Below are 72,089 nucleotides of genomic sequence, written 5' to 3'. Positions count from 1 at the left end.
TCTTCATGAAGATGTCCGTGATGTCCTCCCACAGCTCATCAGTGTTGTGTCCTTAGTGCTCAATGCAATAAATCTGTTCTTGAGTTGCTGTAGAAAGTTAGGTGAGATAGCTTCAAGGTTACATCAGGGCTCTTGTGATCTTGTTTTCGTCATCTTCAGCTTCAACCTCAACATACATAGAAGGAATTGAATGCTTGTTACACAGTCAGCCCCTGGCTTATTTTAACTGCTTTTATTGAGTTTTCCCATCATTTCTTCCTACAGATGCAGTCAATTTGATTTATCTGCAGTCCATCTGGCAAAACCCATGTGTTGTTGATAAAAGGCATTTGCTAGGAACAAGTCCTTGGTCTTGCAATTTGGAGTTCCTCCACCAGATCAGACTGCTAATCAAGCTTTCTATTTAGAGGTTCTGATAAGATTGCATAACAATGGGTAACAACAACAACAAAGCCTAATTGGTGGCAGACGGGGGCTTGGTTTTGCCACCATGATAATGTACCTGCTCACACAGCCATCTCAGTGCACCAGTTTTTGGCAACAAAAACAGTCTACCTCTTTTGCCACACACACCTGACTCACCTGACCTCACTATGTGAGACTTCTTTTTGTTTCTAAGAAACAAAAGGGACATGAAAGGATTGCAATTTGGTGACTTAAAGGAGGTCAAACAAACAAACAAAAATGGGGGAGGCGCTGTCAGCCATCCAAACAGATGGGTTGGAAAAATGTTTACATGGATGGAATTGCGGATTTGACAGATGTAGTAAGTGTAATGGAGAATACTTTGAAGGTGATGAAGTGGTTTTAAAAAAAATTTAAATACATAGCTTTGAAAAAAATTTGTTCTTTGGGGACCCCTTGTATACAATTTTAATACATAGTTTATATATTATATATAAAATTTTATACATATATATTTTATAAAATATATAATTTTAATTACTGGATTCTGCTGAAATATTTCTTTAAATTTTGGTACTTATATTTTCTTTTTCAGGCTCTGAACTAATTTTGTTGTGTTACAAATATATTTACTGTAATATGTAGTATTCTTTCTTTTGGATAGTTTTATAACAAAAATAAGTTTCTAGATTAAAATTTTAAAGATGATGATAAATATAAGAAGCATAAAAATTTCTTTATAATTATATACAATAGTCAAGTAAATAAAATCAGTCATGAATACCTACATCTAAATATCCAAACTTACTATTTCGTCAATCCCGTTTCATAGCGACTCTATAGGTCAGGACAGAAATGCCAGTTTGGGTTTACAAGACTGTAACTTTTTTGTACAGGCATAGAATCCTTCTCTGTTTCCCACAGAGCAGCTGGTGGTTTCCGATCGCAGAACTTGTTGTTAGCAGCCCAATAGATAACCACGGATTGCCACCAGAGCTCCTGCTGAGCACCCACACACCATTGACATATTATTTTGAAGGTCAGGATGAAGGGTGGGACCCTTGCTGCTATCCTAGAAACTGTGGACTGAATACAGCTCCAAACTCAACTTGGGCAGGAAAGATTCTCATAAAGGAAGAGTACTGAGGATTCCACCATACGTTTTGCAAATGAGGAAATTAGGACCAAAAGAGGACAAGTCCCCCCGCCAAAAAAAAATAAAATTTACTGCCATTGAGTGGATGCCAACTCATAGTGACCATAAAGGACAGGGTAGAACTGCCCCTGTGAGTTTCCAACACTGTCCCCCTTTCTGGAGAGAAATCCAGGTCTTTCTCCCACAGAACAACAGGTGGTTTTACAATGGATGATCTCTGGGGTCACAGCCCAACTCATCACCACTTCGACAAGAGGACAGGTGCTCACTCACATTTCTACCAACAGGGGGTAAGATAGAAAGAAAGGTGCTGCATTCTTGCTGAGTGGTCATTGAGCGGTGATACTGCCATCATCATATTCAGTGAGTTACTTTTGTAAATATTAACCAAAGTTGCCTTCTCTGAATTAAGGAGATTAATTATAAGACTTTTATTAGCATAATTTGTCAAAATATAAGGAAATTATGTAAGGGGGACTTCAGTTGGATTTTGATCATATTTGATCTCTAACAAGTTTCCCTGCAGTCCCCTCAGTCCAGTCCCTGACAGGAATTTCCATAATCCACAGAAAACACTGGCTGCCCCTTGAAGTAAGATGAGACTTTACTTTGAGTACTAAGGTGCACCTGACCCAGACCGCGGTATTTTCAATTTCCTCAAGCATGTGGAAAATTGGACATTGAGGAAAGAAGAATGAAGAAGAATAAATTTATTTGAATCATGCTGGAGAAAACATACTGAAACTCCCGTGGACTGCCAAAAGGACAAACAAATCTACCGTGGAAGAAGAAGGCCAGAATGTTCCTTGGAGGGGAGAATGGCCAGAATCATTTTAGTCTTTGGGCATGTTGTCCAGAGAAACAAGTTGCTGGGGGTTTTTGTTTAGTAAAATAGAGGGGCAGCCAAAAGGAGGAAGGCCCACAAGTGAAGGCTGGATACGCTGGCTTCAATATTGGGCTGAAGGATAAGACCCATCGTGAGAACGGTGCTGGACTTGGTGGTCTTTCTGTCTGTTGTGCACAGGCTTGCCGATGGCACCAAACAAGAACTGCCCAAACCCACAGGGGCAGTTTTAGTCGGCCCTGTAGGGTCACTGTGAGTCAGAATCCACTGGATGACTGGCAGTGAGTCTGGGGACATGGAGAATCCATTGGATGACTGGTAGTGAGTTTGGGGACATTGGATTTTACTAGAGTAGCATTTTTCCCAATCTGTTTTCCTTTTTCTTGTCTGTCTCCTCTCATGGACTCTGATCTCTTTGAATATAGAGATGCACAGATATTGATATTTACTGAGATACCCAAGAGGTCTGGTAGATGCTAAAGTGCAAAGAACCATACGATTTCAATCCTTTGGTCCTGTGCTTTGCTTAGGAGCCTTGGTGGCATGGTGGTTATGTGTTGGGTTGCTAACTACTAGGTCAGCAGTTTTAAACTACCAGTCACTCCAAAAGAATGTTAGAGCCTTGGAAACTCACAGGAGCAGTCCTATCCACCCTGTCTTATAGAGTATTGTTTTAAAAATCATTTTATTTGGGGCTCATATAACTCATCACAATCCATACATACATCAATTGTGTAAAGCACATTTGTACATTCATTGCCCTCATCATTCTCAAAATATTTGTTCTCCACCTAAGCCCCTAGCATCAGCTCCTCATTTTCCCCCTTCCTCCCTGCTCCGCCCTCCCTCATGAACCCTTGATAATTTATAAATTACTCTTTTGTCATATTGCAGTGCATTTTTTGGTTTGGGTTTGCTCGTCACAGTCTTTGGTGTTAGGTGAAATGTAAGAAAGAAGGAGGAAAGTGCCCTGTCTTGTCAGCAGTAGGAGAGTGACTAGCTTCAAACTCATGCCGAAAGCAGCCTTGGGGACAGAGTGGTTGCTTTTGGGATGGACCCCAAGGTCAGCTGTTTGAAGCTTCCTCAAGATAAAAAAGCGCCTTTCTACTCCCATAAACAATTGTAAACTCAAAAACCCAGAGGAACAGTTCTACCCTGCTCTGTAGTGTCACTATGAACGGCATCACTCAATGGTGGCGAGAGGACGGCTGCTGAGACGTTTTGCTGCTCTTTGTTACTTTGCTTCACTCCCACTGCATGGAATTTGAGAAAGACATAAATCATGATTCCAAGTCAAAGCAGCAATTCTAAACCAAGGAATGTGTTTGCATTTCCAGAAATGCTTTATTGAAATGATCAAGGGTTGAATGGTTGGAGTTAGGTATAATGATCATTTCCCTTAGACAGAAGATGATGATGAAAGTTGCTCTTTATCAGTAATTAGAGTTCTAGTGCACCAACATGTCCTAATTATGACATTTAGACCATTAGCAATGAACGATGTTATTTAGATTTTGCTACGGAAAATTACCCTAGGCCATGTGGCATCTTATGGAGTGATTGAGTATAATGGTATTTGTGGTCTACATCTCAAGAACTTACCAAACCCCATCTCACATACACACTCCATCTGGACTCATTTATTAAGGGCCGTTTAGTGTTCAACACAGAACTTGAAAAGTGGCACCTTAATGAGTCTAGGGATGAATAATGAATATCCCTGCATCTTATTAAATTTTGTACAACATGGAAAACATTATGAATGGTGAAATACCAGTCAGCCTTAGGTATTTAATGAGAAATAAAAATTTATGCATGACCGCAGTTTCTTTGAATCATTGTTTCATGAACAAACAATGAAATAAGGGAAAAAGAACAACATAAGAAATCAGAAAATACCTAAAGGTAATTTATTAAAAATGATTGGACCTAACATATTGTAGAGATAAGTTATCAGGCACATTATCCACTGTGCATCATTCATATCACAATATCAGGGACCATGCGAGACATTAGAAGTCTAAGGAACAATGTCTTAGAGATGCTTTGGTCTGAATGAGTCTGGTACAAATAACATTTCTACCCATTTGGCAATGGAGATTATAACTTGGTTAAATTTTTTTCACTTTTCTAAGGTGAGAAAAGAATGATGCCGGTTTGATGTGCCCAGAAAATGTCTGAGTGTTAAGCATCAAGGTAAATTTCCTGTCCTGATTTGTGTAATTAGTCCAACTCGCCTTGTGGCAATCTAGTGTTACATGCCCCAAATGACTGTTCAGTCACTTTCCTCAGAGGACAACAGTGCTTTAGAGTTTAAGAGCTCTTTTGTTTCAGGAAATTTTGCCAATTATTCAATCTAAGGTTTCATTTGTTTAATGACTTCCTTATTTTACCCTCAAATGTGCTTCCTCGTCCCTTCATCTTTTTGCCTTTTTATTTTGGTTAGTTGTTCTTTGGTCTAGATATGGTCAATTTGCTCTTTCTTCCTAAGTCAATGACTCTAACCCCTGAAGGCATGAGGCCAAAGGCCAAGCAGCTTTAACTAACATTGCATAAAAACCCTGAAAGAATCATGCATCAGGTATCATTACGGGACATGAAAATTGAGGATGGCGGTCTGATGTTACTGTCAATCTTAGTAAAGTGTCAACTCTGAGCTGTAATAATTCAAAATGAAGTATTTTTATTGGGTGTAGGAAAGCTTTTAAAGACCATTTCTTTCTTGTTGACTTAGGCATTTTGTGCCATTAATTGGGTGGGAGGGATTGTGGAGTTTTATAGAAACAAGTACAATGAGGACAAAAGGGAGTTTCCCACCCTGGGTGATATGTAGTCACTTGGTACTGTCAGAGGGATGTGTTTTGTGGAAAATATTTAAACACATGTCTGTAAAACGTTTAAGAGAATTTGTGTATAGCATAATAGAACTTTAGAAGTTTTAGTTAGCAGATGACTTCCTAATGTGTAGTGTGACAAACATATAAAGCAATGGAAGATATTTTAGAGACTTTAAACATATCAATATGTGCCCACGTTTCTTTGTCAGACCTGTGATCATCTTTTGGTTGAAATTGATACCAGATGCATAAGAGTACTTAATAAATGTTAGTTAAAAGGGATAAACTTTACTTATATTCATCACAGTTTTTTTTCAATTATTTGTGGTTTTGCGCTAGTTATGCTAGTTTTCTTGCTGTTAAGTCTTAATTTTAAGCTTTATTTTTATTTCTTTCCAGTATCTTAAGATTTTGGTGTCGGGATTTATACTTCATACTCTTTTGGCACTTATTCAGTTTTGTCCTTATTCCATTTTGGAAATTTGTCTTTATTATTATTTGCCAGTTTTATTGATTTTGCCTGTAGTTTATACTGTTTCATTTTAAACAGCTTAGAAATTATTTGCATCTTTTTTAAAAATTAAATTTATAAAATAATGTCTTACAGAAATTTGAGAAAAAAATATTCACTGTGAGGACACTATACCATTTTCAATGCAATGAATGCACAATTATTTTTTAAAATCTAGTTATTTCCTCTAATTTTTAAGCTAAATTTTCACTAGTTAGGAAATAATTCTCATTACTTTATTCCAGATACTATAGTAGGGCTAACATAGAGTAAATAGTCCGCAAGGAGAGTCACTTTCAGTTATCAGATGTGCTTTGTATTTTAGGAAATTATCTTACATGAGGAATTGATGGTGTCATACATGAATGGTTTTACATTTGAATGAAATTGTCAGAAAAATAAGACATTCTTCTTTCATGGGTCGTTTTATGCATCTTTTGGTTAATAATCCATCTCAAAGTACTCAGAGAAGTATATTTGCTCCTTTAATATAGGTAAAACATCTACTACAAGTACAAAAAAATCCACTCACTCACTATTACAATGATTAAACCAATTTATAGACATGGGGTTATTACTCATAGAAAAGCCTGTGTGTGATGTTTGTAAATATAGACGCAGGCAAAATATTATTAATGTTTATAGTCAAGGATCCTAGACTGGATTGAAAAATGCATGAAGTAATTGAACTAGGGCATCATCCACCTGATCCTTTCAGATGTCTTAACAATTGATCTGGAACATCACATATTCCATTTTCAGGTGGCAGTCTCCTAAATAGTCAGAATTGCAACACAGGCATGCCAAGGTCCAGTTTGATGGTACCATGTAAACATGATCATCATTAGCAAATATGGACCAGATGTTCATCTCCTGATTCTATGGAAATGATTACTCGTGTTATGCTGTATACTCAGTGTTGTCATGAAAAAAATAAAAACTTCATTTAACATGGAGTTAAATGAAACCACACAGTTTCAAATGGATCTACATAACATGAACAAAAGTGGAGGGTTTTTGTAGGTAGAATTCATTTTTGAATTTTTTTGGACACATATCTATTAGGAATCCTGGTGGCTCAATAGTTTAGTATTCAGAAACCAACCAAACAATTGGCAGTTCAAACCCATCAGTCACTTCATGAGGAAAGATGTAGTGGCAGTCTACTTCCATCAAGATTTAGAGCTTTGGAAACCCTATGAAGCAGTTCTAGTCTGTCTTACCTTATGGGGTGACTGAGTCAGAATCAGCAACTGGAGGCTTTTGAATGCCTGTTTTGTTGCTCAACAAGAGTACTCTTTCCATCTATTCCTAACTGTGACTTCATAAAGCAACATGTATTCTTTCTTATGAGAATGTTCTCATTTAAGAGGGTGAGAACTGTCTTTACCTGCATATAGTTCTTTTCTTTCAGTCATTCCAATTTTACCAACTAATAACTCCACAAAAAGAGATAATCAGTGGAGATTCATTTCTTATCTAGCCCTGCTTTTAAAAAATTGTTCATATAACTATATTTTATCATATATCTAAAGTACAAGACAAAATTTCATTAATAATTTTTTAGCCACTTGTTTAGTTCATTTTGTGATCCATAAGTTAATCAATGGCTGTTTTTTTCAGATGAGAATCATTTCTCCCATGGTGCTTCTGGGTGGAATAGAATCTCCAAGTTTTAGTTCAGTCTCTGAGTACATTAGCCAACTCTGTAGAACAAAATAGCTATTTTAAATCTTGTTTCTGATCGTAACTGGCCATTTTATCATACATAGGGATAGTGTAAAAGCACCCTCAGTGATATAGACTTACGTAGGGCTGAAATAACAAGCACACTCATTTATTTTGCAGAGAGGAAGATAATTCATGGTGATGCTTATATTAGAGTAAGGTACTTAATTGAACCATAATTATCACTACTGCAAATTATTAGAGTAGGGGCTTTCAATTAGTTACAAATACATTATAAGGATATGAACTGAACAATGTTTCATGAGTTCAAATTCTATGTGTTGATCTGGTTTCAGCACATTTGAAGTAAAGTTTTGCTTCCAAAGTGGATGTGAAGTGTCTACATAAGCTACGCTGAAAAGAATTTTGGGCCCGAGTATGAGTTTATTTTTTGGAAGTTGTTCTGTTGATATATTCATCACCACCTCTATGGTTTTCCTATCTGTCACAGTCCTACAAATTCATTCACTCTTCTATGTGAAACTATATCCGAAGCTTTTTATATAGGCAGCGCCGAATCGACCTTGAACTCTATCTGTACTGGAAAGCAGCTGAACAGCTGTGTCTCAGCAATTATTTAAATCATAGCCATGTTCCTTCATGACTATCAAAATGCCTACAAAAGTAATCCCCTAATAAAATAGCAAACGTTAATATCTATACTCAGAGAACCTTGGTGTTCTCTTTTTCTTCTTGTATTTTTAATTGGAGTTAAATTTTAAAAATTCTCCAATCATAGTCTAGTGGTTGCCTTCAACTTCCCATTTACATAGTACTTGAAATCATTTTATTTATTTATTTATTAAATACTTTTATTGGGGGCGCTTACATCTCTTATTAAATCCATATATTCATCCATTATGTCAAGCACATTTATGCTGCCATCATCATTTTCAAAGTATTCTCTTACAACTTGAGCCTCTGATATCAGCTCCCCATATCTTCCCTCTCTCTCCCCTATGCACCCTCCTTCATGAACCCTTGATAAGTTATAGATTATTATTTTCATATCTTACATTGTACTCTGTCACTCCTCACCCATTTTTCCATTGTTTGTCCCCCTGGAAGGAGGGTTATAGGCTGATCCTTGTAATCAATTTCCCCTTTCTCCCCGCACCCTTCCCTAATAACCCAGTGTCTCTACTTTCACTGTTGGCCCTGAGGGATTTATCTATCCTGGAATCTCGGTGTAGCAGGTTCTTATCTGTTCCAGTGTGCATGTCTGGCTAGTCCAATTTGTAAGGTAGAATTGAGGTCATTGTAGTGGGGGGAAGGAAGTATGAAAGAACTAGAGGAAAGTTGTATGCTTTATCGGTGCTATACTGCACCCTGACAGACTCATCTCTTTTCCCTGTGACTCCTCTGTGAGGGGGATGACGAATTGTCTACAGATGGGCATTGGGTTTCTACTCCATACCCCTCCACACCCCCATTCTCATGGGGTATGATTTTGTTCTGGGTCTTAGATGCCTGATACTTGATCCCATTGGCACCTTGTGATCACACAGGCTGCTGTACTTCTTCCATGTGGGCTTTGTTGCTTCTCAGCTAAATGGCCCCTTGTTTATTTTCAAGCCTTTAAGACACCCAATGCTATATCTTTCAATAGCTGGACACCATCAGCTTTTTCACCACATTTGCTATGCAGCCGTTTTGTCTTCAGCGATCGTGTCAGGAAAGTGAGCATCACAGAATGCCGGATTATTAGAACAAAGTGTTCGTGTGTTGAGGGAGTACTTGAGTCGAGGTTCAATATCCATCTGCAACCTTAATTCTTAACATATAGATATGATTGCATATTTCTATATCCCTCTCATTTATATATATATTACATATGTACATGCCTGTATTTAGACCTCTATAAATGTCCATTGTCTCCTGGTTCTTTCCTCTATTACCTTTTACTTTCCTCTTGTCCCACCATCGTGTTCGGCCTTCATTCGGGTTTAGTAATTCCTTGCTGTTGCATTGCCCTTGATTAAGCCCCACTAGGCATCCTAAACCCTTCTCTCCATTGATTTTAGATCACTTGCTATTCCCTTGTACTACTTCCTTTCTCCCACCTCACCTTCTCCCATTTCACCCTGGAATCATTGGTCCTGTTCTTTGCATCTTCGAACTGTTTATCCTACCTATCTTATCTAGACAGACACGCAGAGACATCAGTAAGCACAAAAACCGGGCAAAGCCAAACCAAACAACAAAGGAAGTCAAGACCAACAAAACAACAACAAAAAGAAAGCCACCGACAAAAAATGGAAAAGCCTATAAATAGTTCAAGTTCTGTTCATTGGCCTTTATGAGTGTTTTCCAGTCCAGGCTGATGGGGAGCCACACTCTGTCTCCAAATTATATTTTTGGTATTCCTGGTGATTTCATCACCTTCCTCCCCTTGCTGCTCTGTCGCATGCCTTTAGTGTTTCACCCCACTGTGATAGGGTCAGATTGGGCACAATTCTCACACTGTGTTGCCAGTGTTGTCTCTCGCAGTGCTATGGTTTAGTCAGGGATGTCTTGTCTCATGGCGGGACCGGCTCTATGGTCCTCCCTCTGCATTGTCTTCTCCAAGCAGGAATATTGTCCTTGGGGCCGGTTGGGCCAGGATTTCCTTCCCTCCCTCTCCGTCCTTTTTGTTTCTCCTGTGTGCTCTAATCAGACGTGCCCCTCTCCCTGAGCTGTAGCTCCAGTACTGTCCTCTAAAATGCATTATTTTTGGGGGGAGGGACGGGGGACTGTTCAGATAGTTATGATTGGGTCTAGTGCCGCAGACCTCTTTGTTGGTTCCCTGGTGCATTGGGTCGAAGCCTTGTCTCTTTCTCCCTCTCCTCAGTGGACTCATGCTGTATAGTCCTTTTGTGTTTGGTTTACTTTACTTAGCATGATTTCCTTCAGAGGACTTTTATGAGTGCTTCTTTGAACTACCTGCAGGTAGCTGCGCTGGTGGGTTAGGCTACTGCTGTATCTTCCTGTGGTTTCACTCTCTCCTTAGCCAACAAGCATTCTGTTCTTTGGAATATGTGTTGGACAGTCCCCTCATGGGACGATGGTCGAGTGGTTGTGGGTCTACGAGGATGGTGCTTCCCAGGAAACCTCAGTGGTGTGTCTCATGGGGCTTGGGGCCCCTCAGATGGCATGTGGTATTGCAACTGGAGTGCTGGAGGGCAGGTAGGTGTATCTTCCTTGGTGTAGAGCAACGTGGATGGCAGGCAGAATTACCCTATTCAGAGAGATTGCTGTGGAGGTTGGGCAGATATTCCTGCAGCAGTGTGGCGCACCATAAATCATGAGCAGGAGTTTCCTCAGTCACTTGTAGGTACTTGGGGGTATAGGTGGGAATTTCCCCAGTTGTTTGAAGGGGAGATCCTCCAGCTGCTTAGGGTGTAATTGAGTGGGGAGCGTGATTTCCCCAGATGCGTGTAAAGCCAACAAGTGCGGAAGGTGGGAGCTTCCCCACCTGGGCCGTCAGAGTTGGCCAAGCTAAAGGGAAGTGGCCTGGAGGTGGGTAATGCCTTGTGAAAGGAAGAGAGGGAGATGAGAAGAGAAAGAGAGAAAGGAGAAAACAAAGACAAGAGCAAAAATAAATTAATACACATACACAAAATGCAAAGACAAAACAAAAGTAAAAACAAGGAGTCAAAAAAAGAAAACAACGAAAGAAAGATGGAATCTGTGCTGAGACTGTAGTGGGAAAGAGAGAAGAGATAGAAGAGGAAAAAAGAGTACAAAGAAAAAGAATAAGATAGATAGATAGATAGATAGATAGATAGATAGATAGATAGATAGATAGATAAAGAGATAACTGAGCCTTGTGTCATGCTGTACATAGCACTACCTCATTTTGGGTGCCGGACTGCCACAGGGGGACTGGAGCTTTCCCCATTGGATGGGCAGAGTTGCCCTAGGTAGAGGGTAGGGGGCTGGAAGTCAGCAGTGGCATGTGAAAGGAAAGAGAAGGAGAGGAGAGAAACAGAAAAGAAGAAAACAAGGAGGAGGAAGAGAAGGAGGACGAGGAGAAGACAGAGAAGAAGAAAAGAGAGAGAAGAAAGAAAAAGGAAAGAAAGAGAAAGAAGGGGAAAACACAGCTATGCTCGCTAAGACTGCCTGTGGTGGTGAAGAGAGAAGAAAGAGATAATAAAAAAATGAAGAGTAAAGAGATAGCTGATTCCTAATCACCTGAGCATGGGGCTGGAGGGGTTTAACCCCCTCCAAGGTGGCAGGTTGGTGTGCCCTTTTGGTGCAGGGTCCCACTAGTGCTAGGCAGAATTGCCCTAGTTGGCAAGATTACTCTAGAGGCCAGATGGAGGTTTCCTCAGCAGTGTGGAACACTGTATAGGGCTGTCGCAACTGCCTTGTGTTGTGTGCAGGCTCCCACAGATGACAGGCTGGAGTCCCCCCTGCTGTTTGGGTGGAGTTGCCCTAGATGGAGGGCAGTGGCCCAGAAGCCAGCAGTGGTGTGTGAAAGGAAAGAGATGGAGAGAAGAGGAAAAAGAAAAAAAAAATCTGGCTTGCTGAGATCGACTGCAGTGGGAAAGATAGAAGGGAGAGAGAATAAAGTGAGAGGATAAAGAATAGTAAGTAAGGAGATAGCTGAGGCCTGTTTACCTGACCGTGGGGCTGGAGGATTTCCAACCCTGCCTCAAGGTAGCGGGGTTCTGTGCCCTCTTGGTGTAGGGCCACACCGATGCTGGGCAGAATTACCTCCTAGGCAAGAGCACAGTGGAGGCCAGGCAGGGGTTCCCGCAGAGGTGTTGAGCACTGGAGCTCACGGGTTTATCTGCCTTGTGCTGCATGCCATACTTCAGGGTGGGGGTGGAGAGTTTCCATAGCCATGAGTAGGGCCCTAGGGCAAGCATGGGGTCCTCAGCCACACAAAGGCAGACAGCCTCCCCAGCTGCATGTAGGATCACTAAGGGAGGCCAGTAGCTCCCCTCAACTCCATTGGGTTCGTCGAGTTGCCCTAGCTTGTGCCAAGACTGCTGATGCTCCAATAGCTCAGACTTTTTGTTTTTGTTTTCCCCCCTGGCCACCTGGTATTTAAGTAAATTAAATTGGGCCCCTGGGCTCTGCATTTGTTCTCAGTGAAATATTCTGAAACGGAAGCTTGTTCCAGAGGCACTTTATTATGTTGAAAGTCTCTCAGGGCTCTGTAGCTAACTTCTGGCATTCCTTAGCACTGGCTCCCTCATTATGCTAATGTATGTTAAAGGACCTATTCTGTCAGTTTGTCTTGGAGTTAAACAATGAGCCTGGGATTTGTAGATTTTACTGAGAAATCATTTTTTCTCTTTTCCACATTGGGCTTGTGGGGTGTCCTGACTTCAGGGCTGTCATGCTGACGCCCAGAGGAGAAGATCTAGCTTATCAGAGAAGTTTTTTCTTCTTCACCAATTGGAACTGAATTTCTTCCCCTCCCCTCTCCACCATGGCTACCCGCCTATGCTCTGCCACACTGTGATATGACTCAGGCAAATTTTATGACATCTTTTCAATTGCTCCAAATCTTTGACTACCATGCTGACCCCAATCCCTAGGCTAACAGCACAAGGAACTCTGGTGTGAGGTTTTGTGACTAGCTTTCAGAAGTTCTCTTTGAGTCTGGGCTTATGACCCCTTTTGGAAGTCAGCCGAGGGTGATCACTACTCGCTGCCAGACTAGGACGCTGGCAGAGACTCGGTCTGGAGCCCATGAGCCCAGCACAACAAACTTAGTGTTTCAGTGCGTTCTTGGTTTGCTTTGTGAGTGAAAATCTAAAAAGTGGGGGTTGGGACAGACTCCAGTACACTGATTGTAATTTTAGGTCTCGGCCTCCCCGTCTCCTTTACCTTACCTCATAATTTTTGGGTCTGGCAACAGGAGCTCCATGCGGGTAAATCTACCTGGATGCCATCTTCTTCCTCCTCTGAAATCACTTTAAAAGTATTTAAAAGTAAAGTATTGCTTTATTTCAACTATACATCATAACTATCAGGCATCCTTAATAAATAATCACATATTTATTTATTTCACCGAGAATGTGACTAAAGTAATCTTGCGTTCATCGTATTTATGCACCCTAAAGACTAATCTCAATGATAGTTGAAAAGGAATCTACAAATTTTAAGGATACTAGAATTAATCACGATTGGGTATTTTGGAGAAATTTAATTGACAAACTAGAATTTGGCACTGATAAGTAAGTTCCTTTTTAAAAGTCCTTATATGCTTAATGAGTCTTAGATACACATGTATGCATCTTGTGTGTGCGTGTGTGTGTATGTGTGTTTAAAATTCTAGCATGTTCTTTCTGGGTAATTAAAATCCTACTTTTTCTTTTAAGTCTCATTTCAACTGATGTTCCAAAGAATTGGTATTTAAGATTTTGGACTTACCTCTTTCAAATAACATTAGTGTTGATACTTCTTATGTTTTAATATAATTATTAAATAGATACAAGTACTTAACTCCTCAAGCCTCACCATCCTCACTTTTAAGGAAGGTTTTAGCTATACATCCTCCAACACAGAGTTTTCATTTTCATTAAGTTCACGAGTCCATATTCTTCTACAGCACCATGATTCACATGCACAAATTCTTTCATGGTTGTTTTTATTTATTATTTGGGTTTCTTTTGCATAATGAGGTTAGTGAAAATACTGTGGCTTATATTAGGTGTTCCTTAATCTGTGTATCATGATGATGTTTATTGGTCCAGTTGTGTGAATTTTTATTTTCTTTATAATGAGGAGTAATCTACACTGAGGGCTGTAGTCATTGATCTTTATCATTAACTGCTTCAAGTCCTCTTCCCTTTTAGCCAACAATGGTGTTTTTAATTGTGATTTGTTAATGAGTCTCCCTTCAATCCGTATGCCACATTCTTCAAATTAGTCGGTTTTCTCACATGATTTGTTCAGCATACAGCCGGATTAAGTATGGTCAAAGGCTATAACCTTGATGCACACCTTTCCTGGTTTTAAATCATGCAGTATCCCCTGGTTCCACTTGAGTGACTGCTCTTTTGTCTATGTACAATTCCACATGCGCACAGTTCACCTTCTGGAATTTCCATTCCTCACAATGCTATCCATCATTTGTTATGATCCATATAGTCAAATGCCTTTGTATATTCAATTACAAAACAGGTAAATATCTTTATGGTATTTTCTGTTTTCATCCAAGATTTAGCTAACATCAGAAATTATATCTCTCATTTCATATCCTCTTCTGAATCTGATAGTTGACTCTTGATGTACTGCTGTAACCAAACATTATTAAATCATCTTCAGCAAAATTGTGCTTAAATGTGAGTGCTTAGACAATGAATGGCATTGTTTTAGAATTTCCTAATTCTATTAGGCTGCCTTACTTTGAAATGGGCAAAAATATGAATGAAGCATCCTTGGTGGTGCAGTGGGGCACACAATGAGCTGTTAGCTGCAAGGTCAGCATTTTGAATCCACCAGCATCAGGAGAAAAATGAAGTTTCTGTTCCCACGGAGATTTACATAGCCTTGGAAACCTATAGGTCAACTTGCATTCTGTGTTATAGGATTGCTAGGAGACAGAATCTACTCTGTGGCAGTGAAATATTTTTTTGTTTGTTTGTTTTTCACAAGGGAGGGTAGTATGGGTTAATATACTTGTTAGGTGGTTATTTTGCAAATTTCTTTGTTAGATCAGTGAGCATTTGCAGCATCGCATCTGCTTGTGTAAATATCTTAGTTGGTATTCCATTAATTCCTAGAGCCTTATATTTTCCCAATGACTTCAATGAGCTTGGACTTCGAATAGTTATTTTTGAAAGAATGGTGCTATGTATTCATTCTTTGGATGCTTTTTTGCATGGTTCAGTGTTTCCTATAGTATTTATCAATACTGAAACCCCAAGCTTGACGTTTTTAGTTATTTGGGCTCCAGAAATACCACGAGTGTTATTTAGTTGTCAAATTCCAGTTCTTTTGCATATTTCATAATATTCATGTTGAAATTTTCTGTTCACCCCTTTACATCAGCATTTCTTCCATAATCTTCAGTTATTCTACTTTCATGAGTAAGTTTTGGGATCTCTTCTGATGCCCAATATGGTCTCTTCTGCCTTTCTTAATGACTTTTTTTTTTCATGGACAATGTCCTTGATGTCATCATTCAACTCATCTGGTCTTCCTTCTTTAATGTTCATTGCATAACATTTATTCCTTACATGATGTCTAAATTCTGGTGAAGTACACTCAAGTTCATATGTTGGCTCTTGTGGCCTTTTAATTTTTTTTCTTGAGTTTCAGTTTCACTTACATACAAGACACTAACCCTCTGTTTCAAAGTCAACCCCTGATCTTGTTCTGGCTGACGATATTTAGTTTTTCCATTATTTCTTACTTCAGATAGAGTCTTTTTAATTCCTGTATATTCCATCCAGTGAAGTATCTGTGTAAAATCACCATTTATGTGTTGAAAAAATATATTTCTAATAAAAAGGTCACTCTCCAGCAAATTATGTCCTGCAATCTGCTGTGTAATTTCTATCACCAAGGTGTATTTTTCCTTTTCTTTTGTATTTCCAACTTGGTCAATCTCATCATCATATCAAAACATCTTTAAATTGGTCTTGTTCAGTAGATTTTCCCAATGCAATGTATCATTAGATTTCTTGACTCCTGCTTCCATGAGCATTGATTGTGTGCCCAAGCAAGATGAAATTCGCCATTCATCATGATTGTGTTAGGGAGGGTTCTCTGGAGAAACAAAATCAGGACACTTATAATTATATAGATATTATAATATTTATATAGTTAAAAGGAATATAACAGGTAATTGGCCCACACAGCAGTACAGATGGCTCAGTTCCGCTCACTTTCATGGAATAGTTAATAGACTGAAGGTCCCTCAACTCACAAGGGCTGCTGCTCCAAGGTCAGGGAGGCAGATAGCAGAGTCTGCCCTCAGACCAGACAAGCCTGGTGGAGCAGCAACTGCAGGTGTATAAGCAAATGTGGATAAAGAGGATGGCATCTGGCTATCAAAAGATACTGCACCTGGGGTCTTAAAGGCTGGAATAAACAAGTGCCCTTCTAACAGAGAAGCAACAAGCCCACATGGAAGAAGCACACCAGCCTGTGCAATCATGAGGTGTCACTGAGACCAGGTAACCAGAATCAAAAAGACCACAAACAAACAATAAAACCAAATTATTGAGAATAAGGGGAGTCAGAGCAGAGACCAAAAGTCCATCTGTCAACAGTGGGACATCCCTCACAGAGGGGTCACTAGGAAGGGATGAGTCAATCCGGGTGCTGTAGAGCACCAGTAAAACACACAATAATGCTCAGTTCCTTGAGGCTTCCATACCCCCACTATCATGACCCCAGTGCTGCCTTTCACTTCAGGCTAGTCCAGAACATGTGCTCAGGTAGAGATAAGAGATAACAGCTCATGACACATGGAATCCAAGCATAGGATTGGTGGTACCAATGCCAGAGGGGTGGACAGAAGGTGGGTAGAGGAGGGGAGGAAGGGGGGAACCATTCTAGATGATTGACACAGAACCACACAGACCCTGCCTCCAGGGGGACGAACAACAGAAATCATGGGGAAAGAGAGACAGGGGTGGTGTAAGATGTGAAAATAATAATTTATAATTTATCAAGGGGTCGCAAAGTGGGGTTATGGGAGGGAAAAAAGGAGCTAACACCAAGGTATCGATAGAACATAACTGTCTAGATAGAAAATGACAATGCCAACATATGTACAAATATGCTTGATTCAATGAATGTGTGGATTATTATAAGAGTTGTAAGAGCCCCCAATAAAATTCTCTTTTAATAATAATTTTTAAAAAGCCAGTAGTGCAGGGGCATATCCACTCAGTCCAATGGATCCTCAAGTCCTAGCAATGCACACCAAGGCAATACATGATCCATGGGTTGACTTTCCCCCAGTAACTCAGCACACCATCGAAGCAAAGTGCTAGCTCAGGCAGCAGAGCACAGGTTCTATCGTCAGGGCTAAAGAGTACAGGGGTTTGGCCTTGGAAAGCCATTTATCTTATCACCCTCCAATCAAACTTTGATCTGAATAACCTTTGCCCACATGTTCTAGGGAAGACTAAATGACACAATAAATCTATCACAGTGATGTTATCTATTGGGCCGGTTGTGAGGATTTTGATCTTCCTTACACTGGGTTGTAATCCATATTGAAGGCTGTTATCCTTCCCCTTCATCCTCCCCACTTTCAGCAAGCAAAGTTGTGTCACCTGCACATTTCAGGTTGTTCATAAGTCTTCCTCATTTCCTGATACTTCGTCATATAATCCAGCTTCTCTGATTATTTGCTTGATGTTCAAATTGAACAGGTATAGTGAGACGTTGCAACCCTGATGCACATTTTTACTGATTTAACCTTACAGTATGCCTGTGTTCTGTTCAAACAACTGCCTCTTGATACATGTACACAGTCACTGTACCAAAAAGAATTAGTTAACACTCAATCATATCAAGAGGTATAATATGAACAAGAATCAGCAGCCCTGAAGAAATAAGTTCAAGCTACACTGAAAGCATTAGCCTAAAACAAGGAAATGATGGAATACCACTTGAAATGGTTCAACAAACTGATAAAGCACTGGAAGCACTCACCTATGCCAGGAAATTTGGAAGGCAGCTACTTGGACATTAGGGAAGAGGTCTGTAATTGTACTCATTCTGAAGAAAAAGAAAGATGATCCAATAGAATACTCAGATTATAAAATAATATCATTGGTATCACATGCAGGTAACATTTTGCTGCAGAACATCCAACAATGGTTACAGCAGTACATTGACAGGGTAATGCTAGGGATTTCGGCCAGATTTAGAAGACGATGTGGAACAAGGAATATAATTGCTGCCATTAGATAGATCAGGGCTGATATTGGAGACTAACAGAAAGATGTGTACTTCTGTTTGATCGACTATGCTACATAACTTTGAAAGAATGGGAATTCCAGAACAATTATATCTACTCAAGTGGAAATATAGGCATGCTAGAAATATTCTTAGGCAAACACATGACAATATAAATCTTGTCACCTTGTAATTTTGAGTAATCAGGAGTTTAGTGTGTAAGTGGAGATACTATCTGAAAATGACAGCACCATTGTGGCACTTTATATACCCTGACTTTGAAAAAGCGAGTCCGTATTTAGCAAGCATCTGAAGATTTAGAAGCAATAAGCCAATATGTTTACTGTGGTCCCAAAGTGCAACAGCTTGAAGTGGGGTCCAAATTAAGGAGTCATGAATTTTGATCTTTAAGATCCATTGGAACTAATGGTTCATGAAATGTTTGGGACTTGAATTCTAAATGGAGCCAGTGGAAGCCTGAGAGAAAATTACAACAGTGACTGCTTAGTGGAGACATGTTCTAGCATCTGTCAGAGCCGTCACTACATGAATCTTAAGTAATGACACCAGAAGTACACGATTCATCGGAAGATAGGAGTAGATATGATGGTGGCAATTCTGCCCCATTTCGAGACAATAACCAAGCAGCAATATTCAGAGCCAAGGGTCTGATGTCAGCATTTTGGGAAGGGCCAACTCCTCTCCCTGCTGGCAGCAATAGCAGAGGAGTTTTCCCTGATTAGTTCTGCAGCATTATTTTGGGAGTTGCTCCTGGCCCAGTGGCCTCTCTTCAGTCATCCTGGAAAGTCTGTGCTCTATCCAATTCTTTTCTCATAAATCATTTTCTGTTTCATATGTCCATGGCTGTTTTCATTTGTTTGTTTTTAGAACACCAACTGATTGTACATTATGCCATTAAAATCATTCTAATTTGGAATATGCGGTAGAAAGAAATGACTCACAATGCAGACATACCTCAGATATATTGTATGTTTGATTCCAGATCATCATAATACAGCAATTATCCCAAAAAAGCCAGTCACATCATTTTTTCTTGTTTCCAAGTGTGTGTAAAAATGATGTCTACACAGTATTGTAATCTATTTAATGCACCTAGTATTGTAAAAGAAGGCTGAATTAGTATAAGAATTAACAAAATGTGACACAAAAGATGTAAAGTGAATATGTGCTGTTGGAAAAATGGCACCAAAAGACTAACTTTCAACTTGTAACAAAAACCACAGTATCTGTGAAACACAAGACGTGTTGTGTCTGTACCTTAATATGTATATCAAGAGGAAAAGGAACTCTGAGAAATGGTACTGTTGAAAAGATGAATAGACTAGTGGATTTGAAACCATAGAGATAGAGCAATGAGAAATTAAGAATTTCGTAAAGCTTTGTAAGCAATTAGTTTTATAAGGTGAAATCACACTAGTAAATTGCTAATCCCTCTAAATAATATCTGGTTCCTTCTTGAGACACATAAAGCAAAGGTCTTGGTTTTTTTATATTAATTTATTCTTTTAGTATCATGTGCCTTTTCTGCTGAGAAACACACACAGTGACTCTCTCCTGTAAGATTTACAGTTTGGTAGGTGTTTTTAACACCTCATTGTTCTTTCTTTAATCTCCTACTTTTTCAGTACGTATTTTCTACATGGGATCAATGATGGAAATAATGTTGATTTCTGTGTTGACTTTTTAAAGATCCTTCAAGGTTTTCAAAGGGGACTAGGGGGTGAAAAAGGCTTTCAGCTACATGACCGCTTGTTTACCTTCAAGCCTTTAAGATCCCAGACACTATATCTTTTCATAGTTGGGCACCATCAGCTTTCTTCACCACATTTGCTTATGCACCCTGTTTGATCATGAGTTGTCGATGGGATCAGGTATCAGGAATCTAAGACCAAGAACAAAATCATACCCAATGTGAATGGGTGGGGGGTAGGGGGTCGTGGAGTGGAGTGGAGACCCCAAATCCAGCTGTAGACAATTAGACATTCCCTTACAGAAGGGTCACAAGGAAGAGATGAGTCAGTCAGGGTGCAGTATAGCACCGATGAAACACACAACCCTCCTCTAGTTCTTTAATGCTTTCTTCCCCCCCCTTCACCCCCACTATCATGACCTCAATTCTACCTTACAAACCAGACTAGACCAGAACATGCACACTGTTACAGATAAGAGCCCACAACACAGGGAATCCAGGATCGATAAACCCCCTCAGGACCAATAATGAGAATAGAGATACCAGGAGGGTAAGGGGAAAGTTGGGGAAGAAAGGAGGAATCGATCACAAGGATCAACTTATAACCCCTCCCAGGGGAACGAACAACAAAGTGGGTGAAGGGTGACAGAGGATGATGTAAGATGTGAAAATAATAATCTATAACTTATCAAGAGTTCATAAGGGAGGGAGGATACAGGAGGGAGGGGTAAGTGAGGAGCTGATACCAAGGGTTCAAGTAGAAAGAAAATGCTTTGAAAATGATGATGGCAACATATGTACAAATGTGTTTGACACAATAGATGAATGTATGGATTATGAGATGTAAGAGCCCCGAATAAAAGTATTTCATTTAAAAAAAGCTTTCATCAACTGTTCTTCATTGCTTAAAAATGTAAATCTTACTATGTCAACTCATTCTACACTCAAGCCACTAAGATGTTTAAACATTCCTTGCTTACAGGTAAACATACTTCTCTATTATATTATTCCAGTAGAACTCTGGTACTGGACCGGATCAGAACTCGACATAAAATGATTTTGACGCGAAAGCTTGCGAAAATTTTGCATCAGAGCGCAAACAAAACATTGGAATCTGACCCAACGCACGTGACTTGTGTAAACAAAAGCAGTTCGTGTTTTGGTCACTCAGCGTTAGTGGGCGTTGTTATTGCTGTGCGTTGTTTAAACCTTTCCTGACTGCATTCCAAGCGTTCTGCTATAATTTTCTTAGTATTTGTGGCTTTTTGTACTGTTTTTAGATAAAAAGCATAGGTCATAAGAAAGAATGTTTTTAAGAAGAATCATAATAGGAGCTGGTTAACCGTGTTATCGATATTGTTGGTGATAATTTAGTAAACCCTTTTAGAAAACAGTTAAGGAACGCCAACAGCATTAAACAGAGTTGTTTTTGTTTTTTCAAGAGAAATCCAACAAGGTTCTAGTGAAAATAGGCAAAGAAGGGGGGGGGGCCTCCTGAAAAGCAGCTGCCAGTTGCTTTTATGGAAGGAGATTCCCCGACCAAATGATGACTCTCTCTCCACCCCTCCTCTCCATATCTGTGTTCACAGATGCAGATCCTCATCAATCTCAAGGTATGGGCCATACTAGAGTTGTTAAAAAAAACCCAACTTTTTAAATTCTGTGTTTCTTATGGAAATTATATTATTTAACTCTGAACTTATTTGCTTTGAAATTTCTGTGTAATGTTATGTATAAAAAGCAAAGTTAGCGGATGTGCTGACCCCTGCGATTTCCCCAAATGTGGGAAACTCGACTGCATAATTTGTGGTAGTCGGGGACTGCGTTCACGCTCTCCCCTTAAAAAAAAGAAATAAAATAGCAAGGGTAGGGTAAACACTTGTTGGTCAAGAACGGATTAATCCATTTTCAGTTATTTCTTAAGGGAGAAATTGATGTAGAACTTGACCGCATCGCATCTGGACGCTCCTTCTAGAACAGTGCAGCGTCGGGTCTGGGGGTCCACTGTACATACTATTGCATACTTGTAAGATGCTCTCTTTTGTCTATTCTTTAAGCTATTTTCTTTGTTGATATCAATTTTTTTTCTCTAAATACTTTTCACTTTACCGCAGATATTTTTTCTTTCTGGTCTATTGCAACCATTATTCAGCCAAAAAACAAGCTCAGTGCTATCGAATGGACTACGGCGCATAGTGACCGCCCCCTACCGGACAGGGTGGAGCTGCTGCTTGCATTCTGAGACTGTAACCCTTTAGGGGAGCAGAAAGTTTGTCTCTCTCCCTTGGAGCTACTGGTGGTCTCACACTGCTGACCTGGCAGTTAGCAATCAACAGATTAACTCCTGTGCTGCGAGGCCTCCTACTGCAGCAGCCACGGGGCCAGCTGTCTTCTAAGGAAAAGAACACTGAATTTAGAAAAACACGTGCTTGCTTTGACTAATTTTTTATCCACTTATCCAATCACTGCTTCTTGAAGGCATTTTGAACATTAAGCTCTTTGTAAGATGTAATAAATATGCGAATGTTACCTAATTTCAAAGTGCTGGCTTAATAAAAGTATGAGCCCCGACCTCTATCAGCTATCAGCTCTATATTACATGAAATCTTATTTTAGTACTCATGTTTACGGAGATAAGTCACAGAGATTGTGAATATAACAGCATACTAACAGAGTGAAGTGGAACATGACAAGTACACCACCCATATTTATATCTACTGCCTGGTACAAGGAACTGAAACAATGTACCCATCATTGGGGGCTCTGGGGTGTGACTAATTAAATTTGAGTTCCAGCCACTCTGCTGTCTACCTGCATGACAACCGGCAAATGTCTTAATCTCCCTATGAAAATACTTACCATCTATTTCCTAAGTACATTAAAAAGGAGCTCTAATTATGCTGCCAGATAATTGTTGGGGCTCCTAGCAACTAGGTCAGTTGTTCAAACCCACCAGCTACTCCCATGCATATGAGCTCCTGTAAAGACTGACAGTCTCAGAAACCCTACAGGGTTACAAGTGGGAACCAATTAGATGGTATTAGGGCGCTGTTTTGGGCATTCGGTTTTTGTTTGGTTGGTTTGTGTGTGGTTGTGATCAAGTATGTTAGCTCTGGGCAGTTAACCACACGGTTGGCAGTTCAAAACCAGCAGCTTGAAGAGAAAGGTGAGGCTACCAAGTGTCATGAAGCTATGAAGCCTGGACATCCGTTCAGAGCAGTTTTACCCTGTGCTACAGAGTCCTTATGAGACAGAGATTTAAGTATGCTGATAATAGTAACAATTATGATGGTTCAATGGAATGGTGTCTTAAATAATTGAGCCCTTAGTTTTGCACTTAGTGAAGAAGATGATGCTACATTTTACCTGAAGAAAAGTGCAATGAGAGTTTTTATAGGGTCAGGAATTTAGTAAAAGTCTCGGTTGTAAGGGAACTGATTGAAAGGTGAAAGTAAGAATAATCCTAGTATGTGGCCTCGTTAAGGCATTGTATTCAAGGTTCAGAGATAGGACCCAGCAATACATGATGCCATGACCTCGACGCCACGATGAGTAAAGCAGTACTGTAAGAAGCACTGGGGAGGTAGTGGGTAGCTATTGGGCTGCTAAACCAGTCACTTTTTGAGAGAAAGATGGGGCTGTCTACTCACACAGAGTTTGTTTCGGAAACTCCCAGGGCAGTTCTACTCTAGGTGCAAGGGTAGAAGTGATGGGTGCAAGATGAGGAACTTTTGCTTATTGGAATAAATATGGTTTCATTTTCACCCAATGGTAAGACCTAGTACTATTTGGTTTATATATTTGGTAAATATAACATTTTAAATGACAAACTATTGTACTGCCATATGTTATAAGCTATTTATGTTACAATATGTTATTCATGTTATGGTGCTTTGTCTTTAACACATTTATTGTTTTTAAATGCTTATTTTAAATTACATTACCTAGCATCTTTTTTACAGGAAGAAGAAACAAAAAAGGTAACTGCCAGAGTATCATATTTACAATGAATACTGAAAAATCTATTTACTGACTCATTTAAAAATAATTAATAGGATTTCTAAAGATACACATGGAACCATAAGATTTAAAAAAGAAACATAAAGGAGTTCAAGATAAAACAAAAAGTATGAGATAAATTTAAAATGGGATAAATATTGTATCCAAAATATCTTGTGCAATTCCTACTTGTATATTGTAAAATCACTTTTATGCATCATTGTACTTAAGACAAAATTGAAATCTCGATCACTAATGTGAGTCAATGTCCATATAATAAAAATGAAATTATTATTTTGGAAGACAAATAGTACTGTAGGCTGAAAGATGAGATCAGGTTATATGTAGCAGTGAGTATCATTCATATTGGAAATATGAAGGTGACATTTCTATTAAAATAATCCAAAATTGAGGAGTAATGGGAGAGGAAAATGATTAAATTTTAATATTTAAGGGGACAACAATTTTGTGCATGATAATCTGGCTTCATCCTACCATAAGATTTAGAATATCCAGGGTAATCAGATAGCCGTTAGAAATATCAGAGAGTACAAACAATTCTATTAGGCCTTTAAGCAAAGGCTTCAGGTTATATTCCCCTGCCATTTCCCGTAAAGATAAGGTAATTGTCAGGTTGTTTGTATTGTTGTTTTGTGCTTCTACTGGATTCTGGTTCTTAGAGACCTTACAGAGCAGAGCACAATTGTCCCATAGGATTCCTAGGTTTGCCATCTTTATGGGACCTGATCACTAGGTATTTTTTCTAATGGAGCAGCTGGTGAGGTTTAACTGATAATTTTTCCTTTAACTGTCAAATGTTTAATAATTGTACCATCAACATAACTAATTGTCAAGTGGACTCTAGTGAAAGAATATTAATAGCAATATCCATGTTGCTGTAATTATTGGAATATGATGTGGTAGGCAAGATTCTAAGTGACACTAACATCCCTTTGCCTCTAATTGATGGTATATTTTTAATTGATTATATTCTTATATAATCATTTTCCTTTGAATATTGGCAGTGCAGACAAATATGATGGATGCAACTCCTGTATTCAGGTACATATACATAAGGTCAAAGGGTTTTATAGAGGAAATTTAGTTGCTGATCAGTTGATTTTAAATTGATCAACCAAGCAACCTTGATGGACTTCATAAAAGAATTTATTTGAGGAAGATTGAAAACAGCACCTGCAGATGCTCTCCTTGGACCTGAAGAAGTGAGTGTCCCTGTTACGGAGAGAACCTCGTGTATTGTAGACCATAGCCAGCAAAACAACTAAACAACTAGCCAGCCGCAAGCAACTAAACTCTGTCAACAGCTTGAAGCACCACACAATCCACTCCCCCAAATCAGGAACACACCCCATCTGGACACTTCTGAGGCACAGAGCAGAGAGCTCAGCTGAGAGGCAGTTAGACTTCTAACTTAAAGAATAATGACACATACAATCCTTTTAAAATACAACTGAACTATGGCATTGTAGACTATTTGAACTATATATCAATAAAACCATCGAGGGAAATGAGTATTATTTTACAAATTTGTCACAATTTATTACAACAAAACCAAAATTCACTTCCACCAAATAATCTTTCCGACTTATAGAAAATTAATAAAAGGACATTCAATTAAATAGTTACTCTATGTTCAGTCATTAGAGGAGAAAATAGACTTATCTTCACACTCATTAAGATACAGTACTAATCAAAACCTGGTATAGCTAGAAACAATAGTCAGGTTGAAGACCCACTAATAATTGAGCAGTTATTTTTTTGAAATTTAAAAATATTCCCTTGAAATAATCTGATAGAAGTTTTAAAGGCATGTCACAATGATAAAATAACTTAGATACTTCCAAATTTTGAAAGTTAAAACCAAACAACAATGAGTTTCTGTTTACGCAATAGCTTCCCAAACTAATTTGGCCTACTGTCTCCTTCTCATAATTATTAAAAAAAATTATTAAGTGGCCCCTTAACAATGAAAACACTTTGTGCCATAACCCAAATCTAGGATAAAGTATAGTTATCTGCTTTACAGCCCCCTCCACCACGGAACTGTTTCAGCACTGCCCGCGAGGGCTTTGGGAAAAACACTAGTTTGTATACTATGAATTTGAGCTATTGTTGTCTCTAGCAAATATTTGGAAAAAACAAAACATAGATGTAAAAAAGGAAGAAGGAGCTATAAGCAATCAAGAGTACATTTTTTAATCTTCAAAATTCTTTAATTAATGAGTAAATTAACATACACCATATTTCTAGGTGTGCTAAATAAAGGTTATCAATTTGTCATTTTATACCAAATACATTTATACATGTAATGAAATGATAACATCAAAATAAGATCAATTCAAATGTCCAGTGATTTAGAATTAAGTACATTATGATATATGTAGAGTATGGAGTATTATACAGGCATTGAAAATGTTTTGAAATATATTTGATGACTTGAGACAATACAATCCTAAGTGTAAATTCAACAGAAAATATATACAAAACAGCTTACAAATTAATTTATTAATTAGGAAAATGAAGAAAGTGTATCAAAGCTACACTGTTGCCCTCTGTGGGTACTGACTTCTTCTTCTTTTTTATAAATCATTTTATTGGGGGCTCTTACCACTCTTGTTATGAACCATACATCAATTGTATCTGACAGGATTGTATATGTATTCCATCGTTCTTTTCTAGACTTAGGTGACGAGATTTTAACATTGGTCAAGCGGAACACCATTGACTGAGGGTGAGGGGTTGTTCCTGATTAAAAATTTGGTCTATATGGAGCAACAAAAATTTTCATAGCATGTAAAAATAGTATTGTAATATTTTTTAATTTCAACATAAGTACAATTTACAAATATAATACATTAAAATTATGTATAGTATTATTTTATTCTTCGGCATATTTCTCATTTGTGTGAATTGTTTAGGTAGATTGCTGTCATTGTTTAAAAGGTCATGAAAATTTTCACAAGAATTTGTTACATTATATTTCACACATAAAATGGCTTTCAAAGTCTGAACAGTTAATTGTGATTTTTCTGATGCCCCTACTTTATATACCATAGAAAAAAGGTGTTCAGTCACAGCATTAGTTCCTGGTAAGGGCAGCGTGTATGCTACAAATTTTAGTGCATTATTGTATGAAACATGGTTTGTTTCAAAATGATGAAATATTTCTAACCATTTGCTCTCCATTGTGATTTTTTGCTGATGCCCATGATTTAAACTTTTCCTTATCAATATATATTTTTAATAATGATACCTCATTAAAAAGATCATTTTCAGGAAATATTAATATATGGGAAATTTTGAGTAATATGATTGAATGATTTTTGCACGTCATTCCAATTGTTTTAATGTAACCTAATGAAAATGTTCAATATCATTGTAATGTACCGTCCATTCTTCTAAATAATCTATGCAGTTACCATAGAACCTTTATTAACATGATTCATGATATCTGCATGATTTATTGCACCTTGTTCTTCTAGAGGGCTTATACTATCACAGATAGTTAACGGAAGAAAATGATTTTCTAACCGCTCTTGACACTGAAATTTTAAATTTTTAGCTTTATTTGCTACTTTGATTACCGAAATTTTGTCACCTTCAATAAGTTTCATAGCATTTTGAAAAAGAGCTGCTTGATTGTGTACAAACTCTAGCCAAATTTTTGAAGATTCTTTTTCAAAAAACTCTTCTAAAATTCTAGGACATTTATCCTGTGATATAAAGTAGGATTTCAAAGGATCGTATATTTTCAAAATTCTTTCGACAGCTGGAAAAAGAGCTAACCAGCGCAGTTTACTGTATCCAAGTATTTTCTGATATTTGACTTCCGCAGTTTACAAAATTCTTTAAGCATTTCCACGCACACAGTGTGTATATATAGAAATAAGAATATATTTTAATAACAATTTTTTCCACATCTACGGGCAACAAATCAGCAGCTGTTTGAATGGCGTTATGTATTATGTATATTCCCTTCCCGTTCTCCTGCTGTTCCCTAGCTTGTCGTGTATTCTTTCCAAAAATTGGGATTTTTTTAAAACGCCGTGGGACGTGGGAAAAATTGTTAAAAATCAGGACTGTCATGCCAAAAGCGGAACGTCTGATCACCTTATTTTAGACATTTACTTTCCATTGAACCCTTGGGATCAAGTCCTCCTTTTTTCCCTCCCCCCCAACCCTCATGGCCCCTGATAGGTTGTAGATTGTTAATAATTTTCAATTCTCACTCCGACCGCCACCTCCCTTCTCCTATGGTTTCTGTTGTTCTCTCCCCTGACTGGGGAGGTGTCCTTATGTGCCCTTCATTGCGATTGGTGCCCCCTCCCACCCCAACTGCCCCCCTTTCCTCCTACCCTTTTGGTATCTCTATTCCCATTCCTGCTCCTGGGTTCCATGTGTTGTGAATTTTATCTCTTGCCTATACTTATGTACCTGTTCCCATCTAGTCTAGATTGGGAGGCAGCACTGAGGTTGTGATATGGTGAGGAGGCCTCCAGGAAACAGAGGTATGTTGTCTGACCCATTAGTGCTTTACTACAGTCTCATTGACTCACCCTGTGACCCCTCTGTGTGTGTGGGGGGGATGATCCATTGTCTATAGATGGGCTTTGGGGCTCTGCTCCAAATCCCCTCCATTCTCACCAATTCAAGAGTACATTTTTTAAAGAAACTTTTGATCTAATTACAGGCATAAATTAAGGCCAGTATGTTGTACCAAGAATACATTTAGATTCTGGGAAGATGGCAGACCAGGGGACCCGCAGACTCTGAGAGCTCTTTAGAATAAACGGGTTTGGTGTGCAGGTATCCGAGTGGTAGGAGTCTGGTGAGTGAAATATCCCCCCGGGAGAGCACCCCACCTCCACCCGACGCATTTGTCCTGAGCAGGGGCCCCGGTGATACAGGACTGGATTCTTGGGACATCTCCGGTCACTAGGCTGCCGCCATCGCAGCTGCGACTAGCTATAGCCCCACTCCATCCCCAGACCGGGACCCCAAGCCCAGACTCACTTGCCTGCCCTGCCGAGATACGCAGAGCGGTGGTGGGACCCCCTTCAGCAGCTGCCCACTCGCAGGACCCCACTAGGAGAGAAGCTTTCCTCTCCCAAGCTTCCCCTCTCCCCACATGGCAGCGATCTTCCCTTGGGCCAGCGTCCCTCCCTCCATTCATCCAAGGCCCGGGTAACCGACCTGTAGGCCATTGGGGGCTGCCTGGCGACCCCCACGGGGACCATCCATCTCCATTGCTGCCTGGGACATCTCCGCCGGCACCCTGCTTGCCCGGTCGCCCATCGCAGTCAGCTTAGCACCCACTCCACTCCCAGCCCATGAACCGGCGCTGAAATTTCCCTCCAGCACTAGCCGAACCAGAGGCCATTCCGCTTCTACCGGCAACTCTGCGTTTCTGCCAGAGCCACTTCAGGCTGGCCTGCACCACCAGGGAGACCTGTAGCCGCGGCCCAGGGCGCTAAGTCTGCCTGCTGAGGGCGACCCTTCCAGCATCGACAATGCCAGGCACAACAGTGGGTGCTCCTGCCTACTGGGAGTATGAGCGACAGGGTTCTGCACTCCTGCGGGAGTGGCGTTGCCCTCCACAGTGCGCTGCAGGGATCCCAGTGACCAGTGCCTCCGAGCTCTGAGCCTGCTGCAACACATTCCTTTCAGGATGGAGGACAAGTGACATTGACTGCAGTTTCCCGCCAGAGCCACCGCTGTCCAATCCAGCTCAGACCACTTCACTGAGGAGCCTGTGGAGCTCAGAGGGCCGGCACATTAAGCAATAAATGTCTCCACCTGCTAGGGAGCCTAGGACATGGCTTTGTGGTCCCTGCTGGAGCAGTCTGTGTGCTCCAGCTGGATCTCACCACTGACGAGCCCTTTGGGGTCCCCAGCGCCAGGTCCTAAGCCTGCCCCAGACAGTCCCAGCCGGCATAGGAGGCAGGCATTGCGTCCTGTAACTCTCTCAGCACCCCTTGTGACCCCAGCATTTACCAGCCAGTGCAGGAGTCCCGCCCTTGGGGAGCTGCTCCTGCCTGTGTAGGCTCTGCCCACAGGCTCAACTCTACAGGACTGCAGGGACCTGGGAGGACTTGCCGATCTGAAGAGTATTTTCCCCGCCCACATAGCCCAGGTTTGATCTAGAGCCCAGATCAGCACCATGTCCCGTGACAGCGAGGCCTCGCCCAACTCTGCGTTCTATTAGGCATCACTAGAACTGAGATGGAAAGGAAGGGGGGAAATTTATATATACATCTTTTATCTCACGCTGGTTTTTCTCTTTTCTTTATTTTACTTTCTGTGCGGCCTTTGCTCTCTCCTTTCTTCCTCCTTTTTCATTATTGCCAGTACTTCTTTTTTGCCCCTATTCTGTAGTTTTTCCTTCTATCTCTTTTTTCTTTTCCACTTCTACTATTATCACTTCTCTTCTCTCCTCTTTTATAGTTTCTCCTTCTTCCTCTCTCTCCATTTTTTCTTTTTCTGTCTAAAATTTTGTTAAAATTATTGTTTAATTTTTAATCTTTTAAATGATTTTTTATTACTAAACGAAAAAAGGGCTGCTAAGTGTACCCTGACAAACCCGGTCAAAGCAGCCTGTGGGCACTCACTGTGGCTCCAGTCCCCACTCCAGTTGCTGAAACATCTCACCACTGCGGTTCACTAAGCCATCGGGAAACTGCCTACACAGCAGTCTGACCCTTCCTTATAGTAGGTCATAGGCAGTCATCTGAAAGAATCCTTAACAGGAACACAGATAAGGTTACCCTGGCCTCCTAGAAGGATGGGGCCTATGAAAGGATGAAGGAAAAATCAACAGACCACATCACTCCCAACAAATAAACAGTGAGAGGAAGTATAGTAGCATAGCTAATGACTCTCATAGAAGAAACAGATCTAGATCTGCCACAGAAGGAAATCTTCAGAAGTCTGCTTGCATTAATACAGGAGCTAAGGGAAGAAACCCAGAATAAGGATGCAATGACAGAGGAGATGAAGTCCACAATACAGGGGATGAAATCCACCCACCAAAGGGAACTCCAGGAGCTAACAGCAGAGGCAGCAGAAGCCACACATGAGGTCACAGAATTTATGATTAGGCTTGAGGAGGCAGAGATCTCGAGGACACTCAAACAGACCTAAGTAAGCGAGAAAGACAGTCAGATAGGAACATTAAAGAAACAGAAGATAACCTGAGGTCAGTGACAGGTGCTTTGAAGAGGAATAATATTTGAATAATCGGTCTCCTGGATTAAAGCACACAAGTCGACAGCCAAGATAGCAAAGGAATTTCTGGAAGAAAATTTTCCCATTCTAACAAGGGAGAACCAAGCACTCATACAGGAAGCAGAAAGGATGCCATTTAGAATAAATCTATAGAAGAATATGCGAAGACATGTAATGGTAAAAATATCCAACCTCGAGGATAAAGAGAAAATCTTACAAGCAGCAAGGGAAAGGAAGACAGTCACATACAAAGGAGCACAGGTAAGAGTTATGCTCAGCCCTATCAGCAGATACCATGAACAGGAGGAGAGAATGGAGCAACATCTTCCAAAAGCTGAAAGAAAAAATGCCTCCCCCAGAATCCTGTACCCTAACAAGTTATCCATTAAGATAGATGGTGAGATAAGTGAAAGACAAGGAAAGACTCAAAGAATATGCTGCAAGCGACCTGACCCTGCGGAAGATACTGGCTGACTCACTATGGTCAAATGATCAACTTCCACCAAGAACAAGCAGGAGACCATCATATAACCCATCTCCATCTAGAGGCCAACATACCAGCAACAATTACCTAGACAACAGTGTCTCAGGTGGAAAAGAGGTCAGGACTGAAACTCTCCACTCAAACACAGCACACTGATATGAAGTGAGATAGGTAAGGACCCAAAACACAAATCAGGTATGACAACTAGGAATCCACAGATAGTGATAATAACTCTGAATTCCAATGGGCTCGATTCATACGTTAAAAGAAAAAAACCTTGAGGACTGGCTCAAAAATCATAATCCTTCAATCTGTTGCCTGCAAGAGACATATCTTAAGCACACAGACAAGAATGTGCTAAGAATAAAGGGTTGGCAGAAAGTTTACCAATCGAATTGTAACTCCAAAAGGCAGGGGTGGCTATCTTAATCTCTGACAAAATGGACTTCAAGATTCAAACCATAAAAAGAGACAAAGAAGGATACTATATAATCCTCAAAGATTCAGTAAACCAGGAAGCACTTAGTATATTGAATATTTACACTCCTAATATTGATGCAGCAAATTTTGTCAAACTATTTTTAAAAAATGAAAAAAGAAATCACAGACTCAGCAATCATAGGAGGTGACTGTAAGACTCTTCAATCAGAGAAAGACAGATCACTGGAAAAGAAGCTCAGCAAAGAGGCTAGAGAGCGAAAAAATGTAATTAGGAAACAGGGCCTGATAGACATCTATAGAGTTTCCATCCAAAAGCAATGGGTTTCAGATTCTTTTCAAATCCATATGGATCTTTTTCAAGAATAGACCACATGCTGGGACACAAGTCCAGTCTGAGTAAATTCAAACACATAGATATTATCCAGACATCTTTCTCAGATCACCATGCCATAAAGCTGGAGATTAATAAGAGGATGTCCAGAAAAGCAAGGGCAACCAATTGGAGAATGAACAACGATCTCCTGCGACATGAATGGGTATAGGCCAAGATCAGAGAGAATATTAGGAAGTTTCTAGAAACTAATGAGAATGACAATAAAACATATCAAAACTTATGGGACACTGCAAAGGCAGTTATCAGAAGTAGCTTGATATCATTATATGCAAATATGAAAAAAGAAGAAAGTTGTATGACAGATATGTTAACACAAAAGCTCCAAGAACTAGAACAGAGTCAGCAGAACAACCCCTCCAATAGCAAGAGAAAAGAAATAATAAAAATTAGGACGGAGTTAAACCCGTGGGAAGACAAGAGAACAATGCAAAAGATAAATGCAGTTAAAGCTGGTTCTACGAAAGAATTAGCAAACTGGACAGTCCTCTGGCAAAGCTTACCAAGGATAGAAAGGAGCAAACATCAATAGCCAGGATGAGGGATGAATCAGGGGCAACAACAACAGACTCCAATGAGATCTAAAGGATAATCACAAAGTACTATGAAGGTCTGTATTCTAACGAATTCAGAAACATGGAAGACATGCAAACCCTGCTCCACTCATGGTATTTTTAATTACTTCATATGAAAATGAAAGTTGGGCATCGAACAAGTGAAAGTACTGGACTGACAAAAGAACAAATATGTCCATTTTGGAGAGATGATCGTGAAAAGGCTCCTTGGAAGCATTATGATAAGACTTTGTCTCCCTACCTTGGACAGGTTTTCATGAGAGGCCAGTCTCTGGAGAAGAATGTCATGCTTGGTGTAGTAGAAGGGTCATCAAGCAAATGAAGATCCTCAGTAAGATGTGTGGACACAGTAGCTGCAACCATGGACTCAAACACAACTGTGAGCCTGGTTTAAGGTGGGGTGGTGTTTCCTTCTCTTTTGTGTTGCATCATTAAGAGTTTGAACTGACTCCAGGGTACCTGCTGACACCAATCAGTTCACGAATTGCTCGCAGGTAAACTTCTGCTCAGGGAGCCCCCGCGTGTGTTAGAATAGAGCTGTCCTCCATTGTGGTTTTCAATGCTGGTCTCTCAGAAGATCTCCAGGCTCTGCGGAGGTTCTGTCTGCGTGAATTGAAACTTCCATGATTTGGCTATCAATCAAGCGCATTAACCAGTTACATCACTCCTAAAGGTCTACAATTAATGGCTTGTACCCGGAAATATTTCTGGGGTTACTATAGAAAAACGAGGGAAAGAAAAATCAACAGGTGTCTAGAAATACAACAGCAGCTGCCTAATGCAAAAACCAGGCCAGTTCAGTCAAAGCGTTTAGTAAATTTTCTTCAGAATGAAACACTTTTATTCAAAATGGCCAAGTAGTACCTACTTAAGACCGCCAGGATCATCTACTGACCCTAGCACTTTCACAGTCTTTGGATGATTCCTCTCCTCCTCAAGAGGAAGGATATAGCCCTGCCCCAGGGATGGCAGTCGCATGGTAAGAGGATAACAGAGGGGTGCAGACAGACACAGCACAAACCCTTTGTGTTCAGAGACTGCAAAAGTAAATCGTGAACAGTTACTCGTGCCAACAATAAGCAAGCCCAAAACACCCCTTAATGGGGCTCTGCTATGTCCCTCTCAAGCTGACCAGGCTGCCTATGGCGCTGGGGCTTACTTCACTCCGACAGCTAACATCGACCTTCTAATGCAGTCATGGTGAGAAAGAAAGGCACAGAGAGGCACGTTACAAAGGTGAGCAGTTGAAAAGAGGTAGAAAAAGCAGTAAATACAGAGGATACGGTACATTCTTTTTCAGTGTTCTGTCTCCAGCACGCCATTGACCGTAGACTTTCTGCTTAAAAGAAATAAACAACAAACAAATCAAACCTATGCTGTTCTTTAGCAATCCGACATTCTAAGGCTTTAATTGTGTCAGAATTGGCTGTAGAGCGAGATTGTTTTCACCACACTACAGAGAACATCTCAACATTTCTGAACAATAATTACTTGGAGCATGGAAAAAATTGGTTGCTTCTCTAAGGGATAATAACTTTCAACTTGTCAAGTGGTTTTTTTTTCCCCTATTGATTTCTCATAAAACCCTACAAGTTAAACAAGGTTAGATTCATTATTTCTATTTGAAAGACGAAGGAATTAAAGACAGAAGCGGCTACAGGACTTGGCTGAGATGGTGGCGATCTTGACAGAGCTGGTGGGAGAAGGCACATTTGCTTCCAAGACAGTTCTTTTGCCAGAGCACTGCATTTTCTTGTTGATTTTTAAAATACGCATATTGTCTTATTATGGTCAAGAGACAGCGATTTTCCCAGAATATGAATGATTTAATTTCTCACTTTAATGAAGTTTTTGTAGTATTGGAGATAAAGCTGTTTAGCTTTCTTAGAAAAAGCAGATGTAATTATAGACCTGTGGAAGCCATTCAGTAATTAAGTTAACAGCTTTAGAGGTCTAACTTACATCCACCTCTTTCCAGGCACAGTTAACTCTTTAGGTTACTGTGTCCTGGTGAACCAAATATTCTGTTAAAGTGAGTGCTTTTTTGATTAAAAAACAACAAAAAAACAAATGATAACCCAGTGAGAACCGCTAAAACTGAACCTGTACTGCCGAGCTTGGCATCTTTACACTATTGTTACTCACATTTACATGAGTGAATGCGAATATTTCCAGCTGAGCACTCAGTGGAGCCCGCCTCCAGCGAACACGTGGCAGATTGCTTCTGCTGCGGATGGACTTCTTCAGAAACCCGATGGGATGCTTCTGCTCTATAGGGTCTCTGTGGTCAGAACTGAGTTGCTGGCAACAGGGTTTTTATTTGTTTGTTTCAGTGGGTTTTTCATTTAGGTTGACATTTATACTATGGAATTTGGAATTTGTCATTTCATGCTCCCTGCCAAGGGGCTGATTCCGATTCATAGCAATCCTGTAGGACAGAGTAGAACAGAGTTTCTGTAGGACAGAGTTTCTCAGACTACATCTTTCTGAGCAGATAGTCTCGTATTTTTCCTTGGCAGTGGCTGGTGGGTCCAAACCACTCAACTTGTGATTGCCAGCTGGGCACCTTATTTCAGAAGGTGCCCTGTAAATCAGCTGCACTGATGGATTGCCGCACACGGAGCTCATTGTGCGTAGATAGTGCTGAGTTCCACTGCTTTGTGTGTGCAGGTGTATATAATAACGTAACAATCTTCGCATATACTTTAAAAACAGTGACTTAAGTTATCACACACACACACACACGCATGCACACACACGCACAGGCACACACAGCGTTCACTACGTGTTGGGCCAGTGCTTCACCCCACAAGGCTCTCTGCAAGAGAAGGATGAGGATGTCTGCTCTAGTAAAGATGAGCACAGCCTCCACAGCGCTGATGGGGTTGCTATGACTCAGAATGGGCCCAATGACAGTGGGTTTGAAGTTTTCGTTTTGTGTAGTGTAGGGTGATTGTTGAGAACACATTTTCACATTACTGCCCACATATTGAGGCAGAAGGTAATAGCTTGTCATAAAACAAATTACAAATAAACCAGTTTCCCCTCAACCAGCGAGAAATAGAGCCAACATTTTAAATGCTAGTGAGAATCACATTTTGTTCTTTTAGTATGCGGTTTCACAAACCACAATGTGTATTCTTTTTAGGTCACCAATGACTTGCTATTTGTCATTGCAAAACCCAGGGGCTCCTCTTTTGTTCTCATCCTCTTTGATGATCCGGAAGCATCTGACACGAGTGGCCACACCCTTTATATACTGCCACACTCCATCGACTTCTGTGAAATACTGTCCTGGTTCACTTCTTGCTTCCCCGGTTAATCCTTCTTTGTTTCCTTTGCTGGCTCTTCTTTAATCGACTTTTGAAAATTTTAATGTGTGGACCTCAATCCTGCTTTCTACATATTCATTTTTTAACTATGCTAATAGATTTTATATCTACCATTTTCAAGTTTTTCTCATAGAAGCTTTCTCTCTCTTTGTCTCTCCACCACCTGATATTTTTCAAATGGGTTGTCTGCTAAAACCATAATTAAATATGCTCAAAATGAAACACACAATCTCCTTTCACATCTCTCCATTCGCTGATCTACTCATCTTGGACTGAAGGCCTTAGGGATCTTTAAGTCACACTTCTCTTTGACATATGGATTGAGGCAATAATGAAAGGAAATCAGAATTTTTGTTGAAATACTTTATTCACTTTTACTTGCACCCAGACACTCTTACTGCTACAATACAATTGTTTGAAGGAATCACATCTTACAAAATCAGTGTCAGCCTAATCTTGACCTACCACATTGATAAGTTCCCTCGGTTACTCAGAAACTTCCAATAGCTCCCTATGTCCTATCATATTAAGTTTTGATTCCTCTGCCTGGTCTAATGTTTCCATTACTGGATCCTAGTCTACCTGTCCTACTGAAGTCCCTCTACTCTCCTATATACAATATTTTGTGCCATCAGCAAAGACTTCCTATGCAGCAAGTGTAAGACATTCATTCTGTAATCTATGTCTTTGCCTGCATGCTCATTTATCTTCTTCACCAGTCTATCACCCACCCTCCAAGTTTGAGCCCATGTCCCACTTCCTAAAGACTATACACAGTTGCTTTCTATTAGATTCCAACTCATCATAGCCCCCTTGTGCATCATATTAGAATTATGCTTCATGAGGTTTTCAGTGGCTAATTTTGCAGAAGCATATCACCAGTCCTTCTTTACAAGACATTTTGGAGTGGATTTGAGTCTCTACAATCTTGATTAGCAGATTGCTTTAACCATTTATACTACTCAGGAATTCCATATTGGCTATGCTGTGGTTGGATGTGTTCACATTGATTCTAATTCACAATGACCCATATGACGGGCAAGAATTGCCCCATATGATTTTCTAGGACAAAATCTTTACAGGAGCAGATGAACAACAACAGCAACAACATAGACAAACAAACACCACCATAGAGTCAATTCTGACTCACAGTAACCCAATAAACAGAGTATAAATGTACCTTTGGGCTTCCAAAACTTAAAATCTTTATGAAAGTAGGTAGCTTCATCTTTCTCTAGCTTTGTGACCAGTGGGCTTGAACCATTGTCCTTGTGTTCACTTAGCAGCTCAGTGCATGGTCCACTATGACACTAGAGCTTCTCTAGGAGTGGATCTTTTCTCCCACAAAGCCACTAGATAGATTTGAAACTGTGAAGCAGAGAAGTGGGTGGATTTCCTGGTCCATAGAGGCAGTGGCCAAGGGACCAAGTGATACTGAGGCTGTGGACCAGAAACACACACTTGGCTGATGGCAGAGACAGGGTGCTGCTGTGGACCAGAGTTGGTATCCTCTGTGATACAGTTCTTGACCCTAACTTGTGGTAGCCTGTTAGCTTTTCTAATAAACCCCTGTGATTGTGAGTGTTGTGTTTGAATTCTGTGTGAACATTGCAACAGATTGTTGCACCCAGCACAGTAGTAGAATGGCATGGAAAGAAGGATTATGCTGAGGATAATCTAAATATAGTTGTAGTAGTACATCCACAGAGAACTGCCAGCAATCCAAACAAGATTCCTAAAAGGACATTGAACAAAGATTATCTTTACTGAGTTCAGATAGATCATAGCTGAAAACAGAGAGTAGCAGAAAGATGTTTACCTTTGTTTTGTTGACTGCATCAGAACAAACATTGCAAAGAATGGGGATTCCAAAACACTTACCTGTGCTTCTATGGGGCGTGCACATAGACAAAGAAACTGTAAATAGTCCAACAGAACAACGGAACACCATGCAATTTGCCATCAGGAATGGGTTGTGTCCTTACAATAGACTTGCTTGCTGAAAATGAAGGGGAATTGAAGCACCCAAAGCTACAACTTTCAGTATGAATTACGCTTCAGCAAAAAGAAAACAATAATCCTCTCACCTGGAACATTAAACAACAACTGATTAATGGAGAAAAGATTGTATTTGTGAACCTTTTGTGTCTACTTGTTTCTACAATCAATATCCATAGAAACAGTACTCAAGAAATGACAATGAAGTAATACACTGGGCAAATCTGCTGCCCAAACAAAGATGCCACTATGGGCACTCCAGTACTCCTGACATAAGCCATGGTGCAGAAATTGCTCAGGCAATGAATGGTCCACGCCGCCGAGTCATGTCTTTTTCTCTCTTTCTGAGATAGTTCTCTTATTGTCAGGGGGATGGCAACTGAAACGGACCCATTCACTCTATTAGTATTTCACAATCCCTATTTGCACAATCCCTCCCAGTCAGTTGGTAAGGAGTTACAGAGTTATGGATTATGCTCGGACTAATTATGGACAATGAATAAGAAAGACAATAAAAGAATTTATGACTTTGGATTTATGATATTGATGAAGCATCATGAATATACTATGCTGGCCGAATGAGAAAAATCTGTGTTGGAGGAAGTACAACCAAAATGCTCCTTAGAAGTGAGTGACAAGACTTCACCTTCCACACTTTGGGCATGTTATCAGGAGGCACCTGGAGGACAGCATGCTTGGAAAAATCGAAGGTCAGCAGAAAAAGAGAAAGACCCCCAAGGAAATGGAATGACACAGCGACTTCTACAATGGGCTCAATCACAATGCCATCTGTGGGTACGGTGCATGATAGGGCAGGGTTTGGTCTGTTGGATCCAGAATCGCTATGAGTTGGAATGAAAACAATGGCACCTACCAACAACAACAGGATTTATCCATAACTTAATTTGGGATATACCCAAGAGACTACTTTATCCCGTGATCACATCTATTTCATTTTATATTGGAAGTTACCTGAGACAGGAGATAGATCTCATAGTTAGCACCTATGCTGCTAGATTAAGATTGTACATGAAATGGGTGGTCAGTACTCAAAAGTTGGTTGAAAATGCATTGGTTTTACAGGTTTCTCAAATGCATTGATTCACTATCTCACCTGGTCATTTAGAAAAACAAAGGAGCGCCTTAAAACTTTGAAGAAGAATACAATTACTTTTTGTTGTTTAGTGAAGAACGTAGCTTTTAAATTCACCTTTAGGTAAAGAGAATAAATATTAAACCACAATTAATTAGGGGAAATAATTTCACAAGCATGCCCCTAAATTTATCCCAATTTATTAAAAGGAAATGATCAAGACTACTTTTTTTCTGGCTTACAGAATCCTTTTATTTTTGACATTTCTATTTAAATATAAATGTAATTTGATAAATACTGCAGTCACTTACATCTAGAAAAATATAGCATTCTTTGTTTTCTCTGGCTGGTTGAAATTTTTAATTAAAGGTGATTTTAATTTGGAAATTCAAGATGTTATGAATTAAATTCTACTGTACTTAACTTAGTTAGAGGGGAAGGAAAATATTTCTAGTGCTGTACTGGGTGTTCTATAGCAGTGGAAAAAATGCCCAATATAATCTTAATATATTCATTAAACAGAAACTCCCTTTGTGGAGTTAGAGAAGTAAATTCTTACTTTGTGGTTATAGCTTCGCAGTTGGTGTTCTTTCAGATTTTTCACATTAGTGGTCTTTCTGTTAAGCTTTTGAATTTTTCAGGCACATTATATGTTAAGTAGCATATCTTTTTTGCATCCAAATGAGTTTATATTGATATTTTTGTTTAATTCTTACTAACTCAATATAGGAGTGGAGTTTCTAGCTGCCAAATGTTTTGACTGGTGATGGAAGATAAGGTAAGCTAGGTATCAGAAATACAACTGCTTGGAGCTACTACTAGATCTCACAGCTCAATAAGAGCGAGAATGACGCAGTCTGCTGGCCATGGCCTTACCTTATTGGAGATCAAGTTACCTCCTGCTCAGTGCATTTTCAGCAGCGATCTCGTGCACTTCTCAATGTTTCTACTTTACACTTGGCAAGAGTATACTCTAGTCACACTAATTTTTTTTTAAACAAGGGTTAGCGGTGAGACATTTGAGTGAAAATAAAGAGAAACGTGAACCTGGCTTTGGTCAACATTGTGTAATAGGTGATATGGATAGAAGAATCCCCTTAGGAAAACTACTTAAAAGAATTAATGATTAATTATAGCCGTATTGTTGTTTGAGAGACCTGGTGGTGCTGTGGGTGAAGTACTCAGCTGCTAACCCAAGGCTGGCTTTCGGGACCCACGAGCTGCTCTGAGACAAAGCTACGGCAACTGGTGTCTGTACAAAATGGTACCTTAGCAACCCTGTGGGGCAATTCCACCCCATCAAACTGAGTCAACCAAGGCAACAGTTGTGGATTTGTGTTCATTTGTGTGTTTGTTGCTATTAGCTGCTGTCAAGTTGACCACTCACTCAAGGCAATGTATGTACAATGCAACAAAATGCTCTCTGGTGCCCTGCCATTTGCCCGATCACTTGCCAATGGGACCAACCACATTGCTATTCCTTTTCTCCTGCTCTGTTTTAGTCCAGAAACTCGACTAAAACTTATTTTTGTTGTTTGGTGCCATTGATTCAGTTTCAACTCATGGTAACCCAAAACATTGTCATATGGTGCATTTTGAGAACAATATTTTCTATTCTAGTTCCTATTTTCTTCCTCAGGGGTGTAATTTTCAAATGTGTGTGCAAGCATTTTTTATTATCCATTTATGTGCACATGTGTCAGGTAAGCATTGGGCTGCTGACTGTGAGGTCAGCAGTGGTCATGTGTTGGGCTATGAACCCTGAGGTTAGCAGGGTGATTCCACCAGTGCCCCATGGTAGAAAGAGGAGGCCTTCTGTTGCTGTCCTGGCTTATAGTCTCAGATGCCCACGGGGAATTTTACACTGTTCTCTAGGGTGTCGATGAGTGCGCATCAGCTCCATGATGAGTTTTCTTCTACTGTAAAGATTTTAGCCTCAGAAACCCTACATAGAATCAATATGAGTCAGAAATTATTTGAGGTCAGAAGATTGTTCATTGTTGTTTTTGTTGGTGTTCCTACAAAATATATGTAGTGTACTTATATAATTTAAACCAATCCTGGGAATATCAGTGTTTAACTGGACACTTGCCATATTCATCAGTCATTGTGTAGGATGTTAGGGTCCCTTCTGTGCCTCTCTTTGAAGTATCAGAGCTTCTCAGATTTATGGATATTGAATAACTGTAATTTCACTAATTTGGGACTCCCCTCCAGTCAATAACTGTGTATGTATTTTTGAGGGCATCTTGCATTTTAGATTGATTCCTTAAATAATTCATACACTTAGTTAAATTGTATTTAGGTAAAATTTTCTTACAATGTTATCCATAGATCTTATCAACTTCAACAAGTATACACCTCCCTTTACTCAACCCCAACCCAGATGGAAAATATATCCAGCACCTTATAACATTTCCTCATACCTCTTTCCAAATTCATTTCTCCCCCATAGAATTGTTCTAGTTTTTACAATCACATATTTGTTTCATTTTTGTCCTGTTTTAAAAACCCATATGATTTGAAAAAATATATGTACTTACAGTCTCGTGAATAACTGGTTATGATTCCTCTAGCCATAGTATTTGTAACTATACCATGTGACTTGAGGAGACCCTTAACTTTAGAGTATGGCTATCTGATTGGTTAGTTTTGCCTCTTGTTGGGTTTTTAAATTATCCATCTTAGAAGCAAAATTGAGATCTCTCACTAGCATTAAGAAAGAAGAGTCAGGAATAGAACATGTCAGTTGGAACCTGATGTTTCTGCATGATGAAACTTCTCAATACATGACACAAAGCTCTGATACCAAAGGGGTGACAGAGGACCAGTGGCAGCAGAGGCAGCACCAGTAAGAGTATGAGGGGGATCAGTGGGCTTCCTAATATTCAGAGAGAGAAAGTTGAATGGCTTCATGTAGAAGGCTCACTACTGAGTGGGTTGACAGCACATACTTGATGTGGGGAGGGACGTCTAGATTTGCCAACCCACATAGCTAGAGCTGAGTGTCATTGAACTGAGACTTACTTATGACAGAGTGGCATGCCCTTTGGGAATTTATGGGCAGTACCACAGATGGTTTGCAACACTTACTAGCACACAAGGCTCAAGGGGTGAATGTCAGAGAGACAGGCCAAAGACCAGAGAGATGTGTCTGGGAACATGTTAAAGAGAAGCACTTCAGACTGGAAAAACAATATTGTGAGTATTTTTTATCCTACTTTGTAACCTATTAACTTCCCTAATAAATACGAATATTGTGAATATGATCTGTGAGTTCTATGTAGCCATTGTAATTAATTACTGAAGCCCCCAGACAAGCATAGCATTCCTTTGGAGGGATGGTTGGAATCAAAATTAGTAAAGATGGGAAAGTAGAGGCATACTAAACCTCAGCTTCATAGTAATAATCCTTAGGCTGATGAGGAGTTTGATTTCTTTTCCCCCTGGTGAGATCAGAACAGGTCAGACACCACACTAATGCCATTCTTACAGGATTCTCTTGTGCCTTCATTTTTTTTTTTTTTTGCTCAGTGTTGTGTTTTCTCTATTGTCTTCTTGATGTCCATTAATATTCTTTTCAGTTTTACCATTTTAGGAAATGGGCTATATTTCTTTTGGATGTAATTCCACCTGAGTGGAATTTGTTTTATCATAGAATAAATAAAAGAAATTTACTGAAGTGATTTTAGAATTTAAACTACCATCAGCAATGGCAGAGAGCTTCAGTTGTTACAAACCTTTGCTAGCATCTAGTGCTAACAGTTATTCTAGTAAAAGTGTAACTTTTTTTCATTGTTGTTTTAACTTTAATTTCTTGAGGAGTAGTGTTATCTAATTTTATTAAATGTCTGAAAGGCTTTTGTTATTTATTTGTCAAAGGGTTTTATTATTTATTGGATTGCTCTGGTGCCATGTTAAAAAGCAATTATATGTGTGTGTGTCTAGATATATTTCTGGATTATTGAATTCTATTTCCTAAGTATTGATATATTTACACCTTGCACAATATAAGATTATAGCCAATTTTATGACTAGCTAATGCACATTTTTTTTGTTTTTTTTAATCACTGGAATTTTGGATCATGTGAATTTCAGAAATATTTAACACAAGTATTCAATTAATTGTTTTGCACCAAAATAATCTTACACACACTTGTCATAAAACATCTGCACAAGAACCAATCTGAGGCACCAAGAAGGGTCAGGCATCAGTAGAGCCCCTAGTCACATCATAACAAGAATTGTGCTCAAATTGAAGCAAGAATAAACATCAAATTTATAGTGAAGTTTGAGTAGAAGAATGGTGAAATTACTGATGCTTTATGAAAAGTTTATAGAGAAAAGGATCCCAAATTTTGGCAATTTATAATGGGTAACTAGTTTTAAGAAGAAATGAAACAATATGAAAATCAATTTTCAGGGAAAAATGAATTTTGTGCATTCTCTAACGGAGACAGAAAATTAAAGTAGAACCATATTGTCCAGTATCGTATGCATCTCAATTATTTCAACTTACACATTTCTGACTGAAAAATGAAACTTGAGTAAATGTTCAATTCAATGAGTGCTAAACTGCTGCACCCTGTCTGGTTCCGAAAAGAGCAAGCATTCGCACTGTTAGTGACTCCCAAGAGATGGGACAGTTCAAAGCAAAATGGATTGGTCAAGAGCAAAGGTCATGACGACAGTGCTTAGTGATGCTCAATGCATTTATTTGTTGACTTTCTGGAAGACCAAAGAAAAATAATAATCAGTTTGTTACGACAGTGTTTTGAGAAAGTCAGCTATTTCATCAAATAAGGTCAATTGTGTGAGAGTTTTGGGCATCATTGGGCATCTACCTTATTGTCATGGTTTGGCTTCTTCTGAAGCCAAACTATTGTTTCCTAATCGTCAAAAAAAATCTTTCAGTGTACCCATTTTATTGATAGCTTATTTCCTAGGAGTGGTACCATTTTCAAAAGTGTTTTGAACTTGATGGAGTCTATGCTGAAAAGTAAAATTCTTTTTTAATGTAATTTTACACATACCTTCAAAATACAAAAGATTTAGTTTTCTCTATCACAGTAACACTAAGAAAAGGCATTTTTATTTAACACATAAAAATGATAAATTTAATTGTGCGAGCATGTGTGTGTGTGGCTTTGCAGTCTGGATTTTAATCTCAAAAATAAGGAATAGTATCATTTAGAAAAAGCACTTATTTGTTTTAAAAACAATATCCAATACACAAAAATATTCAGGATTTTCTCTATTGGAGCAAGTCTACATTCATGACTTTCACAATTCTTGCAGACCTACTATGGAAGATGGGGGCAAAACCCCAAATATTTTGCACCTGAAATGTGAAACTTTGGTTTTAGATATGTCTGCCATATGTCCTAGATTAGTTTATTATTGCTAGTCAAATGAAATCATCTGCCTGAAAGTACAAACCTGTTCATGATAGGATAGTTTTGCCAACCATAGTAACTTTAAGGTCTACATTTATCCAGATGTTTTGATTTTTCCCCAAAATTTTTATTCCAATTGCAATTGTTGCTGCCACTTTAAGTGTTTCCTGAAGGTCTTCAGTATATTCTGCTAAGATCTTCATGGCACAAGAGTCAGGCACTGAGGCTGTTCAGCTTTGCTCATCACATACAACAATGCAATAACGTATACACTAATACAAAAAAAGCCAAAGATGTTAACGATGTCAACTATTTAACTTGTTAAAATATGTTAGATTTATGAACAGCCCAATCTAGTATGGTTAGAGAATTTTACAGATACTGAATACACTGATAAAATTTAACAAATGCATATTAAAACAGTCAGTTGGACATTTAGGAACTTTGAGTATTCCAAATAATTAGTGTGATTGCTGATATCACTACCCGTTCACTGAACTTTTAACCACTCTCAGCCAATTTGCACTATGGGTGGCTATGAGTCATCGATGTGATTTTCAATTTTGATATGTTTGATAAAGGAAAGTTTCCAAGCCATTCACTTTACTATGTAACATTAGCACTTTAGCATTTTCCCCAAGTGAAAATCTCAGGAAATTACAAAAATCTATTCTTTTCAGATTAACTGTAAATACATTAAGATTTTGCTCTTTTAAGCTTTATATAATAATGCCTGGGTTTCTACTGTCCCTGGAATTCCTCATATTTATATTGAGAATTTCAATGTTTTTAGGGATGTTAGAAAATAACTTTGCCAAAATTTAACGTTTTAAACATTCCTGTTAATTCTGATGCACAGCAACGCTATGTACAATGTCCCATCCTGTATCATTCTCACCATCATTTACTAAATTTGGACCATTCTTGCAGTTTCTGTGTCAGATCAACTCATTGAGGATCTTTTTAAAAAAAATTCTCTACCAAATAATATGGTCTATTCCGGTGATTGCTCCCATCTGATAACATGTACAGAATACGCCAGATAGTCTCTCCATCTTTGCTTTTGAAAAGGAGTAGGGGATATTAAAATTAAAACTAGGAGGTCAGTTGCAGAGCTGACAATCATTGTAAATACTTTGGCATATCGTGAGTCAAATGGGGGAGCATAGAGAGACCTTCTGTATAATAGTATGATCTGTTTTACCTTTCAAAAGCTCATGTTGGGTGAAATATGAGGTAAAGACTGAAATATGTTAACAACAATAGAGAAAGGGAGAAAGTCACAAGAGAAGAAATGATTTCAATGGGAATGCACTTGGTAACGAGGCTCCATTACTGATGAAATACCCATTGGAACATGTCAGCAAGCTGATGAATCACTGGAAGCACTTTTGTATGCCAGGAAGTTCGGAAGACAGTTGCTTGGGCAACTGACCGAAGGAGATCCATATTTGTGCCCTTTCCAAAGAAAAGGTACCCAGTAGAATACTCAAACAATAGAACAATATGTTTGAGATTGCATGCAAGTAAAATTTTGCTTAAGGTCATTCAACCATGGTTGCAGCAGTACATCGACAGGGAACTGCCAGCAGTTCAGGCTGGAATCAAGGATATCAATAGGGATGTCAGATGGATCTTGGCTCAAAGCAGAGAATACCAGCCAGATCTTTACTTGTGCTTCATCAACTATGGAAGGGCATTCGACTGTGTAGACCACAATGAATGGTGGGTAACTTTGAGAAGAATGGGAAATCCAGAACACTTCATTGAGCTCATGAGGACCTTGTACATGGATCAAGAGGCTAATGTGCACACCAAACAAGGGAATGATGCATGTTTTAATATCAGGGAAGTTGTGCATTAGGGTTGTATCCTGTCACCATACTTGTTCAATTTATATGCTGAGCAAATCATCAGAGAACTTGGCTTATGTGAGATGACACAACTTGGTTTGCTAAAAGTGAGCAGAACTAGAAGCACTTGTCGACGAAGGTTGGAGATTGTAGTCTTCAGTACAGATTACAGCTCAAGGTGAGGAAGACCAAGATCCGCACAGGTGGACTATAGTCAAAAATCATGATAAAAGAAGAAAAGGTTAACGTTATCCAGGAGTCTGTCTTGCCTGGATCCACAATCAATGCTCGTGGAAGCAGCAGTCAAGAGATCAAAAGATGTACTTCACTAAGTAAATCTGCTGTACAGAGCTCTTTAGAGTATTAAAGAGCAAAGGTGTTCCTTGAGGACTAAGGTGTATTTGACCCAAGCCATTGCATCATATGCCTGTGAAGGTTGGGTATTGACTAAGGCAAACTGAAGAATTTGAATGGTGGTGCTGGAGAACACTGTTGAAAGTACCATGGACTGCTAAAAGGACTGTGTTAGGCAGGGTTGACCAGAGAAACAAATCCAGAGACACTCATGTATGTGTAAGAAAGAGTGTCACATCAAGAAGTAATTGTATATCAGGAAAACATCCTAGAGCAGTCCAATTCAAGCCCAAAGTCCAATGGTAGTCTATAAATCCCTCTTCAGACTCACACAGCCACATGCAATGATGCAGAGTGCAGAAAGACCACAGGTTGTTGGGTGCAGAGTTATGTGGATCCACACAACCTCCGCATCACAGGGCTCGTGCAGGTCTCAGTCTGGCTCATCGGCAGGAAGGTGAAGGCAGAGAGAGGTGGAGGTTCCCAGGACCCTCCTTATGAGAAGACCACACCCTCAAAAATGTACCATCAGGCTGTGACCTGATTGACGTAGTAGACTCCACCCCTACACTTTTATGTCTTCCAGTTGACACAAAATTACGTAACTACCACAAGGACATACTGGAAGGACATAGTGGAAGGAGTGAGGGCAGAGTGCTCCTTCGAGGCAAGGATGATAAGACTTCTTCTTACATATTTTGGACATATTGCTAGGAGAAAACAGTTCCTGGAAAAGGACATAATATTGGGTGATGAGGAGGTATGGCAAAAATGAGGAAGACTCTCCACAAGTTGGATTACCACGGAAGTTGCATCAATGAACTCAGTCATAGGAACAATGGTGAGGATGGTGCAGGACCATGCAGTGTTTTGTTCTGTTGTGCGTTGGGTCACTATGGGTTGGGGCCCACTCTAGAACACTACAGTGAAAGCACTGGGTGATTTTGTGGAATGGCACCCAAAGCTCATCATTTCATAAGAATACAACTTCTGGTTGTACAACATTTGCACTGTCTTTCATGGTGGGAGCCCTGATGGCACTGTTGGGTAATCATTGGACACGGTGTCCATGGCTAAATCCAGCAGCCAAATCATTCAAAGAAAGATTTCTATCTGCTCCAATAAAGATTCACAACCTCAGAAACCCCATAGAAGGTCACCATGAATTAGAATCAACTTGAAGGTAGGAGGTTTGGGTCCAGATTTACCCAACCTAGACAAGAATAAATAACAATAAATGCTAGGTCCATGATTCAGACTCCTGCTTACATTTGGTCATTCCATGTTCCAGATTCTTAGGTACTGTATTTGAACTTCTAAGTGAGTGTAGTCAAGTGTAGCATGTTTCATTCTCTAGAAATTCTAGAATTTTGTTGTTTTTGTAGATGACACTTGAATCTTAAGCAAATAATACACAATAACATTTATTAGGCTTTTAGTTCCTCGATTAATCATACAGCAAGGTGATTTTTTTGGTGATAACCATTGGATCTTCAGTCACCCTAGAAGCTTCTTTCATTCTTATATCTTGAGGGCTAGTAGTTGTTATTTTTAATAACATGCCTTTTGTTGCTGCTTCTCCCTTTATTACTATTCCCAAAGTTTGGAATTCTCATGCTACCCAGAATATAATGTTTAATCTTTCTTCCCCACTTTTAACTACATATCATAATTGGTTATGCCTTTAACTTTAGTTCTTTGAATGGGACTGACTTACCCTTATTGGGCTCCAAATTGATCCTGATCCTGGCAGTAGATCATTTCTAGTTTTGAATAACTTTTAAGGTGTACTTTCTGGAATCAGGGATTTGGAAAATTTGAGAAGTATTAGCCAGAGGGAACCCTCCGCATGCCCCACCTCCCTTTTTTATTTTTGCTAAATGGGAAGAGGCTAGCATCTTTTTACCATGTTTTACTTCCTTAAATTCCTTGACATCTCTGAAAATCACCTTGTTCTCCTTACCCCACTGCAGATTATTCTTTTTGAGAGTGATTTTCACGAGTCTTATCTATGTTTATGACATATTCAGTATCCTTGAAACCAAGTCAATATTCATTTTATTGAGATCTTCCATTCTCATGTCTATCTGAATGTCTAAAATATACATAAAGATCCTAGTAGTTTCCTGCAAGTAAAAATTGCTCACAAAATGTATGAGAGCAAATCCCTTCTGTGATTCACAGTTCACTAGTGATATCAACAGAAAAATAATATGTATATTAAATATTAGGTACCATAAACTATGTGATGTGATGTCATTGAGTCATAACTTTAAGCCATATTCTAACCCTATCCATTGATACATAGTCATTGATTTAAATAATGATTAGGCATGTTCTTTGTTATTCAAGAAATGGTAGGACACAGAGAATTAGAGATATTTTGGACAAACTACCAGACATTATGAATTACATATCTAACACTTGCACATTTATTTCATATAACTTTAGTAAAAGTCTCTAAAATTTTCACAAGTCTGTTTCTTTTTTTTCAAAAACATATTTTGAAGCTTATCCTGATTTTACATAAATGCCATGATAATTAAATGAGATGAAAAACTAAAAATGCTTTGAAACTATGAAAAGAAAAATACAGGTTATCTTTATATAGAATTAAATACATATATTTTCACATTTTCAGGTGCCTTGTTTCAGTTAAGTCAAAGTAAAGTGTGTGTATTTATAGATGCGATGTATTTAAACTTTGTAAGATTATCACCATCAAAGCTGAAAAATACAAAAGATATGACCTTCTACAATAAGCATCCTTACCTAGTAGAGATCAAGTTCTATCCCAAGCAGTTTGGCCCCTGTGGTAATCTTTGTATTTGAGGGTGACATTCTGTTGTAAGCATCAAAGTATTACCAACCAGTTTGGCACCTGTGGTAACCTTTGTACGTGGTAGTGATGTTCTGTTGTAAGCATTAAAGTATTACAGGAATGAAAGAAGAGGGGGGAAAATCAGATACTGGTTTACCTGACACTGAGGCATGTATAAATAAGCTAAACTCTCAGTCTTTAATAAAAAGACTGATTCTTTGTTCTCAAAAGTATTCATGACAAAATTCCTCTTTTCTCCAATGCCGAAATGCATGAGGAATTGTGGAGGAAAATAAGAGATTAAAGGCCTTTATTTCTATATTGTTAAATTATAGCAGCTTGAGTATATCACTTGGTTGTCATCTAATTGAGGTGCTCATTCAATGGACGTGGTAACCAAATTCACCTTGACACCTGATTTGTCATGGGAGATAAAAATCTAACATTGTTTGGATCCATTTTAAGAACCTAGCTAAAGAGGATTTCTGTCCTACCTTTTTTGATCCTTCTTTGTTTACAAAATTATATTCCACTATAGTTCAGTGAGTGATGATGATGGCATAGCAAAGCTCTTCCCTAACAAACCTGATTATCTTGTTTTCCCGAAAGGAATTTCTTTGATGTTGAATCATATTAAGGGTGGCTGTCGAGGGTTAAACATATGAAGAAAACTCTTAACAGCTTGGAAACTTGAAAAGAACGAATTTTGTAAAATTTTACTCCAAGACTGCTCAGCCTAGAGAAGCAATAGAATCAGTTTTTTAGTTGTAGAATATATATATATATATGCAACAATCTTTCTTTATGCTTATTTATATATTATATATTTTTCAGTGAAATTCTCTATTTCACTGAAACAACATTGATGGAGCAGTATGTTGGTTGCTAAGTCTCTCTATCTTCATTGATCATGCATTTGAAATCAGTAGATACAAATCTCTTGCCTGCAGAATTGTAGAAGCTTTGGCCTCCAATTTATGATACAGCATGGGAATGTACCACTATTACCCTGTATTATGAGAACATGCACCATATAATATGGAGCAAAAACACCCTTCCAGTTGTAACTGGTGGACTCAGGCATCTTGGTAACAGCTACATAAATGTATTACAAAACAATTGTGGCTAATTCTAATTTAGAGCTGGCTCATTTATCAAATTTGGACAGAGCTAGAAGAATATTTTCAAGCTGAAAATAAGCATCCAATTTACTCTGCCAGATTTAAGCATTTAAATATAGGTTATGTCACTTGATCTTTTCAATAATCGATGCATTAATTTGACTAGTGGATAAAGGAACCTAGATTCTTACAAAAAGATCTGCAAGGTCTTCTAGTCTAGATGAATTTCTGTACAGTCTGGACTGCTGGCTTTCTTTTAGATTCTTATCACAAGATTTATTTTCTTCATTGCTTAAAACTAAAATATAGCCTATTCCCACTGCCACTGATTCTGAATCACAGTGACCCTATGTAAGGTTCTCCAGGCTGTAAATCACTACAGGAGCAGACAGAAACGTTTCTTACCTGTGGAATGACTGGTGGGTAAACCACCAACTTTAGCATGAGCAGTACACTAGTGACCCAGCAGCACCGCCAGGCTTCCACATAAAGGCCACTCTTTTCCTCCCAATCGAAGGAAAAACTTTCTCTTATATTTACTCCTTGTCTATTTCATCGCTGCCATACTTTTGTTCATTCTAGATTTTATATTGAGTATACTTCTGAGTTCTGGAACCCTGGGTTTGGATCTGTCTTGCAATAGCTACATAGGCAATGAAAGGGAGATAAAAATGTAAGAAAATTGACTTTTACCTCCTGAGGTAGTTAGTTTATTGTGCCAACCTGGCTAATAAGCACATGTAGGGTTAATTGACGGGTGGAGGGATAAATGGCTCGGTGAGCCTTGCCTTTCTAGTTCTCGGGTCTTTTGCTTTGTGATGGTCGCACCATGGTGCAGCTGTCTTAGCCAGTTCCCTGTGTCAGCTTGCAAGGCTCACTTACTGCAAGACATCCCCAAGGAGAAGCCACATGGACCTACCCAGATGCAGCCCTGGGTGCTGGAGCAGTCGTGTGGAGACACCTGCCAACACTGAGATGCTTACACCTTCACTGATTCGGCTTTCCTCCTGCAGTCCGCATCAGAGTGTGTCTTTTGTGAGATGCCGGTGGACTTTGTGGATTGGTGTCGGACATATGGGTTAATGTTGGACTTGAGGGCTTGGGCAGCACTGGGTTGGGATGTTTTCTTGATGTGCACTTAACCTTTATATAAAGCTCTCTCTTATATATGAGTTACTGTGGATTTGTTTCTCTAATTTACTCAGCCTAATACACTCCTCTTTAATATACTCCTCTTCAAAAAGAATCTCTTTTCTTACCCAACAACTCCATTTAAGAATTGATTATGAGGTCTTTCAACTCCTAGCTTCTCCAATAAGATTATCTAAAACCATTAATAGCACTTGTCTTAGACAGGGTTATCTAGAGAAACAAAAACTTATGAATATATATGGATAGATATGAGAAGGAATATAACAGCTAATTAGTCCACACAGCAGTACAGAGGGCTCAGTTCAACTCACTTTCATGGAACAGTGAGTATACTGGAAGTCCTTCAACTCACTGCTGGATGAAATGTCAAGGAAGCAGACAGACGAGTCTTACCTAAGGCAATTCAGGCAGTCCAGCCACAGGAAGCAAATAGGAGGGCAGGTCACCAACAGTTTAGTGAAGCAGGTCTGGATAGGATATCAAACACAAGTAATGCAAGATGACAAATCTGCCAGCCTCAAGTTCAAGGGATGTACACACCAGCAGCGTGGTGAAGCAAGTCTCAAAGGAACCTCAAGCTCTAGCGACATGATACATGGGTTAGCTGACCCACAGATAGTGTAGCTCACAAGTTGAGACAGAGAACTAGCTAAAGCAGCCACAAGCTGCTCTGATTACCAGAGAGCAAGAGGGCGAGATGTGTGTGTGTGTGTGTGTGTGTGCACACGCACACAGGACTTGTCAAGCCTCTTATCTCTTTGCTCTCCAATCAAACTGCAACCTTACTAATCTCACATGTTCCTATTGGCCAGTTTGGCACAATAAACCTACCTATCAAAACACTGATACACAGAACTTAAATATCATTAAAGTTTGACTTGTACAAAAGCTTAGTTCCTTCACATGTATATGTGTGCATGTATATATACATATGTACATACATTTGTATACCAAATCACACTCATATATGTACATGTGTGTATGTATATAATATGTGTATACAGATACATATATATCCTAAATTACCAGGTTAATTACATGCTCAGAGAATCTGATGTATACATCTTTTAAATACTTCTCCTATTTTAATTAGGTGTCTTGGGGTTGGTTTGACTGAACAAAACACTGCCCTGTCCTGTGCCATCCTCACGATTATTCTTGTATGTGAGCCCATCAATGCAGCCATTGTGTCAATCCAACTTATTGAGGTTTGTTGTCAGGCGTTGTCAATGAGCTTCTTATTCTTAGTGACCTGTGCACAGCAGAATGAAACCCTTTCCACTTCTGTATGATCTTCATATTATCCTCATGTTTGAGTCAATTTTTGGAAGAACTGTATCAAACCATCTTGTGAAGGGGTTTCCCTTTTTCCTCTGGCCTATTTTTTGATATCCTTTTTCAGAGACTGGTCTGTCCTGATAACATATCCAAAGTACGTTGGATAAAGTTCCACTATCCTTGCTTCCAAGGAGCATTCTGGCTCTACTTCTTCAAAGACAGTTTGAAAGTCCATAGTACTTTCAATATTCTTCCCAGCACCATGATTCAAATGTATCAATTCTTTTTTGCTCACACTTATTCAATGCACAAAATTTTACATGGATATAAATGATTGAAAAAAGACCATTCAATACACAAAAGCCAAGATAGATAACACTTCCAAAATAGTAACTGGAGTAATGTTTTCCTGGGGGAACTGGAATGGGAATGGATAGGGAACTAATAGCATTGATGACTCTATAACCCTACTTGATGGAATAGAACAACAGAATTTTATGTGAATGGATATATTGATTGTATAATATATGGGAGGAGGACTATTATAGAGTGAAAACATAATAAGGGCTCTTTGGGGGTGAAGTGGGGAGGGAGGGGATAAAGGGAAGCTGATATGAAGGAGTTAAAGAAGAAAGACAATGCTTGGAAACTGAGGTAGCAAATATTTAATGTTCTGGCTTTCAGCAATCAAGGTTGTGCCATCTGAATATCACAGGTACTTAGTAAGTATTCTTCCAATCCCAATAATTTGTTCTTCTTCCTATCTTCTTCATATCAGCCAGTTTCTTGAATTATTTGATCAGCATACATTTTAAATAATATGGTGAAAGTATAGAAACCTGATACATACTTTTCTGTTTTTTTAAACTATCATTTTATTGGGGCTCATACAACTCTTATCACAGTCCATACATATACATACATACATGATTTTAAAGCACTTAGTACTCCCTTGTTCTATTCAAACAATTGCCCCTTAACCCATATGCAAATTCCACATGAGCACAATGAATCATTCTGGAATTCTCACTCTTCTTAATGGTATCCATAGTTTCTTATGATTCACACAGTTTATTGCCAGTGCATAGTTGATAAAACACAAGCAAACATCTGCTATGTACTGCTTTCAGTCAAGATCCATCTAACATCAGTAATGATCTGTTGTGCTACATGCTCTTCTGTGTTTCTGGCTATGTATTATTGAATGCATCTGGCTATGTATTGTTGAACCGTTGTTGAATCATCAGTAAAAATTTATCTGTATGGGATGTTAACGATAGTGCTCAATGTCTGAATTCTGTTTGATCATCTTTCTTTAGAATGACCACAAGTATGGAATCACTTTCAGTTAAGTGGCCAAGTAGCTGTCTTCCAGATTTCTTGGCATAGATAAGTAAGTACTTCCAAAGTTTCATTAGCTTGTTGAAACATTTCAACTGGTATTCCATCAATTCCTTGAGCCTTGTTTTTGGCTTATGCCTATAGTTCAGTTGAACTTTTTCAATGCCATTGGTTCTTGGTCATACATTAGCTCTTAAAATGATTGAATTTTGATTTTTTTTGGTATAATCACTCTATGTATTTTTTCCACTTTCTTTCAAATGATGCTTCCGACATCAATTTTTCCATAGAATCTTAATATTGCAACTTGAGGTTTGAATCTTTTTCATTGGTTCTTTAAATTTAAGATATGCTGAGTGTGTTCTTCCATTTCGGTTTTCTAACTCTAATTCTTTGCATATTTCATTATAATATTTTACTTTGCCTTCTTAAGATGCTGTGTGAAATCTTCCGTTCAGCTCTTCTAGTTATTATTTCTATTATTATACTAGGTGGAAATACTTGAGGTTGTATTTTGGCTCTTGTGGATTTTTTGTTTTAATTTTCTTAAACTTCAATCTGAGTTTACATTGAGCAATTGATAGTCGGTCTCACAGTCATGCCTTTGCCTCATTTGGGCTCATCATACTGTGTTGCTCTGTCTTCTTAAATGGTCTTATAGGCCATTTGATAATTGTATATTTCATGTGGGAAATTCCATATATATAATAGAATGTATGGTGCTGAAAAAATATATCAATAATGAAGTAGCTGTTCTTGAAAAACTCTGTCATGTACCGCCCAGCTTTGTTTCTATCACTCAGGTCATGTTTTCCAGCCACAGTTCAGTTCCCAGCTTCTGTATTCCAGTAGTTCATATTTATCTATGCATCTGATGGTATATGTGAGCAGTTTCAGACTGAAGGAGCTGATAGATGTCGTCAATGTCTTTATCACTGTCTTTAATGGTTGGTGCATAAATTTGAATAGTAGCTTATTAAATGCATTTCCTTGTAGACCTGTAGATAGTATCCTATCACATTACTTCACGATAGGTATTAAAATGTCTTTCTTGACTCTGAGTGTCATGCCATTCCTCTTGAATTTGCTATTTTAATCAAAGTAAACATATGACCATTTGATTAAAAATGGTCACTAGCAGTCCATTTTAGTTCCCTAATGCCCAGGGTATCGATCTCTCTGTGGTTCTTTGCATTTTTGATGACTTCCATGTTCCCTAGAATTATACTTTGTTCCTTCCACATTCTGGTCTTTAATAGTTGTCTTCTAATAAAATCTTTTCTCCCAGGAGACAAATGAATGAATAACTGGGTAGATATGAATGGAAGAAAGATCTTGCTCTTGATTACATCCCAATAGTGATTTTATTGAATATGGAAGGCATTCAATGGATATTTGTTGGTGTGTCCTTTAAGATGAGTAATAATATAATTTAGGATGTTATGGGTAAGGTAAAGATGTTTAATATATTGGATAATTGAGTGTATGAACATCTGGAAAGGTTTGTGATATTTTAAACCACTTATACTCTCTATATATTTTAGTTTAACACTCTATTCTTTATGCAAAAACTGTTAGTTTCTAAACCCACATAAAAATGCCAGCAAAGTATTTCCCCCAAATAATAAACTTCATCTAGTTTCCCCTGACTAAAAATTTATAGTTGTATATACTCTATAAATAAAGGAATTTTATATTTAACATTCTAAGTTGAGAAAGCAAGTTTATATTAATTTCCATCATAATTCTGCTTCATTTGATCTAAAATAGATTTGCAACCAGGATATCCATATGTGAGAAACAATTAGCAGTATCAATATTGCAACTTGAGGCTATTTTTTCTTTCTAGTAACAGAAATTAAATTAGTATATGTTTGTTTTTCCTTCAATCATACGCATGTCTGATGCTGGGCCCCTTTTCTCCTCCATTCAGGGTGCTCTTGAGCCACCCTTCCCATAAGCGTTTGGTGAATTTGGCAAACCTGTGTGTGGTTATTTCTGTTTCTGTCCTTTTTAATGTTCCATGTAAAAATTAAAACAAACTAAAAGCAATAAAAATAAATTATTGAAATAAATATGAAAACAACAACATTGAAATGGCAAGCAACCCAGCAGCAACAAGGTATGAAGTTATCCCTTCCAAAAGCCAACCGAGAGGATTTTTGGATTAGCCATTATTTGGGGTAATCTTCACTTCTGATCTCCATTATTAGCATGCATAATTGAGAATTCACTATATGTAACCTAACTTCTCTGCAAAAGAGCCATAAAAATCTCTGGCCCTAGGAACAATTTCAGTGAATGAAATTAATTAAGAAAAAGAATTCAAGGTCCAGAGATGAGAGTTATTGAAAATCACTTCTAAATTACAGTGTTATGACTGGATATTATAGTGAATTCTTCTATCCCTTCTTTTGAATGACAAGATGATATGATATTTTTAAGGTAATCGTTCAGTCTTGTGGTGTGCTGACTGCACAGACCATCAGAGCACTGTATGGAAATAAGATACCCACTTCTCTCTGCTTCCTCTTTCTGATTTCATGCTATGACCTTGCAGTTATTAAATATAGGCCAACTTGCACTCTCAGACCTCAGGAAACTTTTTTTTTATGTGATCACTTTCTCCCCAACATCTCTACTAAAATTTGATGCTTAAAGATCACTTAATGGAGGCAACCAATTTATCCCTGACCCTTGAGTGGTCCCCAAGGGCCATTTTTGGCATTACAAAATGTGTCCAGGCTCTGTGAACTTGGTTATACAAGAAGGTTATGGCAACAAAGACTGTTTTCTTTGGAAAATAGCTACAACTGCTGACCTTCCTAAAGTATACAGCATTCTGAAAGTCCTGAAAACTCAGATGCTTAACACTATGAGAGGCAGTGCCAAATTCTAGAACCAGAGGCATGAGCTAAAGCATAGTATTCATTGAACCAGAAAAAGAGAGAAGATATCTTTCTTTCAGGAACACTTATTGCATGCCCTGTAGGCTAGATTCAAGCAAACTTCCTTTTTTAAAAAATTTTTTAGTTGCAACGTGCATTCAGGAGAGTTTGACCTACCAATGGCTTTTGACTTCCATACATGCAGCAGAGAGTGGGTGTGAGCAAAGCCAGGATGATTTAAGAAGGCACCGTGAGAAGCAGGAGCTCATTTGACCCGCATCTCCAAAAGTCCCAACCTGCCTTCCTGTCAAATATCAAACACCTAAGCACACAATCCAAGCAACAACAAAAGAGAAAAATAAAGGGAAATATAATGAAGTGCAGCCTCAGATATTGACTCCAGGGCATCAGTATGAACAAGCCGCAAATTGTATTTACTCCACAAACAAATAATCTTCCTCATTTTGAAGGAAAAAAATATGAGGAAGGAGTCCCCATGTGGTTCTAATGATCATAGCAACCAGTTGCTAAAAGTAAGTTCTTAGGAGCAAATTCTGCATATGTACTTTTGAGAAATCAAGTGAAAAAAAATTTTAAAAGCAAAAAGAAAACTCTTATGAGCGTAGCTCTACTCTGACAAATACAGGGGTTTCCATGAGTTGCAACTGGTTCACTGGGCACTCGGGGGAGGAGGGGGTAGTGAGGTTCCTTCTGAAGCAAGGAAGCCATTGCTGTGATAGCAACAGTCTCTCCCTTGGGCAAATACCCTGGGATACACAAGTCATTCATCTGTACATTCACAGGAATATCCCATTTCCATTCATACTATGTCAGGAAATAAGACACATAAATGAGTAAGACAACAAACCTCCTTGAGGTCTAGGATTTTATGAAGCACCTCTACAGTAACAAATGCCCTGGGAAACAATGCATAATGACAGCTTTACGGTGAGAAAGCCAACATTTTAGTGTGGCAATTTTGCTTTGCAGGACTTTTATTGGAATTTTAAAATGTAGTAGCAGTAGTGTAAAAAGTGGTTGGTTATTGTGTAGCCATTTGAGTGCAGCTGCACCTTGTCAACCTTCACAATGCACAAAACCATTTCCTTAGTAGTAGGCAATTACATTCATTTCTTTCTTGTATTTGGATTTTCTTACATTTTATATGTACCCTTATGAATTGCATTATCATGCATACAGTATTTTTCCTTCTGCGAAATGTATGCCTGGAAAATTGCCAGGGCAAGGTTTCCAGGTGACTAAACCCCTGGTTCCTTTGTGTTAAAAGTCTTACAAAGAAAGTAACTCAACTCTCATTTCTATTGCTTCAATTTCCTATCGAGCAAATATTGGTATGAGAACATTATAGTTTTAATAGCTCTGATAATTAGCTAACCTTTAAGAGAGGTCAACTCTCAAAATACTTAGGGAATCACAAAAATGGATTGCTAAATAATTGTCTATTAGGGTGGGGGAACAGAAACTTAGATTGTACAACAGTAAAGAGTTCAACTGCTAACTGAAAAGTCAACTGTTAAAATGCCTCCATCAGCTGTAAGGGAGAAAAGGTTGACAGTCTGCCCCCTTGAATTTGTTGTTGGTGAGAGCCATGGAAATTACAGCCTAGGCATTCTGCGATGCTCACATTCCTGACAGGATCACTGAAGACAAAATGGGTGAATAAGTTAATGTGGTGAAAAAAGATGACGGTGCCCAGCTATTACAAGATACAGCATCTGGGTCTTAAAAGCTTATAGTTAAACAAGCGGCCATCTACCAGGGAAGCAACAAAGTCCACATGGAAGAAGCACACCAGCCTGTGTCATCACAATGTGTTGATAGGATCAGGTATCAAGCACCAGACCCCAAACAAACAATCATATCCATGTGAATGAGGGTGGTCTGAGTGGAGACCAAAAAACCATTTGTAGACAATTGGACATCGCCTCACAGAGGGGTCACAAGGAAGAGATGAGCCTGACAGGGTGCAGTCCAGTACTTAGAAAACATACACCATCCCTCTAGTTCTTTAATGCTTCCTCACCCCGACCCTCTGCCCCAGTCATGACCCCAGTTCTACCTTACAAATCTGGGTAGACTGGAGCATGTATACTGGTACAGATAAGAGCTCTCAACACATGGAATCTAGGTCAGATAAACCCCACAGGAACAATAATGGGAGTAGTGATGACATGAGGGGAGGATGAAGGTTGGGGGAGATAGGGAAGGAAGGGGGAACTAATCACAGTGATCAACGTATGACCCTGCCCCACACCCCAAGGGTGACAAACAACAGAACCATGGCTGAAGGGAGACAGCAGATGGTATAAGATATGAAAATAATAATTATTTATCAAGGGTTTATGAGGGAGGGAATGTGGGGAAGGGAAGAAAAAGAGAGAAGCTGATATCAAGGACTCAAGTAGAAAGAAAATGCTTAAAAATGATATGAGAACATGTGTACAAATGTGTTTTACACAATTCATGTATGGATTGTTATAAGAGCTGTAAGAGCCCCCAATAAAATGAATTATTTTAAAAAGAAAAATGAATTTACAGTCTAGGAATCCCTATGAGGCTGTGATGCTCTGTTCTTTAGAATCCTTATGAGTCTGAATCAAAGCAAAGGCCCCAAACTCAGCAGCAATAAAATGAAAAAAATTGTAGAGGAATGTAGAATAGATATTGAAAAATATTCTAATATCAAAAGCAAAATATTATAGGATATTTTATTAGAAATTAAATTTGACCTTCATTTATTGATGGGTTATGACTCAAAGCAAGAAGAAAGTGCAGAGTGGAGACCCAAAGCCCATTTGTCGGCCACTGGAGATCCCCTTGCAGAAGAGGTCTAGGGGAGGAGATAAGTCAGTCAGGGTACAATGTAGCACAGATGAAAAATACAGCTTTCCTCTAGTTCCTAAATGCTTCCTCCCCCCTCTGTCCACTATCATGATCCGAAGTCTACCTGAAAGTCTGGATAGAGCAGAGGATGTACACTGGTGCACATAGGAGCTGGAGGCACAGGGAATCCAGGGTGGATGATCCCTTCAGGACCAGGGGTGTGAGGGGCGATACTGGGAGAGTAGAGGGTAGGTTGGAAAGAGGGAACCGATTACAAGGATCTACATGTCACCTCCTCCCTGGAGGACGGACAACAGAAAATGGGGTGAAGGGAGACGTTAGACAGGGAAAGATATGACAAAATAATAATTTATAAATTATCAAGGGCTCATGAGGGTGGGGGGAGTGGGGAGGGAGGGGGAAAAAAAGAGGACCTGATGCAAAGGGCTTAAGTGGAGAGCAAATGCTTTGAAAATGATGAGGGCAATGAATATACAGATGTACTTTACACAATTGATGTATGTATATGTATGGATTGTGATAAGAGTTCTATGAGCCCCTAATAAAGCATTAAAATAGAGAAAGAACTGCAAACATCAATTAATAATTGGAACTTGAAATGTATGTAGTGTGAGTCAAGGACAATCAGAAGTTGCTAAAATGAAATGGAAGGCATAGAGGTCAATGTTCTAGGCAACAGTGAGCTGAAATAGACTGATCCTAGTCATTTTGCAGCAGAAAAACCATATGGTTTACTATTTTGTGAATGACACAATAAAAGAATGACTTTGCATTCATTATTAAAAAGGATATTTCAAGAAGCATGTTGAAGTACAATGCTGCCTATGGCAGTTCTAATGCCTATCCTCATACAAGTAAATTCAATCAATACAATTATTATTCTAATTTAGGCACCAAGCACTAGAGCTAGTGATGAAGAAGTTGAAAAATTCCACCAACATTTGAGTCTATCCCACCTGAATTTGGAGAACATAAAAATAACAGATTTGATACATTCGACACTAAAGACAGCTGATGAGCTGGGGAATGGAATCAAGAGTATCATACATGAAGAAAGCAAAAGTTGATTCCAAAGACATGAAAGAAAGAAAAGACTAAATGGATGTTAGAAGACACTGAAACTTGCTCTTAATCATAGACTAGTGAAGAAAGAAAATAGGAAGACAAAGATTTTTACGGAATTTTTCAAAGGGAAGCTCTAAAAGACAAACTAATATATTGTCATGTATTATGCAAAGACCTAGAGTTAGGGTGTGTGTGTGAAAGGAATATGACAAACTGAAAGAAAAAAAATCAAGCTTCAAGTTGTAGTATTGAAAGACTCTGTAGGCCAAATATTGTGCGATACAGGAAGCATTCAAAGAACATGGAAAGAATACAGAGTCACTGTACAAAAAATAACTAGTTGATATTCAAGAAATAGCATATGATCGAGAATCAGTGGTACTGAAGGAAGAAGTCCAAGCTTCACTGAAAACATTACTCAAAAAGCAGGATCCAGGCATTGATGGAAAACGAATTGAAATGTTTCAACAAGCTGATGAAGCACTCACTTGTCTATGCAAAGAAATTTGGAAGACAGCTACTTACTTGGACATTTGACTGGAAGATGTTCATGTTTGTGCTCCTTCCAAAGAAAGGTGACCCAACAGAATGCTTAAATTATAGAACAGTGTCATTGCTGTCACATGCATGTACATTTCTGCTGAAGATCACCTGACAACGGTTGCCATAAAACATTGACAGGGAGCTGCCAAAAGTTCAGGCTGGATTCAGACGAGAAGGTAGAAGTAGGGATAGCATTGCTGGTGTCAGATGGATCCGGCTGGAAGTAGAGAATAACATAAAGATATTTACTTGTGACTCATTGACTAGGCAAAGGCTTAGATTGTGTGTGGATACTAACAAGCAATGGACAGCCTTGGGAAGAATGGGAATTCCAGAATACTTCATTGTGTGCGTGTGAAATCTGTACATGAATCGAGAAGCAGTGGTGCAAACAAAACAAGGGAACCACCAAATGGTTTAAAATCAGGAAAGGTGTAAGTCAGATATATCCTCATATCATAGGTATTCAATCTGTATGCTGAGCAAACAGTCAGACAAACTCGTGTATATGAAAGAATGAGGTGTGAGGATTAGAGGAATGCTTACTATCACCCTGGGAAATGTAGATGAATTAGCCTTCCTTGCGTAAAGTGAGAAGGATTTGAAGTTCTTGCTGGTGAAGATCAAGTATTGAAGCTGTTAGTGTGGGTTACTACTCAATGTAAAGAAAACCAAAATCCCACAACTGGACCAATAGGCAACACCCTGAGACACTGAAAAGATGGAAGTTGTAAAGGACATTTCATCTTGCTTAGATCCACAATCCGTATTCATGGAAGCAGCAATCCAGACGTTAAAAAAATGTTTTCAATTGGGTACATCTGCTCATAGGACCTTTTTATAGTGTTGAAAATCAAGGATGTTACTTGAAGACTAAGGTGAATCAGACTCAAGCCATGGTTATTTCCCGGAGCGTCATGTATATGTGAAAGTTGGACACTGGATAATGAAAATCACAGAAGAATAGATGTATTTGAATTGTGGTGCTGGAGAAGAATATGGAAAGTACCAGAAATTACCAAAAAAAAATCCAATCCTTTTTTTTGGAAGAAGTATAGTGAACATGCCCTTTGAGGCACATGTTGTTTTCAGGGGTCATTGAGTTCTGTCTGACCAACGGCGACCCTTTGAACAACAAAATGAGCCACTGCACAACCTTGTATGATCCTCACAATTATTCCTATGCCTGAGCCTATTGATGCAACCATGGTGGGAATCCACCTTGTTGAGGGCCTTTCTCTTTTTCACTTTACCAAACATGATGTCCTTCTCCAGGGACTGGTTTCTCCTTATATTATGTCCAAACTATGTAAGACCACGTCTTGCTACTCTCGCCTCTAAGGAGTACTCTGGCCTTACTTCTTCCATTGCAGACTGGTTTGTCCTGTTAGCAATCCATGGCACTTTCAATAGTCTTCCCAAGCACCCCAATTCAAAGGCATTGACTCTTCTCTGGTCTTCCTTATCCAGTGTCCAACTTTCACATGCATATGAGGCAATGGAGATTATCACGGCTTGGATCTGGCATACCTTGGCCTTGTTCTCCAATCCTCTAAAGAGGTCTTTTGCAGCAGATTCACCCAATGTGATAACTCTAGATTTTTTTGACTGCTGCTTCTATGAGTATCGTGCATCCAAACAAGAAATCCATGACAGCTTCAACCTTTTCTCCATTCATCATGATGTTACCTACTGATCCAGTTATGAAGATTTTGGCCTTCCTTACATTGAGTTTTAATCCATACTGAAGACTGAAATCCTTGGTCTTCATCATGGAGTGCTTCAATTGGTCCTCCCGTTCAGTAAGCAAAGCTGTATCATTTGCATTTCATAAGCCTTCCTTCAGTAACCTTATAGCAGTTTGGTGTTGAATTCATTATGCCACTAGAGTTCTTGGGTAGAGATAGGAACACAGAAAGTTTTGGTGAGTACATTTTAAAAAATGAAATAATATAAATGGTAGCAATCTCTATCACTGCCATAAAGTCAATTATGACTCAAGGCAACTCTAGAAGACAGGATCGACCTCCCCCTGGGAATTTCCAATACTAACTCTTTACTGAAGTAGAAAAACATGTCTTTCTTCCGGGAAGTTGGTTGGTGGTTTTGAACTACCGACCTTGTTAGCAGTCCAATCCTTAACCTCTGTACCGCAGGACTCCTAATGGAAGAGATAGGATTACATTGTTTAATAAAAAAAAGTTGTCAATACTTTTTATATATTTCACATATGCTCTAACGTTCTTTAAAATCTGAGTTTGAAAGTATGCAGTACCAGTAAGTGTTTACATACTTAGCAAGTAATTACAATATTTACTATGTCTCACTAACATAAGTCCCAACCAGAAAACACAGGCGTACCAATAGGAACTAACATTTGCAAAGCGATTTTAAATCATAGAGTGATTTTACATAGTTGTTTTTGTATTCATGAGTACTTAAAAATCACCATAAATTAAGAAAAGACACATGGACTTTATTAGTGCTATTTTTATGTCATAATGCTCCCCTTATGGAGAACTGCTTTAGCATTTTCTCTTATTTATTAATCTTAAGAGATGTTTGAGCAGGCAAAAATCTTTAAAGGGCATATAAATTAAAGTCTCCTAATTCAAGTCAGAAAGTTGAAATAACTTTTCGACAATTATACAAGTGCCTAGAACTTGAAACTGGAGCAAGAACTTGAAACCTGATTTTCTCAAGCTGAAGTATAAATATAAATTATAAATAGCTGAAAATTACAGATATATATCACCACATATATTTCTTCATCTATATTAAATCATATATATCTCAAGCTGTAATATATATTATAAAGTATTTTATATATAAAATAAAATGCTTATAATATATATTTGAAAATATATATGGTGACATATATATGATTTTCAAACAGTATAATTTTTAATTAACAACTTAAACTCTTTGTGCCATAAATTCTAAATCCTAAAAGAGACTAGGCTTTCTGGTCCAATAAAGTGAGATCCCCAGCAAACTTTGGAGATGGAAGAGCCAATTCTGTCCCTCACAACCATGTAGAAATTGAGAGCCGTAAATATATTTTTGCAAACAAGTGAAATCATTTTCATTTTTCATTCACTTTAGTCACATGTACAGACGACAAAAGCAACCTATGGCTGGAGAGCTGCAGTCCGGTGGACCCTGCCCTGGACTATGGACCGTAGTCATTCTTCAGTCATTCTTCTCCCGCCGTGGTAGACTGATCCGCCATGTATGCCTCGCATCGCAACATTTAGGAATAACAATGCTCAGAAGTTTAGGAAAAGAGGAAAAATAGAATAGGAAATAGTGAAATTAAGTGCTGGTGCTTTGAGGGGATTGCAATGTATGAGTTGAAACAAAACGTGTCTGAATTATTGAATGTAGGACTTATGGTCTTCTCTATAAACCTTCACATGATTCGCAATAAAAGGTATTAAAAAGAGAAATTCTGTGTGCCTTAGTGATCACTTCTGTAAAACATAGGGTTTAATAGAATCCTCTGTGTAGGATTGTATTAAAATCACTTTGATTTAATTCTTGTTAAGTACTTAGAAGATTGCCTGAAAAGTCAATAAATCAGAATGTAATCGAGGTGAGCACTCATTTTTACACCAAGTGATATCTACAATGACTTCAGCAATTTACAGGACACAACTACAATTGGAACCAGCTGAGTTCTATGGCTTGGTATCTTAATGGTATGTGAACTTATATGGTACCTTCAAACATTCAAGTTTTCCAAATTTTGCCTTGGGCTGACAATATATTGGATTGGGGAACCCATTGAAGTTACTGGTAGACTCAACCTATTGGATTACCAACATATTTTGCAGTGGATATAAAGATAGAAATAATTATATTCTGTCAGTAAATCTATATTGATAACAACTTAGGCAAGGGTCTGACAATGTCAGAGTTTTTACTTTTCTCTGTCTTGAGTGATATTTTCAAATGAAGTAAATATGGCATTTCTCAAGATGAAAGAACAAAGAAAAATTAAGCTTCAATTTTCAATATTTTAAAAAACTCACAAGAAAAATATTGGCTATGCAGGAAGCCTCCAAAGAAGGTAGAAGGGATCCATGCAGTGATTTTTCCAGAATGGACTGGCTAGCATTCAGTTATCTCAGGGAAGGGTCAGTGGCCAAGAACAAAGAAGAAGCCCAAAGAAGAAGAAAGGTACACCAGGGAGAAGTCCAAGCTCCACTGAAGGCATTAGAGAAAACTGTGGCTCCGAGGATTAATGGAATACAAATTGAGATGTTTCAGTAAATGAATATAATAACTGAATCTACCATTTGTCCATGCCAAGATATTTGGAGACACTTACCTGACCAATTGACCAGAAGAGATCCAGATTTGTGTCTGTCCTCACAAAGGGCAATCAAATTGAGTGCAGAATTTATTTAAAAACATATAAATATTACATTCAAGTAAAGTTTTGCTAAAGATAACTAAAAAGTAGTTACAGCAGTATATCAATAAGGAAATGCCAAAAGTTCAAGCTAGATTTGGAGATGTGGATTAGAAATAGCATTGCTAATAGCTGATGGATTTGATCAAAAGCGAGATAACAGAAAAATGTCTACTTGTGTTTTATGAACTTGCAAAAGATTCAACTCTGAAGTTCACAACAAATTATTTACAACATTATGAAGAGAGAAATTCCAGCACATATATTTGTGCTATTGTGGAATTGGCATTCTGTGATGCTCACCACTCTCCTACACGATTGCTGAAGCCAAAATGGGTGCACAAGTAGGTGTGATAAAGAGAGAGAATGGTGCCTGGCTATTAAAAGATATAGTGCCCAGGTCTTAAAGGCTTGAAGTTAAATAAGTGGCCATTCAACAGTGAAACAACAAGGCCACATGGAAGATGCACACCAGCCAGAGTGATCATGAGGTGTCATCGAGACCTGGGAACAGGCACCAGAAGATTCACAACAAATAGTAAACAAATAAAAATGTATTTGTGAGAATGGAGAGGGGTTGTAGTGGAGACCCAAAGCCCATCTATGGACAATGGAATATCCCCCCACAGAGGGATCGCAGGGAAGGGGTGAGTCAATCAGCTCCCCCCCCATCACTACCCTAGTGCTGCATCCCAATCTAGATCAGATCGGAGCATGTACATAGGCATAGGCAAGAGATAAAACTCACAACACATGGAATCCAGGAACAGTAATGGGAATAGAGATACCAAAGGGTAGGGGGAAGGGGTGGAGAAGGTGGGAGGGAGGGGGTCACGAATCACAATGAACGGCACATAACCACACATCCAGGGGGAAGAACAACAGTTTATGAGAATAACAGAAACCGGGGAAGGGAGACAGCAGTGGGTATGAGATTTGAAAATAATTAACAACCTGCAATCTATCAAGGGGCCACGAGGGTTGGCAGGGAAAAAAAGAGGAGCTGATTCTTAGGGCTCAGTGGAAAGTAATGTCTAGAAAAGCATGATGGAATAAATGCACTAATATGTCGGATGCAATTGATGTATGCATTGTAACAAGAGCTGTAAGAGCCCCTAATAAAATGATTTTTTTAAAGAAAGCAAACAAATAGAAAAACCTTCAGAAGTCAGGAAAAACATTACAAATAAAAAGGATAGGGATGAAAAGGTTTGAGGCAACCATTGAAACAAAGCACGGGGACACTGATCTGTTTGGTTTTAAGTCAGGAAAGGTGTGTTGCAGGTACTGCATTCACTCTGCTTGTTCAATCTGAACCCAAGCCAAGCTCACTGCCATCGAGTTCATGCTGACTCACAGTGAAGGCCCTGTTGGTTTACAAGATGGTAAATGCTACAGGAGTAGAAAGCCTAGTCGTTCTCCTGCATTGCTGCTGGTGGTTTTGAACTGCTGGCCATGAGGATTGCAGCCCCAAACTACACTGCCAGGGATCTATATCCAAATCCAAACCAAACTCACATGCACATGAGGGAGATACCATGGCTTAGGGCTGGCACACCTTAGTCCTCAAAGGAGCATCCTCGCTTTTCAATACTTTTAAGAGGTCTTGTGCAGCACATTTAACTAATGCAACTTGTCTTATATAAACTATACATGCATTAAAATAGACCTTACATATACATTAGCTGAGTGATCTATGCAAATCTATTCAAACATTCAATGCAAAGAATGAATATCATGGATTTGGGGAAATATAATCTAAAAATATCAATAAATAATATAAACAACACAACGTGGGATTTTAAATCACCATATGCAAGAAAGTCATCCTTAAAAGAGTAACACGACATTGCAAGTACTCCTTTTCCTTGCAGTAAGCAGCAGACACCTTGACAATGGCATGGTAAATAAACTTGCCTTCCAGAAACAAGACAGTGAGGATATGAACTAAGAAACTGCACACAATTGGAATTTCAGCTGGAAAATTAAATTCACTTACTACTTAATAATCACTCTGAATAAAGCATTCGTAAATACATGACAAGAAGCCATTGACAACATAATATCCTAAATATAAAATTTATTCATTAGAAATTTAATATTTGGATCTAATTTGAGTCTTAGGTTTGAAATTTATTGCTTAACAACCCTCACAGGTGTTTTGGTTCATTTAATGAACATTGGCCGTGGGGTAGGGAATTATTTAGTAGGGCCCTTCTAACTTTAGTCTTTGTAACTCACATCAAATGCTTGCTGAAGGCTATGCAAATGCGAGGTGCGTGTGACCTGCCCAGTGGATTAAATAGTTGCTAATCATGTAAATAAGCACATTGCACCTTTGTGGGGTTGAGCCATGCACTTCATGTGTATGGAACGCTCACATTGGATTTGGTCAATTTTACCATCCTTCTGGGCTATATTTTCAATTGCCTCAAATGAATGTGAAATTTGGATATTGATCACAGAAGACTGAAGAAGAAAGGGTACATGTCAATATGGTGCCGGTGAAGAATATTGGAAGTACCTTGGACTGCCAAATAAACAAACAAATCTGTCCTGGAAGAAGTACAGCCATAATGCTCCTTAGACAAGGACGGTGATACCTTATAACACATACTTCGGACATGTTTCCAGGAAAGACCAGTCCCGTGAGAAAGACACCATGCTTGGTATAGTAGAGGGGCAGGGGGAAAACAAGAGAACGGCCCTTGAAAAACTGGGTTGATCCACTGGCTGAAACAACGGGCTCAAACTTCAGAACAATTGTGGGGATGGTTCAGGAGGGAGCAGTGTTCTGTTCTGATGTACAGGGGTCTGCTGTGATTTGGAACAGACTTAATGGAACCTACAAACAACCATTGTTCGTTACTACTATGCATATATTGTAGGTTCCAAATTCCGATTTGTAATTGAGGCTTGCAACTGTTTGGTTTTTCCATTTAGAGTCGTGCCTCATCAGCAAAGGAAGTTCCCGGAGGTTTGACTTCTGCAGGCTTTACTCCATCTGTGTCATCACGGGAGCCTCTGCTGGGAGAAGGCAGCTCTTCCTCAGTCATGCTTGAGCAACGTCTCACCTTCGTAGCTCAGCTTCTGACCGGACCTCTGGCAAAGTCATGCTTCAGTACCTGGCAATGCTTCCACTTGGCTTTGCATGAGAGATCCCAAGCTTGCAAAGGGGACAATCACCTCCCCTGGGAAAGAAGCGGGAGGGGAGCACATCCTTTGAACCCAAGACGCCTGTGCTTCACAGGTGCAAGCCGAGAGGCAAAGAGAAACCAAGAGAAGCAGGACTCCAGCGGACATGGTGCAGTGGGATTCTCAAGCCAACGACAAAGAAAGCTGAATGTCTCTGGGCAGGAGGCTGATGGGTAAAGGACTGTCAGGCACTCGTGGGAATAGCTGCGTTTTGCAACCTTTGCCTGAGCAGCACAGGGGCTAAGGAAGGAGCCAGAGGACCTAGGTGCACTGTGCACATTCTTAAGAAGAGGCAATCCTGATTGAAGAACTATATACTGAGCACTCTGGTCCTTCATTGTAACTTGTCACTGCCCTGATAAGCTTTGTAACTGTGATGATTGTTTATAAGTTCTCTTTGGCCATTATTACGCTCTATTGAACCCAGCAGAGAAGGGAAACGTGCCAGGGGAGGGACGTTTGGCGTCAGAAGTGATAAAACGCTTGCTTTGGTGGAGACGTGTTAGATCTCTGCCACGTCCAGTGTAGGACCGATGGTGAAGGTGAACCTCCTCCTACTCGTCTGTGAAGTCGCAGAATGTCAGATGCTGTATCGAAACCACTTTGGCATTAGTTCAGAGCATCACTGAAGGCACCGTGGTTTAAGCTTTGGGCTGAACAGTCAGTAGTTCAAGCACACAGCTGCTCTGTATGAGAAAGATAGCCATTATATTTCCCTAGAAATTTACAGCCTCAAAACTCCTGTGGAATAGTTTTACATTGCCTTATAAAATTGCTATGAGTCATAATTAACTCAATGGCAGTGAATTTGAGGGCTCTATTTTCTCCACATAGAGGAATAAATGTTTATAGCAAAACATAGATTCTAACACTGCTATACCTTCCAACGGAATGTACCTATGAACTTTTGTTAACTAGTTAAATTCATAGGAATTCAGAATGTTCTCTGTCAGATGCAAAATATTACCCAATGGTGTGATGAATCACTCTTGCCTTTAACTTTTAAAACTCCAGTTTTAAGTTGGATAGAATCACCTGGAAAGCTTTTTATATCTTCCCTGTGGATACACATCCTTGCACACAAAACCCCTGGGAATGAATGGTAAGGACTTTTAAAGTTACCTAGATGATTTCAATATGGTTTCAAGGCTAAGAAGCTCAGCCTTAAGGGTAGTGTAGTCCTTGCTGTTTTCATTGGGTCTGGTTTATGAACCTCACTAACACTCATTGCTGTGCAGTCAGTGCCGGCTCTTAAACTGGTCCAGGAGTTTCCAGGGCTGTAATTGTTTTTGGAAGGAGAAAGCCCCATCTTTCTCCTGCAAAGTGGTTGGTGGTTTTGAACTGACAAACCAATGTACCCCAAGGGGTTATGAGCTTATGAAGATATAATTTTTTAATGGAACTAAAGCAAATCACTTTTCAAGAGGAAATGCTCTCAAACCAATATGTTAGAATCTGCCCTTTCAGGGAAACAAATAAACTTGTGTAAAAAGCTAAAGACCTTTTTACCTCAAGAAATAATTGGTGGATAGTAAGATGGTTTCAACAAAAATTTTAGACAGAATCAACCTCGCCAAGTTTCACAACTTTAAACGCAATGGAATCATCTGCTTCCATTTCTGCACTGACGAAAACCGCATGTCAGAAGAGGGGCCTGACAGCTCGAGCATCATTTAGCTGCAAACATGGGAAATTTCAGACAAATCTGATGAATGGTTAAGAAAAGCCAAACCACTCTGTCCAGCTTTCTTTGGCTTTCATGCAAATAAACAGAGATTCATTTGTGCCTCGTTGGTATCTGATGGACCACTTTGGAATATTCTCAAACTGAGTGCTGCACCAAGCACTGTATCTGTGGACAGTTGGCTTGCTTGGTTGTCCCACAGCACTAATGTGACAAGGGTGGTGGGTTTGGCCAGTTTAAATTGCTCTGTTCGATAGACACCGATTTTATAACCAGCTCAGCCAACCGTCTCCAAAATAACTGCCGTGGTCACAGTGCAGAGTGGAAGAGAAAGTGTCAGGTAAACTGAAATCTATTGCCATAAGAAGAAAAACAACTCAAGGTACATACCCCATTGACTATGAATGTAGTGCATTATCTTCACGCATGACACAGAGCCATCATTTGCCCTTCAGTTTTTTAAACTGTGGTGAAAATATGCATAATAAAATACACATCATCGCAAC

This window comes from Tenrec ecaudatus, chromosome 2, assembly GCF_050624435.1.
Source record: "Tenrec ecaudatus isolate mTenEca1 chromosome 2, mTenEca1.hap1, whole genome shotgun sequence".
Taxonomy (NCBI): domain Eukaryota; kingdom Metazoa; phylum Chordata; class Mammalia; order Afrosoricida; family Tenrecidae; genus Tenrec; species Tenrec ecaudatus.
The sequence above is the reverse complement of the archived record's forward strand: the minus strand, read 5'-3'. Positions refer to the sequence as shown.